The sequence below is a fragment of the Protopterus annectens genome, chromosome 3.part0, assembly GCF_019279795.1.
Source record: "Protopterus annectens isolate FY-2018-M chromosome 3.part0, PAN1.0, whole genome shotgun sequence".
Taxonomy (NCBI): Eukaryota; Metazoa; Chordata; order Ceratodontiformes; family Protopteridae; genus Protopterus; species Protopterus annectens.
In genome coordinates this window covers 1,361,209,417-1,361,281,505 of record NC_056731.1, presented here as the reverse complement: position 1 = coordinate 1,361,281,505, position 72,089 = coordinate 1,361,209,417, and positions in this window count along the sequence as shown.

Below are 72,089 nucleotides of genomic sequence, written 5' to 3'. Positions count from 1 at the left end.
ACTTGATTGAAAATGAAATTACTAGGACCACTTCACTGAAAGCTCACTTTGTTGAAAACTCACTTGACTGAAACTCATTTTGTTGAAAGTCATAAATGGCCTTTTACCCACTGCAGTGCGACCCTGGGGTTAGTATATAAAGTAAGGGGGAGTGTGGGGAGCACGGCCCCCCACATTGGGGGGTGTGGGGCGGAGCCACCCACTTATCTTGGTTATATATTCTTTTTTGGAAACAGTTATGTATTGCACTTGTAAGTATCCCTGTGTATAGTTTAAAATGTTTATAATATGTGGGGGGCTACGCCCCTACACTCCCAATGTGGGGGGCTGTGCCCCCCACACCTCCCTTACTTTATATTTTAACTCCAGGGTTGCACTACAGTGGGGAAAAGGACATTTATGACTTTCAATGAAATGAGTTTCAAAGAAATGAGTTTTCAGTGAAGTGAGCTTTCAGTGAAGTGGTCCTAGTAATTTTATTTTCAGTTAAGTGAGTTTTCAATCAACCGTAGTAGACCCATATGTATGTATATATATATATATATATATATATATATATATATATATATATATATATATATGTATATATATATATATATATATATGTATATGTATATACAGATATAGATCTATAGATATAAAAGAGAACACAACAAATACATATATGACTAAAGGCGCCGGTAATGGGGGTGAGAGGGACCAATCTAAGTACCTCTTGTAATTATTGATATCACCCCCTCCCCCACAGCCAAACAGATCTGCCTTGCAACACAACACCAACACTTGCAATTCCCATACCCAGGACCCTACACAACATAACCACAAGAAGTTAACAGTAATCCATCTCACCTGTATGATGTCAGGATGGTATCAATAACATATCATGCAGTACAGTCTGGCTACCATAGGGAATGTACAATGTGAAAGCAATAAACATTCCAATGATACACACACACACACACACACACACATATATGTATATATATATATATATATATATATATATATATATATATATATATATATATATATATATATATATACACACACATGTATATATATATATATATATATATATATATATATATATATATATATATATATATATATATATATATATATATATATATATATATATATATATATACATACACACACATATACATATATTACTACGTATAGATATATATAGGAAGATACATATTTAGGGGGTGCACAGCATATTGAACAGCCAGTATTCCTACAGTTGCCACCTTTTAAAATGGACAGTGTATTATTATCTCATACAGAAGACAATTATTGCATGAAACATATAACCACAGAGAGGTCAAAGGATATGACACCGCACACAGGTTTGCATACATAAGAAATGTTGATTTGTGTACTATTACAGTTGTATATGCCATGTCATATAGCTGTTAGGTGTTTGAAATACATACTAACAGAGTAATACAACTCTCAAGCAGATAATTTTATACAGTAATCCAAAAGCATAACATATGTTGCTGTCCAGGCCAAGGCCTTCAAGTAGTACAACAGTAAAGAAAGACTGAGCCAGAGGATAACAATCAATCAACAGTAAGTAATGCAGATGTAGTTCAGCAGCCTCCAATTATACTCTGTACTCAATCCCTAGGGGAAAAGAATGAAGTTGTCACAATGAGGATGTATCTGTTACATAATAATGCTTAATGTAAAACATCACTATCACACTGACAAGCAGAACAGCCTCTATGACAGTAAACACTAGGCCACCAATGTTCCCAAGGTAAAATGCATGAAAATTTACAGCCATATACCTTAAGGTGTCTTACTACTGATATCCCCCACATGTTGTAACAGCCTAGGTTATATATGATGCATACCCCTCCCCCATAGACTGACTTACAGGGGCATAGACCAGTGTTACATACAATGACCTCTGGACTGCACAAAGGCACACATGTTTTGTGCAGCTGTAGACCAATTGGAATAAATTCAGTGTTGTGCAGAGCTCAAGGTGGTCGTTTTTTACATCAGTTGGTGTGTTTTGTTGTTGTACTTTTTGTTCCAGCTGTAGCCCACATATATATGGACCCTACCCCATAATATGTGTGGGGACCACAACATCACTGGAATGATGGCAGGAATGGCAGCACAACATAATCACAGCCCACTACATAACAACCTCTTACTGCATGCCATATGGACAAAGCCTGGTGTATATAGGTGGGGGACAGAGGCCGAAACACAGGGCCATATTTGCAATATTGTTGTTATACACTGAGAAAGTTACTGGTGTTACAGGATTATTTGCAACATTCCATTAGTCAGGAATATGAAGTCAGAAATACAAATGGATGTAGCCATGTACTGATAGCACTCAACAGACAGAATACCAGTGATATATCTGAGATGAGTCCTGTGTGGTGGACAGACAAAACATAACAGGCATCCCTCAGGCCATCATGTGGATAGGCCCATAGTTGAGAGCTATGCAGATAGACTACATTCCATGCTAAACTAGTATGTACACATAAACCATGTAACACTAGTGGTATACAATGCATATAACAGCACTACTCAGACTGTCTGTAGGTCTGGAAACTTATACAAATATGTAGCTGGCCTGAATCTGCAATTCCCTTGTAAGAGGTATTGCTACCTGCTGTATGTAACACTGCTGGCCACACACAGGAAGGATGTCCTCCATACAGGAAAGGTAAAGGGACCACACTCACATGATGTAGGAATTTATAGTAGTGGGTTGCCATGACAGTGGTAATTGGAAGTACTACACAGCAGGCTGCATGCAGGTAGCAAGTGGTGGACACTGATTGGTTTAGAGGCCATCATCTGATCATGTGCATCACCTGCAAAATCCATGCTGCAATATATTCAAAGCAGCTCAATCCATTTAGTGGAGAGAGACTTAGAGAGAAAGAGAGAGAGAGAGAAACAACAAACAAACAAACACACAAACACACATCCATCCATCCACACAGCAAACTGTATCCAGAAGAGACAACATTCCCACAACAGGTATGTGAAGCATATACGCATGTAATTGAATGTAGTACTTGGTCCATAATAATGGGATAGATGATGTGGAATGATTTATATGTGCCATCAGGTGTTGTTGTAATGATGTCAAGCTGAACAACTGTTATGGACAACAGAGTCTGTCCCTGTGGGCAGTGGGCCATACCTGTCAACTGTGCAGATCAGCACTGACTGACAAGATGTAAGCCATCATAGTGTGTGTTGTGTACTGCAAGACATGTATATTAGTGTGGCCAATAGCTAATGGTGGAAGTAATGTCGTTATGATGGACATGTGAGTTTCAGAGCCCACCACTTGCAGGACAGTCATGTTAACATGTAATGCAGCATGCACAAATGCTATAGGTGTGTAATAGGCTTACCTGAAATCTGTCCCTATATATACTCCCCTAATGTTAGGCTGTGTCCAAATGTAGCACCTGTCTGTTTTGCAGCATGGCAGAACAGTGCAGCTGTGCAAGAAGGAGAGTTAGAGAGTGTGGACCTGATGTCTAAATGCATATATATATATATATATATATATATATATATATATATATATATATATATATATATATATATATATATATATATATATATATATATATATATATATATATATATATATATATATATATACATGTATGTCTACAGATATACAGACACCTATATATATATATATATATATATATATATATATATATATATATATATATATATATATATATATATATATATATATATATATATATATATATACCACACACACACACACACACACACACACACACACACACAACTCATAATACATATTTACAAATACACACACATATATATATATATATATATATATATATATATATATATATATATATATATATCTATATATCTACATATATACAAACACACACACATAAATGTATATAAATACATGTCCCCTACTGTTGAATGACAGTTCTGCATGATATGTGTGAAGGAACATCACACATATCAATAGACACACACACACACAAACACACACACACACACACACACACACACACACACACACACACACACATATATATATATATATATATATATATATATATATATATATATATATATATATATATATATATATATATATATATATATAGCAGTAAGTGATAGTGCAAAATGGATGGTTATGTCAGGTGTGAACCCCATGTTGGGAACACATTGCCCTTGTTTGTGAAGGTGGGATTGGTAATTTGGGGAAGGATAGTAGGTATATTTGTGGCGGTATGTTGGGTTGGAAGACAGAGAAGACAGCATATAGGGGTGGTATATGACACATGTGGTGGATAAACACCCTGGATGGGGAGTACTGTGTGCGATGTGGAAGCCTATGAGCCCCCATATGGAAACAATGGGACCAAGGTCCCCACTCATGGGCAGTCACAACATCAGCTTCACAGCCCTGAAGGTGCCTAGGGTGGGGGCTGAGCAGGAGTAGCATGCAGACCCTATGAGTGTGTACTGAGGGCCTCAAGGTGCTGTAGCACATCCCCCAGGTTTCTGTGGAGCTCCCTATGCACCAGACCCTGGGCCTGACTTTGGGTGACAGGATCCTGCCTGTGTGTGCTCCTGGGGGGTTAACACCATCCTCTGAGGTGATTCCACCTGAAGGTAGTGCAGGACCAGTAGATGATGAGGTCCCAGGGTGGGTGCCACATGTGATGTGGCCTGGTAACATGGCCAGATGAGGTGGAAGAGGTGCTTCTGCTGGCAACTATTCCCCAAACATGCTATTGTGTCACTGTTATAGAACATATGTGGGTAGTAATAGTCCACACATTCCCAGATTATGTCTAACAGCATGTATAGATACCGCCATTAACACAAAACAACAGATGTGCAGCAGTCACATAGCAAACAGAACACATGCATATATGGAACCATAGTGGCCCTTACAATGGCATGCAGGTGACATTGTCTGTAACAGGCCACCAATGATAGTGTCCCAACATGGAACATGACTACAAACACATAGCACAAATTGTTGTACAATACGGTATATGTCCCAACGGTAGGTCTTCTGTATACATACCCATTGAGTTGTGTGATCAGATTGTTGTTCCAGATATGGTGGGGGGGAGACAGAGATGTGTATTAACAACTATGATAACCTTGCAGTATGAGGTCCTTAGACCTGTTTCCCTCTTTATGTCATTCAGACAATATGTCGAGGGAATGCTTGCCAATGTACACAGAGGAGGAGAATGATGTCATCATCTCATACCTGGTGCAGCACTACAGGACCTTGTTTGGCCATACAGCCCATGATCTGCAGGAGCTGACTGCCCTGTCGACCGATCTTGTCCACAGGGTGAACGATGTTGGCCTGCATAACTGCAGTTATCACCAGGTCCAACATCAATGCACTGATCTACTCCGCCATGCCTGTTGATGTGCTGCTGTGGTCAGGGGGGACCAGCTTGAAACAGGGGGGGGGTCATGACATCCAGCCCCCTGACACATGTTGAGGAGCTCCTTGCCAGCCTCATGGCACCTGCCCGCCTGCAAACACAACACCTGACAGCATAGTGGAGGTGGGTGCTACCCACACAATGGCAGAGGAGCATGCAGGTAAGGCCACATGCACATCAGTAGACCACTGTTGTGTATCCATCCACATCTGTAGAGTTAGATCATGCATATGTGAGATGAAATATTTATAGTCTGTTTCTGCATTGTAGTAATAAACAGATGTGCATAATCTGTAGTATTGTGGGCTTGTACTGTTGATGGACTGTAATGCTGCACCCACCGTGTACCAATGTCACAAGTGTGTCTACTGACATAACATCTCTCACACAATTATGTAGGTCCTCTGGTATACCTCCAGGGCAGCAGCCTGTAGCTGTTGAGTATGGTGTTTGTTCAAGTTTGCCAAAACACCGGTCATGTTATGGCCATGGTATATTCCATGCACACATTTAACACACCTACCCATAATACATGGTGTACATGTTCACATATTGTTGCTGTTAACTGCACTGCATCACAGCGGTCACCATGATGGTGTATCTGAAGGGTATGTCAGACTCCTGAAATATAACTAACATCCTGTCATTTCAAAATATGTACTCAGAGATGAACATAAGGGTGGGACAAATGGACTACAGTAGAGACATGTCTGAAACATCACCCTTATGCAGTGCTACAACAGTGTATATACCACTATTACTATGACAACTGTTACAGATCTACACTATGGCATATCGCAATACTGCAGTCCACAACCCTTACAACATGCAATGTGGTCCTAACATGAGCAATGAATGTGTAATATGGAATCTTATATTAGGACAGCAAATATGGGGAATACATACCTTCACAAATACTGGAAGCATATGTGTGCATACTTTCCAGATAACATATAGTGGAAGCAGCTGTTGAGGTACTGACAGCATGCATTCTTCATGAGTATGGACCTTCCAGCAAGTACAGGTCCCCAATGTCACGCCAATAAATGGTCTGCTGTCCAAGACATTTGACCATCAAATGTGCCTACTTACCTGCAACAGAGGCAACCATGGCTTGCACACATCTTACATGCCATGGCATGGATCCCATACCCAACAGGTAGCACCCAGGAGTTGGACATGTAGCCATACCTCACCATTGCATATACCATGGCAAACAGTGCATACAGTCATGTATGTGGCAAGGATGTATGGGACAGGATTAAAGTAGAAAATAAACAAATGGCCATCCAAGACAGATGATGTCATATGTTGCAAACCTTGAATGAACATTGAACTTACAAAAGGAAACCATACATTTTCTTGATATCCACTTACATAAAGATCTAATTAATGGTAGGTTTAAAAGCACTATCTATAGGAAGCCAACATACTCTAACTCATTCCTCCATTTTTCTAGCTGCCACCCTTACCATCAAAAAAGAGCAGTGGTTAAGGGACAAATGGTTAGGGCAGCTAGAATGATTTCAGATGAGGCTGACTATTTGGAGGAATGTCATGCACTGGAGAATATGTTTCTCAATAGAGGGTATCCTAAGTCATTACTTTCTAACATCTCTGCAGAAGTAATAACTAAAAGACAAATAGGACATTTTAAACCCTTATTATCTAGTGGCAATTTATCAAATGAATTAATTTCTACAAATGACCAAGGAACTATTGCTAATACTAGAACAAAAAGTTTTACTACTGGCTTTTTATGTACATATAGTTTAGACCATTCTCTTATTAGGGAAGTCCTTCATAAAAACTGGGCCATAATTAAAGAAGATAGTACCCTATATAAACTGCTAGATGATCAACCAAAAATCACCTTCAGACGAGGGGCTAACCTAAAAGCATTATTGCACTTTCCTGCTAACCTTCCAGCCCAGAAGAACAAGGATATGATAAAATGTGGAACATGTCAACAATGTAGACATTTAAACACAGCATACCAGTTTAAAATTAGGGATAAATATTACAAGGTTCAGAGTAGATATACTTGTAATACTAAAGGAGTTGTCTACTCTGCTTGTTGCCAAGAATGTTCCGCTTTTTATATTGGAAAGACAGAAAGAAAGATAAAGCAACGTATTTATGAACATCAATATGCAATTAGCAGGAATGATATGACTAATGCATTAGCTAGGCATACACACGATTACCCGGACCATCAGTTTAAATTCACTATTCTTATACAAGTAGTACAGGACGAAAGAGGTGGCCCATGGCAGATCAAATTAGAAATGGAAGAGCTGTATTGGCAAATTAGGACTGCAGCATATGTATTCCCAGGCCTTAATGAATATATTTCAGTTAAATGTTTTCTCAAATTTCTAGCCTTGAAGAGGTAGTGATTGCATAGTTTATTGCATAGATTATTGTTTTTAACTGTGAAGTTTTAACAGCAATATATAAAATATTTAGGTATATTTTCCTGCTTTTTAGAATATTCTTTATTAATTTTTAGTTTTATAGTTGTGTACAATTTTTCTTAGTTGCATACAGTTTTATAACTTCCAGACAAGTCTGTATAAGTTTTGTATGTTTGGATTAGTACAATAGTCTGACGAAACTCTAATAATTATTTATCATAAGTGGTTTATCAGCCACTTTTAATGCAGTTTTCTCTTTTAATGGATGAATTACATGATTGCTTAAATTAATCAATTAAGATGATGTCTTACTATAAAAGTACGTGAAAGTTTATTAATTTAATTATCTGATAAAGGAGAAGCATTGCCTTTTCCGAAAGCGCTCATTAAATTTGGTTTCATTGCTTCAGTTTGTGTTCGCTATTTTTTGTTTTTTCTTTCTTTCTTTATATGTTGCAAACCAGTCATGCAGGCTGCCTAGTAACATGCCACAACACTGAGGGAGTTGTAGAAATGTCTAGCAGGTACTAGCTGTGCAGTACCCATGTCAGCATTTGCCTGGACTCTGCATAAGTGTGGCCCATGGGTTAGGGTAATCAGATAGGACAGTTGTACCACAGGAAACATCAGCCAGGCCTCTCTACAGGTAGCATATGCATAACAGAAAATGTTCCCAAAAGGCATATGTTGCAATGTGTACTGGTGTACTAAGACCACATTAGAAACCTACAGACAGTATCAATTAAGATATATGTGCTACACAACCAATACCTCACCCCACTTCAGGCCCACCATCCCGATCTGTACCTTGCCAGCGCCAGTGTCCACCTGTAAGTTTGCCACTCATTAGCTGGGACTAGGCTGTACACATAGTGTTCAGTGTTTGGGATAGTGCAAAATGACACAAATGTGTAGGCCATAGTTGTTAAGCATCTGCAAAAAGGTTGAGGGTGGGGAGGGCATGTCATCATGACACAACAGTGCACTGAAGCAGAGATCCAAAGGATGCAGGAACTGTGGCAGACATAACCCTGACTCCACAGCAATAGTAATGGCACTGTGTGACCTCCAAGGGATGTGCACAAGTTGACCTTGCAATCATGCAGAGTTGGGTGACATTTGTAGGACAGACTGAACAAATACTGGCAAATGCAGAAGGACCATGCTGTATACCCTTGCCAGGAATAGTGACTGCTGTAGTACACATAACAGTAGGTGCAACAAACCATCATGATATGGGCGTGCACACAAATGCACCCACAAAGTGTATGCATCTCAATCAACATCTGCACAACTAACACATTTGTTTGATACTGCATTTGATTGCACAGGTCATATATCACATATCAGGTTCATGTAATGTTAACATATGCAGTAATGTGGTCCCATGGCACATCAAGGAAGAGGGCGTCATATCAGTAAGGGTGTGTACACTCCCCATAGCCACAGTAATTGAAGGTTATCGGTGTACTTGTATCATATTGGCATACATGCATCACTGATGATGAGATCTGTAAATCAGACATCAGGCATTCACAAATTACATCTGTCCACATATCATCTCAGGTATGTGTTGGACAAACACATAGGGGATGTGAGCAGCAGAGCAAACATAACTGACACAATAATACACATTCAGCAATGGTGAGTACACCTGTGAGGTATGGTGCACATGATGCACAGTACATGCCAGGGTGCCGAACAGGTTCACAGCAATACTGTGTACATGGGTGCAGTGTGTTCCAGGGGAAGGGGAATCACCTACTAACACAGCCCATGCATCACAGAGATATATAATGTTGCTATCAGGGATTGACTATAGCCACACTGCATGCTGTTGAGTGCCATATGTCATCATATGGGTAATGGGAAGTCAGTGTGCAATATCTTTGTGCCATCTCACCTGTAAGTGTGTGTGTCTGTGTGTGGGTGTGGGGGGGTGAGGGGGTGGGGTGGTTATTTTGTCTGTAAGTGCAATCTGGTGGAGTGGAGGGGGGTTGATGTATGTAGGATGTTTGTGTATGTCTGTTTGTGTGTGTCCATGTATGCACATGTGTGAGTGTGGGGTTGTTCATACCTCTCAACTTCCCTTTGAAATTGTGCAGTACATGGACATGGACAGACACATGAGACACCAGGAATACTTTTCTGACATGTAATGTCAGGACAGCTGATAGTATAATAAGGTCTGTAGCATGGAACATGCATTGGGAGGGAAACTAGACACTAGGGATACTGTTATAATTGCAATCAGCAGAAAGGTGAAAGAATACCCACGTATGCAGTACTACATATGCATTGGGGAATTACTAGACAACACCAGAGAGTGTTTCCAAATATTACTGCAGTCCACATAAAAAGCTAATAAGCAGCAGATCTTGCATCTACTGAACAATAGTTACGTATGACACTCCAGTGCATGACATTATTGAGTGACTGTAGTAGCCCCTAACATATGGGGCCATGCTCAAGATGTCTGGACAAACCCAGAGTGAACACTGGATGACATCAGGAAGTCTTTGAAAAACTGACTCCAATCACGTCAAAGAGGTAATGGAGTAACAAGTCATGTTTTGTGATCACTTTTCTAGGCAGTTAGAGGAATGATACGTTAATGATTGGCATTATTGACTGTAATTATCCAAGACTGATGCAGGATGGGGAACTTAAGAGAATAAACTAGGGAAAGTCTGTAAACTCAGGCACAGGTAAGCATTATGGTGGAATGTCAGTGTGTGTGTGTGTGTGTGTGTGTGTGTGTGTGTGTGTGTTTGTGTGTGTGTGTATGTGTGTGTACTGTTAAGCAATGACGTACAGGTCTTAAAATGCGTTTCTTGTTTTCCCCTAACAGGTGGCGAGGTGGGTCAGGGTCCCTCCTGCAGGCAATCTGATGTTGGTATCCATACAGACACTGAAAATGATGATAGGTGTGTTGAGACACAGATGGGGTTGTCAGAGGCCGAAGCTGAGCCATCGTTTGACATCCCGCTGTTATCCACCCCATCCCCACACACAGTCACAATGCCTATACATACCCCATCCCCAGTGACCATAGCAGAGGGACAGTTGTCAGTTGGTGGCATGGAACAGGACATTGTGGTATCTATGGCATGTGTGTCTGAACACAGCAGCCATAGTCGGATGTCTGGTGGGGTACCACATAGGCAAATATACAGGGGTGCTTGTTGGAGGGTTACTGGTCATCATGCCCCTGGCAGAAATGCCACATCTGGTACCACCAGATGCATGTTTCAGGCTATCATGGAGGAGCAGGCATGTATGGAACTGTACACCAGACAGGCTCTGAGGCTGCAGAGGGCTACTCCGTGATCTTGCAGGTGCCCTCCGTTATTTTACAGAGGTCATGGATAGATGGTGGAGTGAGATGGTGGGACTCCTCAATCATAGATTGTCTGTGCTCGAGCATGTGTTGGGAGGGGTGCGATAGCCACGTGGACATAGGCCAGCAACACCAACAGCTGGAGGTCGATGTGGACGTGCAAGGACACCAAGCCGCTCCCATAGTGTCAGTACCAGCCACAGCACTGCAGGGGGGTGCTGTCCATACCACACCACAGCAGACCATGTGCACATGGCCCTGGTCAATCCCAGGAGGGACCTGGTTCCAGTGGACATATGTCATCAGCAGGGGAAAGTACCATATCGTGGCTTGTACCTGGATGTGCCTGTGGAACCCCTGGCAGGTGTCCATGGCCGGAGTTGGTGAACTGAACACCCTGCCAGGTATGGTCTGCAGCTGTCCAACAAACACCTGTATAGGGCAGCCACATGGCAGAACTGTGTGCATGCATACTCACACACAATACATACACAGCTAGGGCAACCCCATACCTACACACACCACATCACCATGGCCATATCAATAATTAAACCCCCTCACTTCCACACATGGTGTCAAACGTATGGCTCAGTCTAGGTCTCTGGCAAACCAACAACACACCCTGTGCATATGATGATACCTGTGCCACATCCTTGTCATCCATCACATCAATGCAGGGATAGGCTAATATGGTTCTGATGCACATGGTGACTGTAATACTATGGTGTACCAATGTACTGCTGTGTAACATGTTGTCAGTAGTAAAGTTTAATGCATACATGTCAGGAAGTGTAGCTGTCCAGCCATGATGCATTATAGCTGTTATTAACACTGAGTGATTGTGGTCTCTATAATGTACTCCGTTTGTGTTGTAGGTGTCCATGTGTCAGCAGGAGGATGGTCTGCTGTCATATCCTACAAGGGGTGTGACACTGTGGTGACACCTTGGCTGTGCCATATCTTGGGTACAGGTGAACACATATCACAGGTCTGTATAACACTTACTGCATGTGCCACATGGCTGATATGTCTGGGGGGGGTGTATACAAGTGAGTGCATGGTGACTGCTGTTAGCAGCCCTTCTACAGTGGACAATGGTAAGTGTACTGGGTGGTACACAACACCTGTTTGTGTATAACACACACAGAGGCTTTGGTGTTGATGCAATACACAGAGAATACTGTAAACATGGATGTATGCACCTGTGCAAGGAGCACATTGTAGCCTATGTAATGCCACCAAGCCAGAATAGGCACAACACCACACTGGGGAATAAGCAGTCCCCTAATTTAATGTCATTGATGATGGTACTGGCAGGGTATGTGTCCCCTTCTCCAATGTAGTACAATCCTCAGCTCGGTAAACATAGGTGTGCTGGTGTGGGTGGCACAGCCCTACCCTTTGGGGGGTGAGAGGTGCTGTAGAACTGCAGATAGTGTGATAGACAACTCCCTAACCTGTTAACATAAACTGTACAGTATTACGGCCAGCAAAGCGAGGGGATACACTCAACAGTAACTGCAATGATGGTGGCTGTGTCCACAAGAGCCACACCCAGGTATATATACCAACTCCAGTATTACTACACACCTATACAGTGAGGAAGAGGGCATTTACACATCTACCACTAATTGTGATGAAATATATGTCCACAGGATGATACCTGTCAAATGTTAGCATATGCCAGGCAGTTCTCGGGCAGATGACCTCCTGGGACATATATAGTCTACAAACAGAAGTATATTCCTTCACATACACACACACTCTTACCTGGCAACACTGGGACTAGACCCCATACCTAGGTATGTAGTGCTACTGATGTGTGTAGCTTTAATTGCGCACACCACATAGCTTTTAGGATGAGGTATGTTCCAGGTTACATGTTACATGAAGAACATCCCCAGGCCTGTAGAGTATGGTAATGGGGGATATACTGGTTGTTTATGGACAATACATAGTGTGACATACCGTCATATACACATTGGCAAACACATAACAGTCAGACACACATCTGAGAGACCTGGGCTTATCAGTGCTAACTACCTTGTCAGTGTGTCCATTGTGTTACAGATAAGTTGCACACAGCACATGCATAACTGGGCTGGATAGTGTTATCAGTTACCTGTATGGTTGATGGTGACAGTGGTCCACATACAGCGGAAAATGGGGCATGTACCGGGGGTACAGTGGTGTAAAGACAGTATAATCAGCACCTGCACCCCACAGTGGATATTGTATAAACTGAAACCCATGATAACACTCTGACATACCCACTATCACATATTGACCAGGGCTGCAATACAACCCCTCCTCCATCCCAAGAGTGCTACTACAAAGATATGCATCTAATGCACATGCCAAAGGCATAGTACAAAGATATGCATCTAATGCACATGCCAAAGGCATAGTAGGGTGATGCACTGTCATGCATCCCTAATACTGTGTGGCAATGTGCATTGTAATAGGAGAATGTGGCCTCAGAATGCTGTACCATACATAAATACACACATGCACACATACACACACTTGCCAGAATTCAGTGGGTATCCCATGGCTATCAACCCATTTGTAAAACAGTGTTGTGGTGGTACTGCAAGGCTGAGGTAGCCCTTAGGGAGAAGAGTGCAACAAGGTACATGTAATGTCTGGTACAGCAGCAGCCACATCTAACTATGGCAATGGGGGGTGCGGTGGGTATGAAGGGCCTCAGGGTATTCTCAACTACAGGTCTACAAACACACATACACTGATATTCTCGGTAATGCACACATGCACATTTGTCAGTACTGGAGTGCATCAGTGCAGGTGTTCATAGGTGTGTACCAGGCTATTGTCCATGGAGAGATAGGAAGTGTACGGGATGTGTTTTACAGTGGTATCATGCCACCTGCCATGTGCCAGCAGGCCATCTATCAACAGATACCACAAGGGTAATCCTCAGAGTGAGAGTGATATGCATCAGCCAATCATCTGGGTGCTTCTTGCAGAGGTCCAGTGAGGTGCTCCAGTTGACATGTATGCAACATGTATTACATAACATGGTCAGTGTCTGTCTTGGAGACCTGTACCCAAGCATTTTCTATTGACTGTGGTAGTGTAGTTGAGGCGTATGAGGCATGTGGTACATACATGGTGTGGATTCCTAGCTGTGGCATTCATAACACAGCTGGGCAGATATGTCAGTGTCAGTCAAGCATAGATTGCCTGTAAGTAGCCAAGATGGATACCTGACATCTGCACATATGTACAGAGGACAGACAGTAATCAGCTAGCCAACTAGCTATGCATTAAGATGAATATGTTGACCGATAGACATCTAACACCGATAGGTATGCCATTACTACACGATGGCAGCCCTCACTGACATGTGCTATACACACAGTAGTCTACAGTAATTTTCCACATGTCATATCATTATCCAATAGGAAATATTTAATGAGACACAGCTCACACACCAGGGACATGACAGTGAGGACTCAGAGTCCATATTTGCATGCAGGGGTGTTTGGTTCCAGTGCTACAATCTTCAATCTACTCTTACTTGGGAAAGCACTGTCAACAGTAGTAACGTAATGATACACTATGTGCCAGTGTGACTGCATATAACCTAGGATACTACCCATGTATGTAACACATGTATGTAACACATTCAAATGGAAAAGAGTGTTGTATAAACCATACATACTCAAGTGTCCCATACAGTAGACTCACACCCCTTGCTACTGTAATGACAACACATAGATGCATGTTATGTACATGGCATTAAATACACTTATTAAAGATGTCATTACCCTCCTATTTTATCTGACTAGAATGTGAACACTTGTTACCAGGGCTGAGCCATGCTTAGCAGGTTTTAGCATTGCTGCAATATAACTCCTAAGCACATTTGCATACTGGTAAGCGAAGCCTACATGGTGTAAGCGCCTGTACGTTTAACTGTATGCTAGCACCACTTAGCTTCATGCAAACCCACGCAAACCCACTTAAAGCTGCTCAAAACTGCCTTAACCACTCTGTATCCAAAAGCCCTTGTTCTGCCCAGCAACAAAACAAACAGCCCTTGCAGGTCTTAAACCCAGGATCCTGTACACTACAGTGACAACAGTTAATCATTAAACCATCACAGCTGTGAAGACAGTTGCTGTATTTCTAATATATCTGTCAGTACACATACTGAATTGTATTGAACTACTATGACTTCTACAATGGCATAGTACTTGTTAGTGATAATACTGTTGAATCACATATATTGTTATATCTAAATATACAAATATCAGATAAATACGGTGTGATACATGGGAAGGTATACACAACAGTAATGTTTACACATAACGATATGGATATATATATATATATATATATATATATATATATATATATATACATATGTAGATATATGTGTACATGTACATACAGAAATATATTCATATATATGCAGTTATATACATCCATATATTGCATTATATATATGGCTATATATAGATCTCTCTGTATATATATATATATATATATATATATATATATATATATGTGTGTGTTTATTGTGATTTAAAAGCTTGTTTTTTCACATATTGTACCTATTTGACTGCCTGCACTCTTAAAAGGTTGTTTTTTGTTTAAATAATTTGTTTAACTGTTGTAGGCTACACAGTAAAGTGTGATAGCCTTTTCTGATCGTTTGTAGTAATTTAAAGCTGTTTTAAGTGTATTTTTTACTGTTTTTGCCTTATCTTTTAAAAAAAATAAATAAATAATTCCTTGTTTCTCGCCTTTCTAAGCTAATATAGTCCAGCTTTCAGGCTAGTGCTGAATTCAGGGCTGTGATAGTTACTGAGTTGCCCATACCTTACTTGGATAGAAGGAAGTTTCCAATAGCAGGAAACCGATGAAGGCAGTCTCACAGTGTTGAAGGAACAATAAGTCTCAAAATGTCGCAAATAATCCTCTCGCAAGACTCTGCAGTCCGTAATAAAGAGAAATTTATTTTTTTACACAAAACACAGTACAAGTCGATTAAGCGCTTTCATTTCCTGACCGGAAACTTCATCAGAATGAATGTTGTTGCTACACAAGGGCTTTTATACATCTTCTTATTAGTTAATTCAATAATTGGTAATTTTAAAAAACAATTAGTAACAAATAGTGTTGCCTTAAAGTTCAAGGTTTAAAGTAGGTTACAAAAAAGTTAAAAGTTAAAAATGAGAGATAAAATGACACATAAATAAATAACACATAGGTACGCTTGTATACTGTTGTTGATGTATAGTATGTAACTTAACAATAAAAGTCACATTAGTTTGTAAAAAGGTACAAGCAATTTTTTCATGAAAAATATATACATATATTTATATTTGTATAGTTCATGAAAAGAATATTTATAAAAAATATGTATAAAAATATAAAAGTATATATATAAAAAATATATATATGTATATATCCATAAATTTAAAACTATGTGTTTCTTATATGTACATTGATTTGCGTGGTAAGGTTGAAAATACGTTAATTTGCATGGTAAAATTAAAATACTTAACAAAAGTTTCTCATGTGTAATCTCATATAAAAATCTCATATAAAATCTCATATATGAATTCATATAAACCCATGTAAAATTTCATAGTATATCTCATATGGAACATTTCATAAAACAGTGATAAATAAGAAATGTGTATTAGTGTGTAAATATAATTGAATAACTGAATTAAGATAAAATAAGGTAAAATTACTGAGTTAGTGAAATAAACTATTAGAAAAAAAGTATATAGTGTATACATAGTAATAGTATTGTATAATAAAGTTATTGTGGAAGTGTTTGTTTATACTTAGTATCTTGTTTTTAATTATTATTTATTTTATTTTATTTTTATTTTTTGTTTTTTGTTTTTACCCTGTTGGCCCTTAATTTAAGGGCTGGTAATAATGACACATGGTCATTCATCCCTGGGGGTGTGTTAGAATCCAAACAGAGTTGCCAGACCAATTCTCTATAATAAAGTAGTGTTTCCCAGTCTCCTCCTCTACTGTTCTTAGGTATCATTTCTAATATCCAAAACTTAAAATTAGCTCCCAAGCAAGTAAGTGTGTGTCTATATAGAGCATTTGTTTCCCTTTTTCTGTTTATATCGTACATATGCTCATATATTCTTTGTCTCAGATGTCTCTCTGTCTTACCTACATAGTATCCCCAACATGAGGTACAGTAGGCTAAATATACTACCCCACTAGTGTAACAAGTAAAGTAGTATTTACTTTTAAATGTCATAGGAATGGAAGGTAATGTTAGTTCCTCTGTATTTGTAATAAATATACATTGGGAGCATCTCCCACAATGAAAAATACCCTTTTTGCTTTTATCTTTGTCCTGTTCATTTGTTTCATACAAGTTTTTTAAGTTGGGACATCTCCTAAAACTGTAAGTAATCTGTCTGTTAAAAATTTCCAGTCTATTAGGCATAGTTTTAAAAATATCCCATGTCTTATTTATGAGTTTTCTTATTGAATATGTATTAACACTATAAGTCATGACAAAAAAAGGTGTGTTTTGATACGCTGTGGTGTTTGGGGTACTAGTCCCAATGGTAGCTGGAATATAATTTAGAGTTACTTACTATATTGGTCTCCGTATTTAACATATTAGTCTCCATATTTAACAAAGGTACATATTTTTTCCCCACTCCCTAATCACGTCTTCCTTTAAAGGAAGAATTATGGAATCTGGGTAGCCTCTTTCTAAAAATAGTTTGTGTACATAGTCCATTTCATTAATAAAGTCAAGATAGTTAGAGGTCATTCTAGCCACTCTAACCATTTGTCCTTTAATGATATTTTTCTTTTGTATTGGGGGATGACAACTGTTGTAGTGGAGATAGGAGTTGGAGAAGCACTTCTTTCTAAAAATCCTTGATGTATATCTGTTTCTAATATTATCTTTTGTTATAGTTACTTCTAAGAAATGTGCCTCTTCTATGCTATACTCATGTGTGAAACATAGAAATGAAGTTGAATTATTTAGGTATTCCATAATTTTCGGTATATCATCCTGTGTCCCTTTCCATATTATTAATATATCGTCCAGGAAACGGAAATATTGAACAATATTTTCCATAAAGGGTGAATTAAAAACAAAATGTTGTTCCCAGAAAAGCATAACTATGTTAGCAAATATGGGGGCACATGCTGCCCCCATTGCAACACCATCTAATTGGTGGAAAATATCTCCTTGAAAGTAAATAAAATTGTTTTTGAGAACTATTTCAATATTTTCCAGCACCAGTCTAAACTCATTTTTGTTAAGGAATTTAAATTCAATAAGCATAGCTTCAAACCATTCCAAGCCAATATCGTGTGGAATCACAGAAAATAAATCTTTAACATCAATAGTTAAAATGTATATTGAGCCTGGAATGGTATCTGGTTTATTTTACTAAGCAAATCCCATGAGTCAATTAAAATATGTGAGTGTAGCTTGTAAAAAGGTTTTAGTTTTGTGTCAACATAGATAGCTAAAGGTTGAGTTTTTGAACCTTCTGATGTTACTATAGGTCTAAGTGGTGGGTTTTCAACATTTTTATGCACCTTAGGTATACCAAACATAGTGGACAAAAAAGGTTTATCTACTTTAAAAAATCTGTATAATCCATCATCTATCAGTCCTTGTGCTAGATTGTCTTCTATTATTATAGAATTATTATATTGGTATACCTAAGGTGCATAAAAATGTTGAAAACCCACCACTTAGACCTATAGTAACATCAGAAGGTTCAAAAACATATTTTAAAAAGCTACTAGGGCAAAACTAAAAATGTATAATATGTGATAATGACATAAATTTGCTGTAAGAACTAAGATATTTAGCCAAATATAGACACATAAAAAATATATAGTAATATGTAAAAAATAAATAATTAATTGCATGCTGGTTAAAGACTAAAATCTGATCATAATAATACTGAATATATGACCAAAAAGAAAGTACATATTTTTATATATATAAAACTGTGTAAATGTTACTATGTTTCAAACTTAATCAACAAAAAGGTACAGTATCAAATTCGAAATCTTTTATGCAAAATTAATATGTTATCTATTTAAAGCTTTTAATTTTAACACGCTTTTAATAGACACAAATTCATTTAAACCAGGAAAAATGTATGCAGCCGTTTTGATTTGCCAATACAACTCATTTTGTTCTAATAAAAGTTGCCAAGGCCCCCCTCTCGGGTCTAAAAGTGTTTGGTGTACAACGAAAATAAAAACTCATGTGTTGGAAATTGTAAAATATGCCGAGCAAGAGCATTGCTAACATCACCTTTACTAACAGCATAACAATGCTCGTATATTCTTTGTTTTAGTTTTCACTCGATCTTACCTATATAAAGTGAGGGACAAACCTGACAGCAAGCTGCATATACTACAGCTTTGGACTCACAATTAAAGGAGCCATTTATTGTGTAGAGTTTGTTATTAATATTGATGTCAGTAGTCACTTGAATTTGTTTGCACTGTGTGCAATGCCCACATTTATGCATACCTTTATGTACCCACTTGTTCGTACCTAGATGCTCATTCTTATGCCTTTCCAACAGATTTTTAAGGTTAAAACCCCTTCTAAAAGTGAAGCGGGGTCTGATACCTAGCTTAGTACAAGTCGACGGTTCTTCCAAAATTAATGCCCAATTTTTTATAAAAATCTCTTTGACTCTTGCCGTGTCAGCTGAAAAAGTAGATAGGAAACTGAGATGTAATAACATGACACTGTCATCGTTTTTGTCATGCTGTCGTGTAATTAGATTAGTATTGGTAGTAATATAATCCTTATATGCTCTACTAGTTAAAATAGGTTTAAACCAACCTGTGGATCTCTTATCTTTAACTTCTGTAAGTGTTTCTAAAAATAATTTGATAGGATACCCCCTACTTGTGAACATATCTTAGTTCTTACAGTAAATTTATGTCATTATCACATATTATACATTTTCAGTTTTGCCCTAGTAGCTTTTTAAAATGTGATTTTTTAGTATAACATTTACATATGTTATACATATATATTTAATATTATTTATAAATTGAGTATTATGTACTTAACATTGTAACATTTTAGAGCAGGTTTCATACTGTTTAAATATTGTACTTTTATCTGGTTTTATTTTTATTGGTTGATTGAATGACTAATTGATAATTAACTACAAGCTATATAAGCATCAGTTTTATGTTGTTCTGGGTATGAAGAAGGTGGAATATTTTTACCACTGAAAGCGCTTACCATATTAAAGTTTTTAGTTGCTTTAGCATTACGTTATTCGTATTTGCTTATTTCAGCTTTCTCCTACCATTCAACTCATTTTTCGTTTGATGTGTGTGTGTTTATTCCTACAAACATGTAAGCCGATAGGGTACCATACACTGGAGCAGCATGCAACATCAGATTGAACAGGACCAAGAACAATGACATCTACCACAGTTTGTACACAGGTCAAGGTGCATATTCGCAATACACATACTGTCGACAATCACCATAAATACACAGACCTCACTACTGTACACACTAAGACAGAATGTGCAGGTTTTGTCCTCAAATATAACCCCTACTATACATAACATGTCTAGCAGTATGATATCTCACTGGCTTGTTATCAGGTAGGATGTCAATAAATAATGCTGTACTGAACATATGCACCTCTTACTGCATGACATATGTATAAAGGTTGACAAAGTTGTGGCTGGAGGCACAAACACAGACCCAATATTGACATGTTGCTGTGATAACCTCATACATTTACTGGTGTAACATGATTTGTTGTGACATGTCCTATGAGGGATATGAAGTCAGTAACTCTAATTGCTGTCACCATGTACTGACTGCAATACTCAGACTATGCCTCTGCAGTTCTAAAGATAAGTAATCTGTGAGTAACACAGCACATGTAAGACTCCAAACACTGGCCAGTCTGCAGATAGCCCTGCAGGTGGGAGTTTCCTCAACTACATAACACTGTCATGACAGGTATTAAATTATGTAGACCAGCCATATCCACACAAACCCTGTTAAACCAACATTACTTCAAATGCAGAAGAGCAAGACTCAAATTCTGTAGTCATGTCTGGAACATCCCCCTCCTGTTTGTTGGCCTGTCTCCACAGTGTATGTTGTTAGAGGTATATCCCACTACCATCTGTGATGCTGTTTGCCAAACACCAACATGAAGTCCTGCTCATAGTGACTGAAAAGGGTCAACACCCACATGATGTTCCTAGTTATCGGAGTGTGTTTCCATGCAATTGGATATGGGGATGTTACCACAGCTATTCCACATGCAATCAACTAGTGGGAGACTGCAATTTGTGCACAGGCCATCAGCTGATCATGAACATCACTTACAAGACACAAGCTGCTGCCTAAGCAAAGCAGGTGTACTTCTTCACATCCACCAGAGAGGGAGTGAGCGAGACAGACAGAGACAAAGTAAGACAGGGAGGGGTTAAGAGAGTAAAAGCTAAGCATGTTTGTGTCACACACTTACCAGTAAGGGGTTTCAAATCCCTGCCTGACTATGTATTGCTATTACATTTTTATGCAGTTATTGCATGCACCACAGAGCATACATGTTGGAGAATTGTCCAACGGTATATTTGATGGTGAGTGACATCAGCAACAGTGATAAAGGAGGGATAAGGTAGGTGTAGTACATGTGTCTGTCAGCAAGAACAGGTGTCAAAGATGACACAGCCACACCTTCTCAGGAGCTCACACACATTATCACAGTTTGGTGGGTCAGGATTAGAATTCCAGACTAACTAGTTTGCTACACTACAGTATTACGCAGGTATCACATGCACTACAGAAGTTATCAGGGTGATATATGGGCAAAGGGTATATCAATGTGTCTGACATCAGAAGGCATGCTTTAGTAGGGCAATGGGAGGTGTAGTGAGTGTGGATGCCATCCAAAATCATTGATTTCCACACACACACAGACACACGTTTAACAGTACTGACTTGCATTGGTGCATTGCTTCACAGGTGTGTAGTGGTTGACTGTGCCAGAAGGCTGTACAAGGCTAGGAAAATTGTACATCTTGGCATCAGGCAACATGACAATGGTCTGCAGTGTGGCTCAGAGGTGTAGTCTCTGGATTGGCCCACACAGGTGGGGAGTGTATTCACCGTCCACTCATCTGGGTTACTATTGTGGGTGGCCAGTGCTGTGCAATGCTTGCCATGTATGTGTTCTATATTCTGTAACATGGATGGTGTCTGGGATGTGCACACATCCCACATGCATGTTCTGTGACATGTGGAAGTGTTTCTGGGGTGTCTGAGGCATGTTGTGTGGACAGATCGTTATCATCTGATGTGCCATTCCTGACCTCATTTGGTGAGACCTGGCAATGGAAACCAGGTTGGCCCTGCATCTACATTGACAGCATGATACATGTCTTCACTGGTGTTAATGGTATCTGTCCATACAGGGCATGTATATAAGGCATGGTATTTCCTTTGTGGGTTACATTTGCTGAATCTACAGTTGTTGCAGGCTTCCATTGGGGAACATAGCAAAGGACCACTGTATGCAATGATTTGCCTATTGTAGGGATGGGACAGGGTGCCATGTCCTCTGTAGTCCACTGCAATCACACCATGGTTACTATCTGTGGGCAATATGCAGGGAACTACCTACATAGTGGCTGTTGCCTAGCCAAGTGTGTTTGTGCATGAGATATAGGTGGAGAGTGTTCTCTGGGTAATACAAGGGTTGCCTTTATTGTTCCCCAATCCATGATGTTACATGTAGAGGTATGGATTGTCTACACCAGCCTCTCTGCTGTTTGACATCTGTTGTCCTTGTAACGTGGACATTGTGACATATAATAGGCCCACCATATAAGAAATTTGCAAAACCCGCTTTCCAATGAGTCCTCACATGCACACACTCATAGCTACCTCCACATAGGATACTGATGACACACACACACACACACACACACACACACACACACACACACACACACACACACACACACACACACACACACAGAGTCTCACAGGTGCCATGTCTGGGATTAGAATTCCTCCTTAATAAGTACATCACTAAGCAGTTATAGCACATGCAACCGAGCTTACTGGGCTCTTCTTTCCCCAAAGGTGCATTTCAAGATGAATGACATAAGCAGGCTTGCCAAAGTAGGGCAATGGAAATTGTGGTGTCACATGTAGGGGTATGGATTGTCTACACCAGCCTCTCTGCTGTCTGACATCTGTTGTCCTTGTAAGGTGGACATTGTGACATATAATAGGCCCACCATATAAGAAATTTGCAAAACCTACTTCCCAATGAGTCCTCACACACATACTCACACTCACAGCTACCTTCACACAGGATACTGATGACAAACACACACACACACATACACACACACACACACACACACACACACACACACACACACACACACACACACACACACACACACACACACACACACACACACACACACACACACACACACACACACACACACACACACACGCACGCACACACACACACACACACACACACACACACACACACACACACACACACACACACACAGTCTCACAGTTACCATGTCTGGGATTAGAACTCCTCCCTAATAAGTACATCACTACACAGTTATAACACACGCCATGGAGCTTACTGGGCTCTTCTTTCCCCAAAGGTGTATTTCGAGGTGCATGACATAAGCAGGCTTGTCAAAGTAGGGCAATGGAAATTGTGGTGACTGTGAATGACCTGAAAAGCATTTATCTCTACACATACAAACAGTCGCACAGTTACCATGTTGGGGATTAGAACTCCTACCTAACTAGTACATCATACTGCAGCATTACACATTTATAGCACATGCCACAGAGCTTACTGGGCTACTTCTTCCCCAAAGGTCTATTTCAAAGTGAATGACATCAGCAGGCCTGCCGAAGTAGGACAATGGAAATTGTAGTGACTGTGAATGGGCTCAAAAGCATTGATCTACACACAGTCAAACAAACACACACACACAGAGTTTCATCGTTGCCATGACTAGGATTAGAACTCCTACCTAACTAGTACATCACCCTACAGCATTACGCAGTTACAGCACATGCCATGGAGCTTCCTGGGCTACTCCTTCTCCAAAGGTGTATTTCATAGTGAATGACATCAGCAGGCTTGCCAAAATAAGGCAATGGAAAGTGTAGTTCATAGATTCATAGGTTCATAAGTTGGTACTAGGCTATCGGCCCTAGGGCTTATACAAGCCTAGCCATGACAATTCCCTGGTTATTTCTTCCCACATTATTTACTTCCCTGGACCCCAGGAAATCATGTATATTTTTATGAATCTTTGGTAGCAAATATAAATATTGATGCCTGGGGTCGGGGACAGTAAGATGGTACAACGTAGACTGGGAAATAATCCCTTCATCCCTGGCTAACAAAAGATATTGGTCAATTTGTTGTTTAAATTTCGGGCATTGAACTTCAGCCCATGGCTCTGGAACCAAGCATCTGTTTCTGTAAGGCCCTTTTGTAGAATATTCACATCATTTGGGGATTCAATATTGGCTCCCAGTTTGCAGTCATCTGTGACCTTTGTTAGCCAGAGTCCCTTAGTGTTGGCCTGTACTTCAGAGCAGTAGATGCCAAACAAGTGCTCGTACAGTGCCTTAGTGTAGCATTCAGCAGTCAACCTTTCAGTAACCGTCTGCATGGGTGTCATGAAGTTTGCCATGTCTGACTTGTGTAACATGAAGTTGGCTTTGGAGACTTTTTTTACAGAGGTTCCCTTACTGGGGTTTGGTGGAGGGATGTGGATGCCAAGGGTGATTAGCTTATGGTCACACCTGACCACCAATAGGGTGACCATAAGTGTGGAGCATCGATTTTTCATGTTGGTAATGACCAGGTCTAGGATATTGGAGCCCCTGGTGGGACTATGGGTTAGTTGATCCAGGGCATTAGGAATTATGACTTCCAAGAACCACTGGGCACAGGTGTTGGTACACAAGTAGTTATCCCAGTTAATGGCAGGGAAGTTGAAATCACCAAGTATTAGGATGTTTGGTTGTATCTTAATATTTTCCAGTATATTTAGAAAGGTGTAGTGGGAATTTTGGGGCATGGTGGGGGATCTGTAGTAAGCTATACAATTTGGATTGCAGTCTTACCTAGTGTTAGTTGCACTGGGGGAATTTCAGATGCATTGTGTTGGGCAAGTAGCTTGGTGGTGTGAATATCCTTGGTGAAAATGGGCACTCCTCCACCTTTAGTGTTTCAGTCCTGGTTTGGTGGCTGACAGGTGTGGTAAGAGCTGTACCTGGTATTGCAGGGGTGCTCTCTGGAGCCTTGGATCAGGTCTCTGTTACTGCACAGATATCAATGTTCTCCATTTTTAGGAGTGCCTAGTGACTGTGAATGGCCACAAAAGCATTGATCCCCACACACACACACACACACACACACACACACACACACACACACACACACACACACACACACACACACACACAGTTTCACAGTTGCTATGTCTGGGATTAGAGCTCCTACCTAACTAGAACATCACACTACAAGCATTACACATTTGTAGCATGTGCCATGGAGCTTACTAGGCTACTCTGAATGGCCTAAAAAGCATTGATCCCTTCACAGACAAACAAACACACACACAGAGTTTCACAGTTGCCATGTCTGGGATTAGAACTCCTACCTAACTAGTACATCACAATACAGCAGTACACAGTTATAGCATGCACCACAGGTGTTACTGGGCTGTGCGTTCCCCAAAGGTGTATTTAAAAGTGAATGACATCAGCAGGCCTGCCAAAATAGGGCATTGGAAATTGTAGTGACTGTGAATGGCCTCAAAAGCATTGATCCCTATGCATACAAACACACACAACGTTTCACAGTTACCATGTCTGGGATTACAACTCCTACCTAACTAGTACAATACACTAGAGCATTACAGAATTACAGGATGCGCCATGGTGGTTACTGGGCTACTCCTTCCCCAAAAGTGTATTTCAAAGTGAATGACATCAGCAGGCTTGCCAAAGTAGGGCAATGGAGAGTGTAGTGACTGTGAATGGCCACAAAAGTATTGATCCCTACACACACACACACAACCAACCACACACATGAACAGACAGTTGCCATATCTGTGATTAGAACTCCTACCTAATACATCATACTATTGCATTACACAGTTATAACACACACCACAGACCGTCCTGGGCTACTCCTTCACCAAAGGTGTATTTCATGGTGAATTACATCAGCAGGCTTGCCAAAGTAGGGCAATGGAAAGTGTAGTTCATAGATTCATAGGTTCATAAGTTGGCACTAGGCTATCGGCCCTAGGGCTTATACAAGCCTAGCCATGACAATTCCCTGGTTATTTCTTCCCACATTATTTACTTCCCTGGACCCCAGGAAATCATGTATATTTTTATGAATCTTTGGTAGCAAATATAAATATTGATGCCTGGGGTCGGGGACAGTAAGATGGTACAACGTAGACTGGGAAATAATCCCTTCATCCCTGGCTAACAAAAGATATTGGTCAATTTGTTGTTTAAATTTGGGCATTGAACTTCAGCCCATGGCTCTGGAACCAAGCATCTGTTTCTGTAAGGCCCTTTTGTAGAATATTCACATCATTTGGGGATTCAATATTGGCTCCCAGTTTGCAGTCATCTGTGACCTTTGTTAGCCAGAGTCCCTTAGTGTTGGCCTGTACTTCAGAGCAGTAGATGCCAAACAAGTGCTCGTACAGTGCCTTAGTGTAGCATTCAGCAGTCAACCTTTCAGTAACTGCCTGCATGGGTGTCATGAAGTTTGCCATGTCTGACTTGTGTAACATGAAGTTGGCTTTGGAGACTTTTTTTACAGAGGTTCCCTTACTGGGGTTTGGTGGAGGGATGTGGATGCCAAGGGTGATTAGCTTATGGTCACACCTGACCACCAATAGGGTGACCATAAGTGTGGAGCATCGATTTTTCATGTTGGTAATGACCAGGTCTAGGATATTGGAGCCCCTGGTGGGACTATGGGTTAGTTGATCCAGGGCATTAGGAATTATGACTTCCAAGAACCACTGGGCACAGGTGTTGGTACACAAGTAGTTATCCCAGTTAATGGCAGGGAAGTTGAAATCACCAAGTATTAGGATGTTTGGTTGTATCTTAATATTTTCCAGTATATTTAGAAAGGTGTAGTGGGAATTTTGGGGCATGGTGGGGGATCTGTAGTAAGCTATACAATTTGGATTGCAGTCTTACCTAGTGTTAGTTGCACTGGGGGAATTTCAGATGCATTGTGTTGGGCAAGTAGCTTGGTGGTGTGAATATCCTTGGTGAAAATGGGCACTCCTCCACCTTTAGTGTTTCAGTCCTGGTTTGGTGGCTGACAGGTGTGGTAAGAGCTGTACCTGGTATTGCAGGGGTGCTCTCTGGAGCCTTGGATCAGGTCTCTGTTACTGCACAGATATCAATGTTCTCCATTTTTAGGAGTGCCTAGTGACTGTGAATGGCCACAAAAGCATTGATCCCCACACACGCACACACACACACACACACACACACACACACACACACACACACACACACACACACACACACACAGTTTCACAGTTGCTATGTCTGGGATTAGAGCTCCTACCTAACTAGAACATCACACTACAAGCATTACACATTTGTAGCATGTGCCATGGAGCTTACTAGGCTACTCTGAATGGCCTAAAAAGCATTGATCCCTTCACAGACAAACAAACACACACACAGAGTTTCACAGTTGCCATGTCTGGGATTAGAACTCCTACCTAACTAGTACATCACAATACAGCAGTACACAGTTATAGCATGCACCACAGGTGTTACTGGGCTGTGCGTTCCCCAAAGGTGTATTTAAAAGTGAATGACATCAGCAGGCCTGCCAAAATAGGGCATTGGAAATTGTAGTGACTGTGAATGGCCTCAAAAGCATTGATCCCTATGCATACAAACACACACAACGTTTCACAGTTACCATGTCTGGGATTACAACTCCTACCTAACTAGTACAATACACTAGAGCATTACAGAATTACAGGATGCGCCATGGTGGTTACTGGGCTACTCCTTCCCCAAAAGTGTATTTCAAAGTGAATGACATCAGCAGGCTTGCCAAAGTAGGGCAATGGAGAGTGTAGTGACTGTGAATGGCCACAAAAGTATTGATCCCTACACACACACACACAACCAACCACACACATGAACAGACAGTTGCCATATCTGTGATTAGAACTCCTACCTAATACATCATACTATTGCATTACACAGTTATAACACACACCACAGACCGTATATGGCTACGTCTTCACCAAAGGTGTATTTCATGGTGAATTACATCAGCAGGCTTGCCAAAGTAGGGCAATGGAGAGTTCAGTATGTGTGCATGGGCCATAAACCATTCATCTGGAAGCAGACACACAACATTCAGTCACACACAGGTTTAAATTTAACAAGAATGTGTATACAACTGCTAGATGAATAATGACTTGTACAATCTGTGACTGTCAGATATGTATAGTCCGCTGTTGTTGCCAGACTTGGGCATAATTTCTGTAAGTGTGGGAGCATGCCCAGTATGGCCTTTCATTATTTATTACTATGGTGACACCAGTATTTGTTACAGATTTCATACTGCCAATATAGGTGTCTACTATCTGTTGGTATCCCATTCAGCCACCCAATTATCTTGCATGCTCACATCCATACCATAGATACAAAAAACAAAACATACTACTCCATTCAGCAATTGATAGGGAGAGTGACTTACCTTGTGGCTGTGCCAGTATTGAGGATGGTGCTGGAGGGCTGATTATGTTGGATGCACATAGTACACTCCCTATACATGGTTAAGCACAGGTAGTGTCATGTTTGGCATCCCTTTTAATGTATGTGCGACTCAGAGATAGGTTTCATTCCCTGGGTCCCTACCATGTCAGTGTATGTGCTATGCATAGCCTCTTTGCCAAGGCCTGGGAATACTGGGCATGCCTCCTTCTGCCTACTGGGGCAGGATAAGGTTGTTCCTCCTCTGAGGCACTCTGTGACTGTGCAGGCCTTGGCAATGGTGGGGGGCTGTGTGGCACTGCCCCGTGCTGTTCCTACTGCAGCTGTTTCCACAGGATTATATTGTGTAGCATAGCACATACAATGACAATTTGGGTACATGTAGCTGGTGAGTACTGCAAGGCTCCACCGGATATGTCCAGACACCGGAACCATGACTTGAGCATCCCAAACACATACTCTGTTATGATTCTGATTTGTGCGTGTGCCTCATTATTGAGTTCTTGTTCAGGTGTGTGTATATTTTTGATGGGTGTCATCAGCCACGGCTTCAGTGTGTAACCAGCATCCTCTGCTAGGTGGCCATAAGGGATGTCCCCACTGGAAAATCTCTGGTACAGCTGTGTCATATGCCAGATGTGGGAGTCATGATAGCTTCCAGGGCTGTCAGCACACACATTCATAATAATGCCCTGGGTATCGCACATGACCTGGCAGTTAATGGAGGGGAAACCCTTGTGGTTTATGTAGACTCTACCCCACTCGTCGGGTGGTACTTTGATGTGTATGTGCGTGTGGTCTATAGCACCCACTACCTCAGGGTATTCTGCTATTTGGTGGAAGAGACACATATTGCTGGTCAATGCCTCACGCGTGTTGAGGAAATATATGTGCTCATTGGCATGTGCTGACATGGCATCCAGGAATTGGTGGAGTACCCTGGATGCTGATGCCTGTGAGATCACCATGATATCCCCAGCTAGCCTTTGGAAGGTACCTGTGGCTAGTATTCTTAGGCCTAAACATACCTTGGTATCCACTGGGATGGATTCCCCTCAGTTGGTTCTGTGTGTGAGGCATGGACGGCACAGCTCAACAATTTGCTGTAGGAGGTCTCTGTCCACCCTATAGTGCTCCACTATCTCCAGCTCATGTAGCCCCTGGTATGTTACCCTGGGTCTGTACACTTTTCTCCTTCTCCTCATTGTGGGTTGGTCATCAGCATTCTCATCCTCACCACCCTCAGCCTCTTCCACATGTTGATTTATGAGAGTGAATGCAGCCCCTATCATTTGTTGCTTTTGTTTGGTAAAATTTCCCCATTTGTGTACATCGGTGGTGTAGAGTTTGTGGGAAAAACCAGAGGGGAAAGGTGTTTGCATAGTTTATAGTAGTGTGCTGGGCTGGGCTGCTGCCTGTGTAATTGGCTGATTCTGATACATTTCACCTGCCAGCTATGCTAGTTCTCCTTGATTACCTTTCTACTGCTGTTTTCCCTTCCCATTGCCTTCCTGTTTAAGCCCCGAGACAAGCCGCACAAACCCAGTACTCAGATGTGCATGGAGCTGCTATTTCCTGGTTTACTTTTTTTTTTTTTTGTTTAAAACCCGGTGCATGGCACGCACACCCTTTTCGGCAATGTAAAGAGTGCTAGGCAGCTTCAGACACACACCCTTCTTTAGCTCTGCTAAGCTAAGGGCAAATCCAAGCCACAGGGCTCCACTAAGCTTACAGTATGCCTGACACACCCCTCTATGATGTCAGCTAGCTCTTAGGCTTGCACCATGGTCTTCCTGCACCTACATGGTTGAGTGCAGGCTAGCCATGAGGGGAAATCTGTGATTCAATATCATTCCCCTCATTTGCATAGGATTGCCTGCTAATGTCTAGTTACAAGTCCCACACTGAGCCTTCCCCCTTAGCAACCACTATTCACTGGCCTTGTTGTGTTCTGCCTGCCATTGACTATAATGGCAAAATTGTGATTTTGCAGAGAAAGCTTTTTTTTGGGCTTTTTCTTTTATTTTCCAGCCGATCCAGTTTGCACACCACTGTCCTATGCTTAAATGGCTGAAATCGGCCCCCAAAAATGTTTTTTTTTAATTTTTTGCAACTGTTTCCATGCCATTTTCCATACATATGGCCATTGGCATTCTTTACACATTATATACGCCCTTTATTTGGAGCTGTCATTGCTCCATTTTGTAGTTTGCAGAAATGTACTCAGTTACTAACCAAGTACATTTCTACAGGTTACACTAGTCCTGCATGGATGGCTGCCAGCTTCCCGGATTGCTAATTCAACTCATTTGTATGGTTTTCACCTGCAAATGGGGTAATTAGCATACAGAAGCTGTGTCCATGCAGGAATAGTGCAGGAGTACTCATGCACATCCCGGGAGCTTGTTCCTGGATCTCTCGGTGGCCATATTGCCTCTAGCAGCTCCTGCACTATTTCTGCATGCCGTGCAGAGCTTGCTGAATCCAGGGGTTGGTGTTAGCTCACTGCCAACTTGCACTAGAAATTCTAACAGAACTTTGTTTTTATTTATGAATTATGTGTTTCTTTTTTAGTGCAAAAAAAAAGAAAACTATTGAGTTTTATAAACAATAGTACTAGTTTTTTTAAGGTTCAAATACAATATTTCATTAGAAGTGGTTAACTACATAAACAGACATTAAATAGAAAGCATGTAATGACGTTGAAGCTAGAGGTTTTAGAAGGCACACTTTTACCACAAAGGACAATTTGTGAATTTAAGTGGCTCAATATCTGAAAATTACTTTTTTGAAAATAAAAAATCTGTTTTACCAGAGATATTTTCAGATATGTGTTATCCCAATAAGTTAGTGGAAGAAATTTCAGAAAATGTAACTATGATAGATAAACTGCATATTGGCCTATTTTATTGTCTGTATGTGGAACATAAGCCCATATGATAAAGGACAAAGAGTATCCCAGGGTGTATAGATTAACTTTTTCTGTAGAGACATATGAAATTAAAATGAATATTAATTTCAACTGGAAAAATATTTGGAAATGAAAACATTTTTGCAATCAGGTAAAGAGCCATTTTTTATTAACAGAGGGGACTGAAATCAATGTAAGTGCCATCCAATATTGTGGTTGTACATGCTAAAAATAGGTGATATTACTTACACCCACCCACACACACACACACACACACACACACACACACACACACACACACACACACACACACACACACGCACACACATGCACACACACACACACATGTCAGCATGTCTACACAAATACTGACATATCCCCTGAGAAATTAGGTCAGTCATAAGATGCACTAAATTTTCGGACATGGGCTGATATACTGCCACTGTGCCCAACATACCAAGTCTACAGCAAGATGTAAAAATAGACACACACACACACACACACACACACACACACACACACACACACACACACACACACACACATTTAGCTAAAGATAATTTGGAGAAATGCTAATTCATGTACTGCATGAATTTGGGGAGGTTACAGGAAACCAAACTTTCTGGGTAAAACACATTGAGACAGGGAGAGCATGCAGACTCCACTGTGAATAAGCCAAAGTCACAGACCCAACCTGACAAACAAGCATTGTGAGAGGGAAGCATTTTTCACTGCAACACAGTACCAGTGATCAGTTGTTTTCACGCACATCCTGCCCAGGCCATCAAAGTTAGCCATTTATTGTATACAATATTTGTGCTTGTCTGTAATGGAACTAATATAAATTATGTTTGATATGGCACCCTTAAATACAATGCAACTCCCATACAGCTGCTCCCCTACACATGCAAATACACATACACAAGCATATTGACTGTAATGGCCACAGTAATGTATTTCAGGTTTGCTTCACACACAAAGCATTCCAATTTACTTCACAAAAGTACAAATTAGCTCTCCAAAATGAAATTGACTGTTTAACCTGAGCAAACATCAAAACAGGCAGTTTCTTTTAAGTTTAGTTACCCACCCACCCAGTGGTATAGCCACTCTGCTGACTCTTCACACCTTAGATGTCTAGATGTAGTAAAAGTAATGGTCATAAAAATGTACTGCAGCTTTGATTCACACAAACAGTAATCACAGTAATGCTTTCCAACTTTCTTGACACAAATTACATTAGTCTTACACTAGTCCTGCAAATCCAAAATAATGAGCAAATGATAGCAGGTCAGTTATTTTCATCTACAGACAACTCCTGTAGCCAACAACTATAGTAACTTTGTTGCAGGTGGATATCTCAGATGTGCAATTGCAATACAATGCAAAGAAACTAAAATATGATTCATAAAAGTGCATGTTAACTCTGCTTAAAGTACCCATATCTAGTTGCTTTTTAAAAATGCCTCTTTCTCTACCACAATTTGCTGCCTCTACTGCTTTTTTTTTAAATGCAGCCATCATATCTACTTTATCAATTAAATTTCCAAGTTTTCTCCCCCCTTGCTAACATGTAAGGTAGGTACTGAATTAGGTAGATTAGTGGATGGGATAGACCAGAAAACCTGCAATATAAGTGGTCAGGTGTACAAAGTCTCCCTTGTAGATTGTCTTGAACAGGGGTACCATAAGGCATTTATTTATATTTTAAGTAAATAAACACTGTTGCCCTATTTCCATAATTAAAAATAAATACACAAAGGTTAGAAAATGCTTCTAGTCAATACAGTAGGTGTCTGCTTATTTCCTCTATGGATAGCCATGGTCAGTACATCAATCTTTGGCCAGAATGTGTGGGGGTGATAGGTTGTTCCTGAAGGCACATCCCATTTTGCTGCATTAATCCCCACATAGTGGCTAAATATACATATCATGCCCTCCCACGCCATAGTCTATTGCAATTTAAAATGGCGTTATTACAAAAATGTAAATATCTTACCTTTTATAAAATAATGGCATTGTATATTTAGCATGTATTGTTTTTTTCAATTTCCTTTCACAAATACACACTGATGAAGATGGTGAAACATTTGCAGTAGTTTAAGCAATAACCTCTCCTCTCTTACTCATTATTTTATAAAACTATTAAATTTAACTTATGGCAGGCCTTCTGTTTCTCCTTTCCATTTTTTCTACTCTTATACTCCTCAGCCAAATGCTTTCTGCCTACTTTATTCTACTCCTCCTTTTCTCTCTTCTCAGGCTCTATCATCTTGCATTCTGTTCTTTCCCTTATCTTTCCCACTCTACTTTGCCTCCTTTTTTCTAAATCAAAGTACTCTAACTGCTCTATGGCTAGACTCTTTTCTCCTCACCTATACTATACACAATCTATCGAGCTGTTATTCGAAAACACTTTTCTACGAATTACTGCTACTATCCTTCTTGTGCTCTGATGCTGCTATGCAGCTGTGTATGAATGTGGCTGATTTTTAAAACTGATCTACCACACATCTACTATGTATATATTACTTGTGATAACTTACCAATGCAATTGTAAATTTGTTGGATTATCTCCTGCTTTTGCTATTATTCAATAATAAGCTTACTCTGTATTATATTTTCCTACTATGGATATTTTTGTAACGTTTGTCTCTTTTGTTGTACTTGTCTTTTTCATATTAATGTATAGAACTTTTCTCTCCAGGTTACTAATGAAAAGGGGTTTGCTTTTGCTGAGCTAGTTGGACTATCCCATTAAACAAATGTAAATAAATAAATACATAAATAAATGCAATTTTTGTTACTGTGTTGCTGTTGCAAGTTGCATGACTAGCACTTTAATGAAATAGAGATGTGCAAATCATGAAAGGCACAAAAGACAGGCATGTCAAATATTTAAAATATGGTTTGTGTGCTTGTGCATGTGTGTGTGTGTGTGTGTGTGTGTGTGTGTGTGTGTGTGTGTGTGCTCATGCTTGCATGCATGTGATTGTGTATGTGCACATGTGAAGATGTGTAGGTGTTGTGTATGTGGCTGGACTTAATTTTATGTTATGCTTCACTTTTGTTTCTTCTCCTAGCAGATTTTAAGAATGGCACACACTTTTTTATTGATCAATGCTTCTGAGTACTACCAAACTAATTAATGGAATATAGCAGACTTAACCTCCAGATGAGACTGCAGTGCACTTGAGGCAGAAGTACAGTCTGTTTGTTGTTTAATATGCAATTGCCTAATGAACACATGGGTTTCTACTGTTTCTTCTTTTCATTTCTCGGTGCTTTCTTTCTTTACATATGCCTTTTGTATTATGTTTTCTTTATGCCTTCTGGTTTTCATATTTGCCCATTATTTATTTGCATATTTGGCTGTGTAACACAATTTGTTACAAGAACACAAGCTTTGCACAATGTCATTTTAGAGCTTTTGTTACCAGAACACAAGCTTTGCACAATGTCATTTTAGAGCTTTTAAACTTCTAGCCTAAATGTATCTGTGTTTGGTCAGGGCTGTTTACCTGATATGTTTTACATCATACCATCCTAGTTTGTGATTTGCATCATGATTAATATTATCTGCTGCAGTTAAAAATACTTAGAGAAGAGATGCATTTTTGTCTGTGAGTTTTACTGATGAGATTTTTTTAAGATCTTGTTTTAAGAGCTAACATAATTTAATGAGTTACTGCCAACGCATGTGAAGCTGATATCATTTCTTTGTTTCACATGTGAGGGTGACATTACTTTGGATTCATTAAAATGCTTTTGGATATACCGCACACTGCTGGACAGTTGGCTACAAGGGTCAAGTAATCTGTTAGTCCTTCTTGCAGATGGTACAACCAATTTCTGCCAAAATATTTTATTATCATTGCCAACATATGTTGACATTAATTATTACTGTAGTTCTTAATGAAAAACATAGAGAGGAAATGTGTTTTTTGATAGCTGCCCTTATATTAGAGATGGATTGCCAGCATAGTCAAGAGGCTTTAGTTGCTGGGACTGAAGGAGATTATCAGATAAGCAGAAACAATGCATTTATTTCATTTAGCCTCCACTTGCATAGTATGAACCCTAAGTAACTCATTTAACCAATTAATGATGTGTCCTCACAACTCCAGGGTCAAGAGTCCTGTCTTGACCTCTTGTTATTGTCATTGTGAAGTTTATATATTGTTCCACTGTCTGCATAGATTTTCAGAAAGTATTTCTAAAAATGTGTTGACTAACTGACCCCCCCCCCCCACTCATGGATATATTGTTTTGATCTTGTGGCCTGGGTTACAGCTGAAAACAGAAACAATGCTTTTAATCCATTAACAGATGAATAATTAGTGAGAAGTTGATGTCTATAACTTAATTATAGATCACAGTCCTATCTTTGATGCTGGACGATCAGAAGGCTGTGGGTTCTAGTCAGACATCAGGTTCTTAGATTCATTTTTCAGAACTGATATTGCAGTATACCTTAAAGGGTATGCTGCACTCCTGAGTATCATCCTCCATATAAAATGGCTAAACTGATGTCCCATTCACTTGACCTGGTGGTAGCTCAGGTAGATGCTAATGATTCTGCAGCACTTTATCAAATAATGAGTACGGGAATTTTTCCAGTGTACTTGGTAAATTTCTTCTAGTCAATATCAACACAGCATCAGTTGTCTCATGAAAATAGGCTATGACTAATGGGATTAACCTCATTAACAGAAAAGTGTAAAAGCAATAAAAAGAGAAAAAAACTGTAATACTACAATAGGAGTTCATTGTATGAGCAACTAATAAGCTTCATTTTGTAATTCTAGGTTTCATTCCCTTAGTGTCCATTTACAAACCACATGACAGTGAACAAATCACTTAACCCAACCGGCTGGTATTACCCTTGAAAACAGACACCTGTCCCTAATAGGCTCACACACCAAACAAAACATATTTTTCATGTTACATTTTCACACCTAGAAATAAGTGTCAGTTTCCAGAGAGCTTTATTTGGTTTATAAATTAATAATATGTGCTGCTGGTAAAATGTGTCATTAGTCTTCAGTATAACAAATAACTAACTAAATGAATGCTAATATCATCAGAATATATTATAGAATACATTGGTAACCTTATGAATATAGCCATGCAAAGTTCCTATCACAATGCTGGCTGTTTGATAGCCATGTGTAGTAGAAATCATGAATACACATTAAATGTGTAAAATACATCAGTGTGTGTGCGTGTGTGAGTGAGTGTTACTTATATGCTTGTGTGCTTGCTCAGAGAGTTGCCCTAGGCTAAATCTCCTGATGGGCGCTGGTGATTCAGCTGTCATTTTTGCCTGAGTGGACTCATGGTCATCATACTGATTGGGTATGGGATATTCTCACTGCATTGCTTTAAAAGGAAAAAGGTCACATTTATTCAAATGCACCAAGAACACATTTCAGGCAAATAAGGACAAACTTGTTAGTTCAATTTACATCTTTTGTGTCAGTTTCTTAACACTCCATGGAGCTGGAAAATTAAATGTCTTATGAGCACCTCTTCATTCTTTTATATTCTCCATACAACTCTCACAAAAAATAGAATTATTAGTGTGCCCAAATGTGTTTAAAAGCCATAGAAGAATTGTGAAATAATTGTTCAGCTGGCATTTTGCATTTCTAATCATAAACTCAACACGGCCATAGCATCTGCATTTTGCAGGATGTATTTCTGTACTCAGATTTCAGATAATATAAAGAATTCATTAAGCCATTGCATACTATGAATACAAATGTGGGCAAAAATGCAAGTAGTAAGTATATAAAAGGAATTAGTCCCACCTAGTTTGCTAATGGCCTGACTGGTGGCCTAAAGGAGAGCTTAGTAAAACTCATCTACATCTGCTTCTTCTCCTTGCACAAAGAAAAATGCTGGACAATTATTTCATGTTTTGTTAAAATGTGTTTGCTCTTTCCTAACACATTGTCTCACAGCCTGTTTTGTGAAGTCTGCACCTCCTAATTCTAAGCCTTACTCTCATCCAACTTCTTAAAGTAACCCCTTGTTTTAATTGTTGTAGTACAATTTTACTGTACTTATTTATTGATGTGCATTTTTTCTCACTTGCTTTTGGCTGTATCACAATCTACAAAGATGTGCACCAACCTCCAGATTTACTAATCTTCCGTGCAGGACTAGCTTATTCCTGCATGGAAGCGGCCGTTTAGGAGCAAGATGGCAGCACACCATGCATATTAATGAAGGTGCGCTGCCTGAACTCCTAATCTTACACGGAGTGTGTAAAAGTGCAGGGGGCATGTCTGAGAGCAGAGCTCCCACAATTTACATACCCCTGCAATGAAGAACAGCAGGAAGCCCTAAAAGAATGAGGGAGACCGCTCATAGGTGTCCGCATACCCCCAAGCAACATCCCCCCACGTATACAAGAGCAATAGTAAACACAAGCAATATAAAGATCCTTTTTTTTTTTTTATGAAACAGATTAAATTTAACCGTAGGTGCGCGGGTTTGTCCATTGCTTAGCTATGGGTAATGCAGCTTAAATGGCAGAAGAGGATAAAAAGGAAGATATATGCAAGTGAAGCAGTATAGCAGTAGTGTAGTGGGCAGAGCATTTGCCTTACTAGTAGTCATTCCTGGTTCGAGTCCCACTGCAGCATATTCCATTTTCCATGTCAAATCACATCATGACCAGTCATTTTAGTTGCATAACCTACTAAATAACATGTATTTGTGAACTGGAGTACTGCATTAAATGCAGATGTGAGGTGTCTGTGTCATAATGTTGCAAAGTCCATAGATAATCACATATTCCTCATACAGTATATGTACACAGGAATCAGGGATACAAATGGAAGGTAAAATGTGTAATGAATGATAACCCCATACAGCTTCCAAATCCCCCACCTTCCCAAGAACCATCACACATTACTGTCTAAATTAATGCAGTGGTAAGCTGGAGTAAGCACTAGTAAGCAAATGTAAGCACTATTAAACAGTAGTAAGTGGGAGTAAGCATATGTAAGCACTAGTAAGTGGGTTTAAGCCTGTTTGAGTGGGGGTAAGCAATGCACACACAGGTTAAGCAATATTGAAGCTAACTCTCTGTAAACATAATTAACAGGAGGTTATCAGTGCTTACACTTGTGCAAACTCACGCAAACCTGCTTACAACTGCTTAAAAGTGCCTTAATCACTCTGTATCCAATGGCCCTTGTTCTGCCCAGCAACAAAATAAACAGCCTTGAAGGTCTTGAATCTAGTATCAAGTATTGCACAGGCCAGCTTAGTTGATGTAAGCAATGTGTAGGCCATCTAACTCAATTTGCCCAGTGGTATACCCCTTATACCCCTTTAAACAATGCCAACCTTAGGTAAGCAGGTTTGCCCATAGCATAGCCTTTTCAAAACCTGCCAATCACAGCAAAGTGCGGGAATTTGGCCCTACTTAAACCCAACAGGTGGGAATACATCTCATACCTGGTTGTAGCTTCCCCTTGCAGGCACCATGGCAGAATGTGGAGAGGGAGTGCACTTTCAGGTGCAGTGTTGGGGCATCCAGGAGACCAGAGTCATGGAAGGACTCCTTGTCAAAGACCATGAGCAGAGACTGCTGCAGGGCCAGTACCAGGGTTCCCAACATAAGGTGGAAGCCTTGGACCATCTCGCCCTTGACCTCACCAGTGCCACTGGCATACCCTGAACTGGTGAGCAGGTCAGACATCACTATGCTGACCTGAAGTGGCGTAAGGGGGATCTCTTGGATCAGTGGATCCAAGAGGCTAGGACAGCAAGGGTTGTCCCAGCTGTGTGTAAGTACCACTCCACTACCTGTTTAATAATTGCCAGCTCATGTATATTATGGATAGGTATGGGTAAATATTCCTATTATGTCCTTCACAGTGGTAAGTGAGTGGGCCATGAACCAGGAGGCCCATGGATGTCGCCTGCAGAGGTTGCAATGCAAGGCAGGTTAGTAATACTCTTGCATGTACTGTCATAGGAAATAAATCTAAAAGCATTAGTGAGTTAATTGCCAGTATAAAACCTGTATTGTTTAAGGCGAGTACTGCATACACTGGAGAATATGGCAGGAAGAGTCTCATATAGTTTGTATGTAAATAAAAGCACAATAGCCTGACAATAAAGGTCTAACTGCTGGACTGCATGTGTATACTCTGGTATCATATGGTAATGTAGATTTGCAATCACTTAATAGTACTGTTGTATTAAGCACTGTTACTCACACTGTGCAACATAAATAGAATGTGTAGGAATGTCTATATATGACTGGTGTAATCCCCAGAGGTCATTTAGTACAACTGAGAGAGACATAGACAGAAAACAGTGAAAAGACAAACAACAAAAATCTGAATAGCACATGCAACTGAGACGTGAACTGTTGTATTTTTTAGCACACACAGCCATGGTTTGAATCCTGGGAGTGGTAGTAGTCTGCATACAGAATCATACCCCACAGCTGTACAGATATGTCCAGAATGTCCAGTAAATTGGCCCATATCTGCTGCCTGTCACTCTGTTCCCCTGGGAAATCAGTGGGATGATCCCAGACATATAGGCAGCAAACAAGAAATACAACTGATTTTCACACATCTACAAGAACAAACCTGTCACTCTAGCAACCCCCCAAACTGTTATGAGAGTAATAAGCCAAGTATATCCTATCTACATCCCCATGTTGTCAAGCAGTGACCAGAGTGTGAACAGTAACAGAATGAGATGTATGTGCATAATACTAATGTGAAATCTGGAACTTTGTGTGGCATCATTCAGGTAGTGCTAACAAACATTGCTCCCACAGGTACATCAGATACGAACACTGTACTGAGAAATAAAAGCTTGAAACCCTGTACTGGTACTGTTTACTCTGGTATTGTATGGAATTGTGAGTGTTGCAGTTGCTCTGAATAATAAGGTATCACTGATCACTGTCACCCTCACTGTGCTACATAATATAACTCTGTAGGAAATCCTGTATAAGAGTGTTGTAAGTCACTAAAGGTTGAAGAGGGCAATAGTCTACACATGTCCTAGTTCACCTGCATGTGGTCAAGACATGGCCAGAGTCTGTGCAGAAAGAGATGGACAGGTATGTGCATAACATCAACCTGGAATCTGGGAGTATGTGTAGAAACAGTTAGTGTTAGCAAATAATTCCTCCACAGGTATACCAGGTAAGAGGTTTATACTGCAGGTAAAACCAGTTCATGTATAAAGATATCAACAGCCATGTCACTGTCCAAACTAAGGCAATAGGGTAGTGTAGTAATACCTGTAAGGTACAGATAACAGCACTAACTAGGAAAGTAATGCAAACTAAAGGAATATATTAGTTGTTAATTAACATCCCCCCCCACCACCATATCTCCGACAATACACTAAATACCCACCTCAACTGATACGTGATAATTCCACTGTTATGTTGGGACACATGTCCTACTGGTTGATAATTATTTAAAGCCATTTATATGCATGTGCTATGTTGAAATACTCCAACATTGGTGGCATGGTGCAATCAATATACCTACATGCTGTTGTTATTACCACTGTGGTCCCGTATATGCATGTGCCCCATTTTCTATGCAGCTGTTCTGTATCTGGTGTCTGGGTTAATGGGAATATCTATGTAAGCTATTATACCTAACCCTGGAATGTGTTGACTATTAGTAACCCACATATGCTGATACACCATAAACACCATAGCACGTATGGGAATGCGGGTCCCAACGAACTCACCTGTCCCACCTCAGCTGGCTGTGGCACCGGGCACCAGCACATCTGGGGCCCAACCTGGGACCTCCTTGTCCATTGGTCCTGCACCACCTTTGTGTAGAACCACCTCAGGGGATGGGGCTCGCCCCCCCTGGGAGCAGGCATGGACAGGAAGCTGTCAACCATCGCCAGGTCTGGGTCATGGTGCATAGAGAGCTCAAGCAGCAGTTTGGAGATCTTCTACACTAGCTCGAGGGCTGCGTGTCACGACTAGAGGGTTGGTCTGGCTCTCCAACTCAGCCCCCAGTACAACTACTTTCGGGGCTGTGAAGGTGCAGTGGTGACTGCCCATGAATGGGGATCTCAGTCCCACTGTTTCCACTAGGGGGGATCATGGGCCTCTGATTTCCCAACACCCCTCCCCATCAAGGTGTTTACCCCCACATGTGTCTTATATGGCCCCTGTATGCATCTTGTTTGTCTCGTCTATTAACCTACCAAACATACCACCCCAAATATACCTACTATCCCTCCCCAACATCCCAATCTCACCTGAAAAAAAGGGCCATCGGTTCCCAAAAAAAAAAAAAAATCTCGCTCATACATAGCTGTCCATTTCACACACGTATCCACTGGATACATGTAATCTGGTCTAATTTGCATCACAACATATTATTGTTGTCCTAACCCCTCTCTCAGTGGTTTGAATGACCAAATCTACCTACAAAGTCAGTGTACATGCACAGCTGTTGCTGTAGAAGAAATGGGCAGCTAAGGACCCTCCCTATACCCTCCTGCACATCCCTAGCTATTTTCTCCACTGCCTTTCCCTCTTTGTGCCCCTTTTAACCACTTTCCTATCAACCTTTTTTTCTTTTCTTTTAAAGAAATTAATGTGGGGGTAAGTGCGAGTAAGCACTTTTAAGCAGCAGTAAGCGGGTATAAACTTGTTTGTGCAGGGGTAAGCAATGCCTACACAGGTTAAGCAACTGAGAAGCTAAATCAGTATAAGAAACTGTAACCGGAAGTTAGCAGTGCTTACCTCCACGCAAACCCACACAACCCAGCTTACAACTACTTAAAAGTGCTTTAATCACTCTGTATCCATCGGCCCTTGTTCTGCTCAGCAACAAAATAATAAGCCTTTGCAATGCTCAATCCCAGGACCCTGCACACCATAGCCAAAGTGATTTACCACTAAGCCATGTCAGATATACATAACCCTGATGTTTTCACAAACATATTATCCAGCCCAGTCATTCAACAGTACAGGAAATGTATCTACATGTAGATGTATGTGTGTGTGCATATATATTAATACCTAAATAGATATAACATATCTATATACGTAGATATATATATATATATATATATATATATATATATATATATGTGTGTGTAAAAACATATATGCATACATATGCATACATCTATCTATCTATCTATATATATATATATATATATATATATATATATATATATATATGTCTACATCTATATGTGTACATATATATCTATATATCTATATATAATATATATATATATATATATATATATATATATATATATACAGCAATATTCTATATATATATATATATATATATATATATATATATATATATATAGGTATATAGAGACATACATCTGTAGATAAAATTGGGAACATAACAAAAACATATATGTCCACATGCAACGTTATTGGGGTTGAGGGGGCCCAAACAACATACGTCTAGTACGTATAGATATCCCCCCCACAGCCAAACATGTCTGCCCTGCAATACAATACCAACTGTTGCAGATCCCATAACCAAGACCTGATACAACATGGGCACAAGAGGTTAACAGTACTCTATCCCACCTATATGATGTCAAGCTGGTATCAGTCACATATCATGCTGTGCAGTCTGGCTACCATAGGGAATGTACAATGTGGAAGCAATCAGCATTCCTAGGATACATATACACACAAACACATATATGCAGATACATATATGTATGTATGTATATATATATATATATATATATATATATATATATGTGTGTGTGTGTGTAACTACACACACACACACACACACACACAGATATGTATAGGAAGATATATATGCAGAAGGTACACACAATCCAGAACAGCCACTATGCCTACAGTTGCCACCTTACCGAATGGACACTGTATGAGCCACCCATACAAATGACAATTGTTGCCTGCAACATATATCCACAAAGAGGTCAAAGGATATAACACCACACACAGGTTTGCATGCATGGGAAAACTTTATTTGTGTACTATTACAGTTGTATATACATGTTATATAGCTGTTTAGACACTGACATACATATAAATAGAGTAATGCAACTGTGAAACAGTTATATTAATAGAGTAGTCTGCAAAGGTTTACATGTGTTGCTGTCCAAGCCAAGGCCTTAGACTGGGCCACAGGATACCAATCAATCAACAGTAAGTAAGGCAGATGTATAGGCCAGCAGCCTCTATCTACACTCTGTACACAATCCCTAGGGGGTAAAGACCTCAGCTGACATAATGGGATGTAACTATTGCATAACAAAGCATAACTGACACCATCACAATCACAGTGACAAACAGAACAGTCTGTATGGCAGGAGGCAGGAGGCCTGCATTTACTCAAGGTGAATTGTATGGTAATATACATCCAGATACCTTAAGGCAGCTTACCCCTGATACTCCCACATGTTGTAACAGCCTAGGTTAGTTATGGTGCACCCCCCAGACTCAATAATACAGGTCCGTATACCACTGTTACATACACTTGCCTCTGGAGTGCATAAGGGCACACATGTATTGTTTAGGTGAAGCCCACACATATATCGACCCAACCCCCAGTATGTGTGGGGGACACAATAGCAGTGTACTAATGGCAGGAATGGCAGCATGACATACTCACAGCTCACTACATAACAACCCCTGACAGCATGTCATATGTACAAAGCTTTGTATGTAGGTGGAGGACAGAGGCTGGAACACAGACCCATATGTGTAAAACTGTTGTCATACACTAAGGAAGTCACTTGTGTTACAGGATAGTCTGCAACATAACCTTAGTCAGGAATATGAAGTTAGAAACAGAAATGGATGTTGTCATGTACTGATAGCACTCAACACACACACTGCCAGTGATATATCTGACACAAGACCTGTGTGGTGGATACACAAAACATCATAGGCACACCTCTGGCCATCAAGTGGATAGGCCCACAGTTGATAGCTATGCAGACAGACTGCATTCCAGGTTAAACTAGTATGAACACACAAACTCTGTAACACCGGTGCTATACAATGCATACAACAGCAGTACCCACACTCTGTCTGTAGTTCTGGAACCTCCTACAAATATGTAGCTGGCCTGAGTGTGCAGGTTCTACAGTAAGAGGTATTACTACCTGCTGTCTGTAACACTGCTACCCACACACAGGAAGGATGTCCATCATACAGGAAAGGTAAAGGGACCACACCCACATGATGTAGGGATTTATAGTAGTTAGTTGTCATGACAGTGATAATTGGAAGTACTACACAACATGCTGCATGCAGGTAGCAAATGGAGGACACTGACTGGTGCAGATGCCATGACCTGATCATGTGCATCACCTCAAATTCCATGCTGCAATCTATGCAAAGCAGCTCATTCCATTTATTGGAGAGAGACTGAAAGTGAGAGAGAGAGAGAGAGAGAGAGAGAGAGAGAGAGAGAGAGAGAGAAATAGAGTGTTTATGTGTGTGTAAGGCACAGAAACAAAAAAACAAAAAAACAAAAACAAGCAAACCATCCAGAAGAGATTGCATTCCCAGAACAGGTATGTAAAGTACACACACACACACACAAATATATATATATATATATATATATATATATATATATATAATTGACAGTAGTAATTGGTGCATAATAATTGGATAGATGATGTGGAATGATTTATATGTGCCTTCAGGTGTTGTTGTAATGATGTTCAGCTGAACAACTGCTAAGGACAATAGAATCCGTCCCAGTGGGTAGTGGGCCATAACCCTCAACCATGCAGAGCAGCACTGACTGATAAGATGTAAGCCATCATAGTGTGTGTTGTGTAATGGGAGGAATGTATATTATGTGGCTAATAGCTGGTGGTGGAAGTAATGCCATAATGATGGACATGTGGGTTCCACAGCCCACCTCTTGCAGGATACTCAGGTTAACCAATATTGTAGCATGCAGGAATGCCATAAGTATCTAATAGGATTACCTGCAATCTGGCCCTACATATACCCCCCCTAATGTCAGGCTGTGTCCATATGTGGCACCTGTCTGTGTTGTAGCAAGGCAGAACAGTGCAGCTGTCAGGAAGGTGTTGTGAGATTGTGGACCTCATGTCTGAATGTACCCCATATATAGGTATGCATATGTGTACATATATATATATATATATATATATATATATATATATATATATATATATATATATATATATATATATATATATATATATATATATATATATATATATATATATATATGTAATATATATGTAATATATATATATATATATATATATATATATATATATATATATTTGCATGTCCACAAATATACAGATAACCATGTGTAGACATATATATGAGCACATATATACATCATATATATCTACACATATATAGATATATACCTATATGCACATGTCTACATATATACAAATACACAAACAACATATATGTATGTAAATACATTTCCCCTATATTACTACCACAGTGCTGCATGCTATGTGTGAGGAAACAGCACACATAGCAATGCACACAGATATCTACAGCTGGCAGTGTGTGCAACATGGACGGGTATGTCACATGTGAACCCCTTGTTGGGACCACATTGCCCTTGTCTGTGAAGTATGGAATGGGAATATGGGGAAGCATGGCAGGTATAGTTGTGGAGGTGGTCAGGGTTGGTAGATACAGAGGACTGTCTACAGGGGTGGTATTTGACACGTGGTGGTTAAACACCCTGGATGGTGTGTGTGGTCTGTTATGTGGATGCCCCATGGGCCCCAGTATGGACACAATGGGAACAAGCCTCCCACCATTGCTACTCACAACAGCAGTCCACGTCCTGAAGGTGCTTGGCCTGGAGGTTGAGCAGGAGGAGCATGTGGGCCCTGTGAATATGTACTGGGTGCCTCAAGGTGATGTAACACATCCCACATGTGTCTGTATAGCCCATTATGGAACAGACCCTGGACCTGACCTCAGGGGACAGGAACATTTCGGTGTGTGCCCCCGTGACCCTGGGGGGGACAACAACCCCTGAGTTGGTTCCAGCTGACAGTATTGCTGGACCAGTACATGAGGAGGCCCCAGGGTTGGTCACACATGTGATGTGGCCTGGTAACATGGGCAGATGAGTTTGGAGAGGTGGTTCTGCTGGCCAATAGTACATATACATGCTATTGTGTTACTGTTATAGAACATATGTCAGTAGTAATAGTCTACACAATCCCAGAACATGTCCAACAGCATGCTTAGATAACCCCAATCACACAGAATGTCAGATGTGCAGCAAACACATAGCAAGTATATCACAGGCATATATGGAATCATTGTGGCCCTGACAATGGCATGCAGGTAATAGTCTGTAACAGGCCAGCAATGATAGTGTCCACACAGGGAACATGGCTACAAACACATTGCACAACGAGTGGTACAGTATAATATCTGCCCCACTAGTAGGTATGCTGTAGCCATACTTATTGAATTGTGTGTACAGTTTGTTGTCACTGGTATGGTGGAGGGTGAAAGTGATGTGTATTAAGAACTGTGGTAACCTTGCTGCATGACTTGCTCACACCTGTATCCATCTTTATGTCTTTCAGGCACGATGTTCCATGGAAGGCTGCCAGTGCACACAGCAGCTGAAAATGAAATTCTGTTGAATTACCTCATACAGCACTATGCAGTCTTGTTTGGCCGGGCTGTCCATGTTCAGCAAGAGTGGACTGCCCTGTGGAATAACCAAGTCCACAGGGTCAATGATGTCGGACTGCACAACCGTAGTTATGAGCAGGTCCAGCATCATTGTTTTGACCTGCTTCGCAATGCCCATTGGTGTGCTGCTGCAGTCTGGGGGATCACCTCGCCACAGGGGGAGGCCATGCCATCCATCCCCCCTTACAGATGTGGAGGAGCTCCTAGCCAGCCTTGTGGCACCTGCCCATCTGCACAGCCACCAACCACCGGACACCTTTGTGGAGCATGCAGGTAAGGCCACAGGGCACATCAGTAAACCACTGTTGTGTATACATCTGCATTGGTACAGGTAGAGCATGCATATCTGACATGTCATATATATATTTTTGTTGCTGCATTGTAGTGATAAACAGATGTGCATATGTGGTAGTATTGTGGACATGTACTATTGAAGCATTGTAATGCTGCACCCACCCTGCAGCAATGTCACAGGTGTGGCCACTGACTTTGCATCTCTCACCCTCTATGTAGGTCAATCCAGGATACCACCAAGGCAGCAGTCTGTAGCTGTGTGGTTTATGTAGATGCTTGCCAATACACCAGGCATGTAATGGCAATGGTATATTCCATGCACACATCTAACACACCTACCCAGAATGCATGCTGTACATGTGCAAGTATTGTTTCTGTTAAATGCATGGCATCACAGGGGTGACCATGATGGGGTATAGGAAGGGTATGTCAGACACCTGCATGATAACTAACATGCTGTCATTGTGGAATGTGTCCAAAGGGAGTAACATGATGGTGGGAGACATGACCTACATCAGGGGCATGTTTGGAACAACACCCATATACAGAGCAACACCAGTGTATATACCTGTAGGACAATGGCAACAGCTGCAGAGTTACACTATGGCATAAGGCATTACTGTTCCCCATATTATCAGCAGAGACTAGGCTATAACATGTGGCGTTCAGTGTATGGGACACTGCAAAGTGACACACATAGGTTCATAGGTTCATAGGTTCATACTAGGCTATCTGCCCTAGGGCATTTATAAGCCTAGCCAGAATGTGTTTGGCTTTCGCCACCCATTTTAAATTTATTTTGCTATGCCCTTTTTCGAGGTTAGTATACTATGCCTCTATCTAACAGTGATACAGAAGTGATACCCGGGGTAAACCTACAATCTCCCATCCACTCATCAAGATTCCTCTTGAAGAGAGTCAATGAGGGACTCTGCCTAACCTGGACTGGGATTTTATTCCAGAGTGAAGGGAGCCTCTGGGTTATGAATCTGTCCCTCCAGCATGTCCTATTTATTTCAGTGCTGAGGTTCAAGTCTCTCGAGCGCGTAGCTGGATGGGATTTGGATTTTCTGAGGTGCAGCATGTCCATTAATTCCGGGTTGGACATGGCTTTATACGTCAGGCACAGATCTCCTCTGAACAGGCGGTATGCCACTGAGTAGAGCTGGAGTTTCTTTAACTGGGCAGCATATGGCATCTGTTTGAGCCCTTTGATCCTCTTGGTGAGGTACTTTTGGGGTCTTTCCAGTTACTGCAGGTGTCTGGTAAGGTACATCCCAAGGGCATTGTACTCAATTATGGGCCAGATGAGGGATGAGTAAAGAGGCACGATGACCTCCCCTGATCTAGATGTGAATCTCTTCATGATTAGGTGGGCTATATAAAATGTTTTTCTAACCACTTTGGCCACGTGGTTGTCAAATGAGATTGCTATCAACTTGGGTCCCCAGGTCCCTAATTACTTCTTCTGTACTTAATGGATTTCCACCTATGTGGTAATTTGTGGGCACTTTGTTTTTGCCAAAGGGGATGACTATACACTTTTTGGCATTTAGCTTGAGGCCATGGCTCTGGCACCAGTTGTCTGTTTCTATGAGGCCCTTTTGGAGGATGCTTGTGTCGGCTGGAGAGTCGATTATGACACCCAGTTTGCAGTCATCTGCGAACTTGGTCAGCCACAGTCCTTCCGTGTTGGCCTGTACCTCCGAGAAATATATACCGAACAAGAGAGGTCATGTGTAGGCCTTACTTGTCATGCATCTACAAAAAGGCTGAAGGAGGTGGGGGGTGTCAGAATGATACACCAGTGCACTGCAACAGGGATCTTAAGGATGCTAAGAATGCCTGTATCTGTACATAGTCAGGTTCAGGAACTGTGGCAGATGTAACCCTATCCCACAGCAATAGTGACAACAGTGTGTGAACACCAAGGGATGTGCACATGAGTAGACCTTGCAATCATGCAGATTAGGGGGACATGTGTAGGGCAGACTGAACATACACTGGCAAATGCAGATGTCCCATGCTAGTATACCCCTGCTAGGAGTAGTGACTGCTGTAGTACACATAACAAGAGGTGCAAAAAACCATCATGATAAGGGTGTGCACACATATGCCACATGGAGTGTATGCATTGCAGTCAGCATCCGCACACCTAACACATTCCATAGACACTGCATGTGAAAGTACAGGACATATGTCACATATTGGGCTCGTGTACTGTTAAGATATGCAGTTATGTGGTCCCATGGCAGATCAAGGATGGGTGCATCATATCAATAAGGGTGTGTACACCCCACATAGCCATGGTATGCTCTGATGGTTGTCAGTGTAAGAGTATTGGAATGGTCATACATAGTCCGCTGATGTTGAGAGCTGTAAATCAGACATCAGGCATTCAAAAATGACATCTGTCCACATATCATCTCAGGTATGTGTTGTTGAAAAACATAGGGGATGTGAGCATTAAAGCTGACATAACTAATGCAGTAGTACACATTCAGCAATAGGTTGTACACCTGTGAGCTGTGGTGCACAGCACATGGCAGGGTGCAGAACAGGTGCACAACAATACTGTGTACATGGATGCAGTGGTATCCAGGGGAAGGGGCATCACCTGGTGACACAGCACATGCATCACACACATTTATATTGTTGCTAGCATGGATTGACTATAGCTGCACTGCATGCTGTTGTGTACCATATGTTATGCATGTTGACAGATGGGTAATAGGAGGACTGTGTGTACTATCATTGTGCAACCTCATCTGTATGTGTGTGTGTGTCCTGGTGGGTAGTTAGTTTGTCTGTAAGGTCACTCTGGTAAAGTAGAGGGAGGTTGATGCATGTAGTATGCGTGTGTGCATGTGTGTGTGTTTTTGTGGGTGGCCATGTATGCACATGTGTGATTGTGGGGTGTTCATACAGCAGTACCTCCCTTTGGGATCATGCAGTACATGGACATGGACTGCCACATCACACACCAGGAATACTTTTCATGTATGTAATCGCAGGACAGCTAATAGTATAATAAGGTCTGTAGCATGGCACAGGCATTGAGAGGGAAGGTAGACACCAGGTATACCCTTAATATCGCATTCAGCAGAGAGATGACCTACAACCCATGTATGCAGCACTACAGATGCATTGGGAAGTACTAGTCAATACCATGGAGTGTATCTATATATTACAGTTGTCATGATAGGCTGATTGAGCAGCATATCTGGCATGTACTGAGCAATACATACACATGACACATCAGTGCATGATATTATGGAGTGAACTTAGTAGCCCACACATATAGGGGCCATGCTCATGATGTCCGAATATACACAGGATGAACACTGAATGACAGCAGTGAGGACATCTAAATCCACTACACACAGGTCAGGCAGGTAATGTAGTAAAAGGTCTTGTGGTGTGACCGCTTGTGTAGGCATTTAGAGGACTGATATGTTAATGCGTGGTATCAATGTGTGTATGTTAACAAGTGTGATGCAGGATGGGGTACTACATGGACATATACATGGGACTGTCTATAAAGCCATGGACAGGTAGGTATTACAGAAGTGTGTGTATGTGTGTGTGTGTGTGTGTGTGTGTGTGTGTGTGTGTGTGTGTGTGTGTGTGTGTATGTGTGTATACTGTTAGCCAATGCTGTACAGGTTTTAAAATGTGTTTATTGTTTTCCCCCACAGGTGGTGAGGTGGGTCAGGGTCCCTCCTGCATGCAATCTGATGTTGGTGTCCATACAGACACCGAAGATGATGATAGTACTGTTGAGGCACAGGTGGGGTTGTCAAAGGCCGACACTGCGCCAACATTTAACATCCCCCTTTTAGCCACCCAAACCCCGCATACAGTTTCAGTGCCTATACATACCCCACCACCAGTGGCCATAGAGGAGGGACAGCTGGCACTTGGTGGCAGTGCACAGGAAAGTGTGGTAACCATGCCTACTGTGTCTGGTCACAGCAGGCATAGCAGGATGTCTGGCAGGGCACCACATAGGCGGATGTCCCAGGTTGCTCATGGTAGGGCCGCTGGACATCATGCTCCTGACAGAGGCGACATAGCTGGTACCAGCAGATGCATGTTTTTGGCTGTCATGCCGGTGCAGGCACTTATGGAATGTTACACCAGACAGGGCCTAAGGCTGCAGAGAGCTGCTCTTGCATCTGTAACTGACATCCATGAACTGTCTGGTGCCATCTGTGCTCAAACCGAGCTCATGGATAGATGGCATGGTGAGATGGTGGCCCTCATCGGCTGTGGAGTGTCCATGCTTCAATGTGTGGTGGGGATGTGGTGATGGCTGTGTGGATGTGGGCCAGCAACACTAACAGCTGCCAGTCAAGATGGATGTGCCATGACACCAATGGGCTCCTGTAGTGGCAGTACCAGCCCCGGCAGTGCGGGGGGTGCTGTCCACACCACAACAGGCCACCTGCATGTGCACCTGGCCAGTTCCAGAAGGGACCTGGTACCAGCAGACATTTACCATCAGCAGGTGAGAGTACTACATCGAGGCCTGTACCTGTACATGCTCATGGAACCCCTGGCAGGCACAGTCCATGTGTCCATGGCTGGAGGTAGTGAAATGCACACCCTGCCAGGTATGGTCTGCAGCTGTCCATAAACACCTGTGTAGGGCAGCCACATGGCAGAACTGTGTGAATGCATACCCACACATTATACAAACACACCTAGGGCAACCCCATTCCTACACACACCACAGAATCATGCCCAGCTCAATGCAGTACACCCCTCACTCACACACATGGTGTCAAGTGTGTGGCCCACCCTCGGCCTCTGACAAACCAACATCACACCCTGTGCATATGATGATACCTGTCCCACATCCCTGTCATCCATACCATCAATGCAGGGGCAGGCTAATATGGTTCTGATGCACAAGGTGACTGTACTGCAGTGTACCACAGTACTACAGTTAACATGTTGTAAGGAGTAAAGTGTAATGCATATATATGGCAGGTAGTGTAGCTGTCCAGCGATGATGCATTATAGCTGTTAGTAACACTGGTTGGTTGTGGTCCCTATAATGTTATCCATTTGTGTTGTAGGTGCACATGTGTCAGCACAAGGATGCCCTGTGCATATGATGATACCTGTGCCACATCCCTGTCATCCATACCATCAATGCAGGGACAGGCTAATATGGTTCTGATGCACACGGTGACTGTACTACAGTGTACCATGATACTGTAGTGTAACATGTTGTAAGGAGTAAAGTGTAATGCATATATGGCAGGTAGTGTAGCTATCCAGCAATGATGCATTATAGCTGTTAGTACTACACATTGGTTGTGGTCCCTATAATGTTATCCATTTGTGTTGTAGGTGTACATGTGTCAGCACAAGGATGGTCTGCAGTCATATTCCACAATGATGTATGTCACTTTGGTGACACCATGGATGTGACATATCTGGGGTACAGTTGAACACATGTCACAGGTTACTGAAATGGTTATTGCGTGTGCCACATGGACAGGTGACCCACTGAGGTGTGTATACCCTGCAACCTGATGTACACCCATCCACATACATGCACACTGTTACTTGGCAAAACTGGGACTAGACACCTACCTAGGTATGTAGTGATACTGAAGTGTGTGGTTGACATTGCACACACCACACAGCATTTAGGGTGACGTGTGTCCCAGGTTACATGTTACATGCAGAACATCCCTAGACACATACAGTATGCTAATGGAGGATGTAATGGGGTGTATATGGACAAAACGTAGTGTGACATAACTTCATATGCACATTAACAGACACATAACAGGCAGACACACATCTGAGATACCTGGGCCTATTGCTGCTAACTAACTTGACCATGTGTTGAATGTGTTACAGGTAGGCTGCACACAGCACATGCATAACTAGCCTGGATTGTGGTATCAGTTACCTGTATGGTTGATGGTGGCAGTGGTAACCATAACATGGTACATGGGACATATACTGAGTGTACCTTGGTATAATGACAGTGTACACAGCACCCACATCCCCCAGTGGGTACTGTACTCCCTGAAACCCATGACGACACTCTGCCATATCCACTATTACACATTGGCTGTGACTGCAATACAACCCATAGTATACTCCAACAGTGGTACTACAGGGATATGCATGTAATGCACATGCCACATGCGTAGTAGGGTGTTGCATTGTCCTGCTTCACCTATGAGCAGCAACAACACTATCTGTACTACTGTGTGGCAATGGGTATTGTAATAGGAATATGTGGCCTCAGAATGCTGTACCCTACATATATACGGACATGCACAACTACACACACATGCCAGAACACAATGGGTATCCCATGCCTATCAACCCATTTGTAAAACACTGTAGTGCGGGTATTGCAAGGCTCATGTAGCCGGTATGGGGAGGAGCTTAACAGGGTGCATAACATACAGCAGCAGCCATGCCTGACTGTGGCAATGGGTGTTGCATTGGTTGTGAAGGCCCTCATGGAATTCCCAAGTACAGATGTGCTAAGACACAGACACTGCTGTACTCAGTCATGCACACCTACATGTGTCAGTACTGGAGTGCATCTATGCAAGTGGTCATAGCTGTGTGCCTAGCTATTGTCCAAGGAGAGAAGGGTTGTGTAGGAGTTGTGTGTATAGTAGTATCCTGCCACCTGCCATGTGGCAGCAGGCAAGTCATTGACAGACACTACTGTGGTGACCCTCAGGGTGAAAGTGACATGCATTAGCCATTCCGCCAGGTACCTCCTGCACATGGCCACTGAGGTGATCAAGTTGACATGCATGCAACATGCATTACAACACATGTTTAGTGTCTGTGATGGAGACCTGTACCCAAGCATGTTCAGTTGACTGTGGTAATGTAGTGGAGGTGCCCGTGGCATGTGGTGCGTACAGGGTATCTGCAATATGTGATGGTTCTTACACAGCTGGGCAGACATGTCAGTGTCAATCAAGCTTAGGATGCCTGTACATATCCCAGCGGGAAACCTGCCATCTGCACATCTGTACAGGGACTGACAGTCATCCGCTTGGCAAGTAGCTATGCCGTAAGATGAATGTGTTGACAGATAGAAGTTTGACAACAGTATGTATGCCATAACTACATGTCAGAAGCCCTTGCTATCATGTGCTATACAGACGGTGGTCTACAGTTACATTCCAAATGTCGGATCATTACCCAGTAGGGGTTATATACTGTGACACAGCTCACACACTGGGGATATAACAGGGAGGCCACAGAGATCAGCTATGCCTGCAGGTGTGCCTGTTGTCAGTACTACATTTAGCACTCTACTCTTGCATGGGTAGGCACTGTCAACAGTAGTACCGCCATCATACACTACATGCTAGTGTGACAGCACGTACCCTGGGCTACTACCCCTGTATGTAACAAAGTCACACTGGCAACAGTGTTGTAGAGGCCTCATATACATCTGTGTCCCAGACATGACACTCACACCCCTTGCTACTGTAATGACAGCACATAGGCGTTTTATTGTACATGGCATTTCATACTCTTATTTCAGATGTCATTACCCTGCTATGTTATCAGAATGGGTGGTGTTATCTGGTTACCAGGGCTAAGCCATGCTTAGCAAGTATCAACATTGCTTCATTATAACAGCTAAGCTGATTTGTGCACTGGTAAGCAAAGCCTACACTGTGTAAGCACCCGTGCGTTTACCCGTAGCTTAGCACCGCTTAGCTTCGAGCAAACCCGTGTAAACGCACTTAAAAGTGCTCAAAACTGCCTTAACCACTCTATCTGACAGCCCTGTTCTGCCCAGCAACAAAATGAACAGCCCTTGAATCAAGGTCCCTGTACACTAAAGTCACAACACTTAACCACTACGCCATGACCACTGTGAAGACAGTTGTTGTTTTTCTAATATATCTGTCAATACACATATTGTTTAGTATTGAACAATTGCCTTTACTACCACAATTGTGTAGTACTTGTTATTAATATAACTGTTACATCACATATGTTGTTCCAACATAATGTACACATAGCAGACACATATGGTGAGATACATCTGGGAGAGTATACACAACCGTGAGGTTTACACATGACAGGGATATGGATATATATATATATATATATATATATATATATATATATATATATATATATATATATATATATAAAATAGGTATATATATGTCTACATGAACATTCACATATATATTCATGCATATGTCTGTATACACATCTGTATAGTGCAACATATATATGGCCATGTGTAGATCTCTTCGTATGTACATATATGTGTATATATCTATCTACACACACACACACACACACACACACACACACACACACACATATATATATATAGATAGATATATGTATATATAGCTATATATGTATGTACATCCTATGTGTACAGATATGCCTATTTATGTAGATATATATGTAGATATCTATAACTATATGTGCATACGTATCGAGTCTGATATACCTATTACTGTCATAGGTTCATTGATTATTACTAGACTAACTACCCTCGTGGGTCATTGTAAGCCTAGCCAACTACCCCATGTGAGAATCAAACCCTGCACCTTGTGTTTGCTATATGTGGATATCCATAAATATATGTGCATATGTATCTCTATCTGTATATGTGCAGACATATATTGCTGTGTATATGTATATATCTGAGTGTTTATATGTATATATGTACATATACATATCCATATATGTCGATATGTATATGTGTATATATCTATATAGATATGTGGATAATTATATATACATATATGTCCACCATATGTCCTGAATATGGAGTGGAGCCCTACCTCAGCCCCAATAGTCCCAACCTCTTAGTGCAAGGGGATGTCAGGTATGTAGTGCAGGTATATATGTAGACTGTTGCTACTGTGATACTGGTTGTCTTCACAGACATGTTGTGTGTGGGAGGTCACATCTGCTTTTAAGATGTGCACCATTGGCTACTGACAGAAATCTTAAGGGCATCATAGTACAGTACCTCTGCTAGCACAGTAATGATCCTGTGGACTACAGCAGAGATATGGCCAATAAATGTGGACAGTCTGACACACTCTGGTCAGTCCAGAGGTATACACAGAAGCCTTTAGTGCAAGACATGCGGACCAAGCCTGACAATGTGGATGTTAACAGCCATGTAGATGGGAATAACATGTAAATACTGTTATACAGTTGCCCCCATAGGTTATGCATTTACACACCTCTGGCTGTCCTGACACATAATAACCACTGGTACAGAGATGCCATGGCCACATACTACCCATTAGTTAGTGACATACATCTGTACAGCATCCCACTGCTTTGACATACATGACTGTTATGGTGGCCTGGCAGCAGTACATCTGACAAGTATCTGGACATAACATCACACTGGGTAAGTACACTAAACTGCTAGGCATGTAACAAAGCACTGTGCAGGCTACAGGCAGACTGCCACCACACTGACCTACATTTCTTATGGGGGAATACACATGTACCTGCATATATAGCAAGCTCTACAGGCATGTGACAGCACAGAGTAACAGACACCTGTGTGAGAATGCATAACCACAATGAATGTGAACACAGCCACAGCCACATATGGTAAGCTAGCTTAATATTACAGTATATAGACTATCTGATCAACACCATCCTCATATGTGCCACTCACTCACTAACCCTAAATATACTGGGCCACTACAGAGTGTGGTCTGATGCATGTCTGTGGTATGGGATATGTGTGTGTTTGGCCCTACAGACGTATAAGCCAACAGGGTAACATACAGTGGAGCAGCATATAACATCAGATAGAACAGGACCAAGAACAATGACATCTACCACAATCACCATAAGTACACAGACCTCAGTACTGTACACCCAACCACAGTATGCCCAGGATATATCCTCAAAGAGAATCCCTACTATACATAACATGTGTCGCAGCCTGATATCCCCCCGGCTTGCTATCAGATATGATGTCAATAAAGTAGGGTGTACAGGACATATGCACCTCTTACTGCATGACATATGTACACAGGTTGACAGAGTTGTGGCTGGAGGCACAAACACAGGGCCAGTATAGACATGTTTCTATGATAACCTCATACATTTACTGTTGTAATAGGGTTTGTTGCGACATCTGTCCTATGAGGGATATGAGGACAGTAACTCTCATATCTGTCACCATGAACTGTCTGCAATCTTCACACTATGCTTCTGCAGTTCACAGATAGGTGCTCTGTGGGTAACACAAGAAACAAAAGGCACCCCACACTGCCCAGTCTGCAGATGACCCTACAGATGGGGGTTTCCTCAGAAACATAGCACTGTCATGACAGGTATTAAAACATGTAGAACAGCCATATCCACACACACCCTGTTAAACCAACATTACTCCAAATGCAGAATAGCAACACTTACATTCTGTAGTCATGTCAGGCACATTCCCCCACCTGTGTGTTGGCCTGTTTCCATGGTGTATGTTGTTAGAGGTAAATCCCCAATCCATCTGTGATGCTGTTTGCCACACAACAGATCTAGGTCCTGCTCACAGTGAATGAAAAGGCCCAGCACCAACATGATATTCCTAGATAATGGAGTGTGTTTCCATGCAATTGGCTATGGGAATATTACCACAGCTGTTCCACATGTAATCAGCTAGAGGAGGGCTGCAATTCATACAGAGGCCATCAGCTGATCATGAGCATCACTTACAAAATACATGCTGCTGCCTAAGCAAAGCAGGTGTAAGTCTCCACATCCACCAGAGAGTGAGTGAGAGAGGCAGACAGAGGCAGAGATAAGTCAGGGAGTGGTGGGAGAGTAAAACTTAAGCATGTTTTTGTAACACACCTACCAGTACAGGGTATCAAACCCCTGACTATGTATTGCTATCACATGTCTATGCAGTTATTGGATGCGCCATATAGGTTAAATGTGGAGAAGCTCTTCAAACATATATGTGATGGTGAGTGACATCTGCAACAGTGATATGGTAGCTATATGGTAGGTATAGTACACATGCCTGTCCACATGAACAGGTGTCAGAGTCAACACAGCCACACTCTCTCAGGGACCCACACACATTGACACACTTGGTAAGGTCAGGAATAAAACTCCTCACTAGTTAGTTTGCCACAATAAAGTACTGTGCAGGTATCACATGCACCACAGGGGTTATCCAGAGGTTATATGGGCAAAGGGTATGTTGAGGTGTCTGACATCAGACAGCATGCTTCAGTATGACAATGGTGGTTGTAGTGAGTGTGAATGTGGTCATAAACATCATACACCACACACACACACACACACACACACACACACACACACACACACACACACACACACACACACACACACTGTGCCAGTACTGACATGCATGAGTGCATTGCTTCACAGGTGTGTAGTGGTTGACTGTGCCAGATGGCTATACAAGGCTAGGTGATGGGTATACCTTGGCATCAAGCCACATGAAAATGGTCTGCAATGTGGCTCCGGGGTGTAGTGTCTGGATTGGCCCACACAGTGGGTATTGTATTCACCATCCAGTTACCTGGGTAACTATTGTGTGTGGCCATTTCTGTGTATTGCTTGCCATGTATGTGTTCTTTAGTCCATGACATGGATTGTGTCTGGGATGTGCACACATCCCACATGCATGTACAGTGACATGTGGAACTGTACCTTGGGTGTATAGCCCATGTTGTATACACAGGTTATCATCAGATATGCCAGCCCTGGCCTCATGTGGTGGGAACTGGTAATGGACAGCAGGTTGACCCTGCACCTACATTGATAGCATGATACAGGTAATCCTTGCTGTCAGTGGCATCTGTCCATACAGGGCATGTGTTTAAGGCATGGTATGTCCTTTGTGGGTCACTTTGATGGCACCACAGGTGTTGCAGGTGTCCAGTGGGGAACATAGTGAAGGTGCACTGTCTGCATGTACATGCCTACTGAACTGATGGACAGGGTGCCATGCCCTCTGTAGTCCACTGCAATCACACCATGGTTACTATCTGTGGGCAATATGCAGGGTACTACCAACATAGCGTTTGTTGCCTAGGCAAGTGTGTTTGTGTATGAGACATGGGTTGAGAGTGTTCTCTGGGTAATACAAGGGTTGCTAAATTTGTTCACCAAGCCTTGATGTCACATATAGGAGTATAGATTGGCACCCCAGCCTCTTGACTATTTCACATATGTTATCCCTGTAAGGTGGACATTGTGACATATACTAGGGCCACCATATAAGAAATGTGCAAAACCCACTCCACAGTGAGTCTATTTGTTACACACTCACAGCCACCTCCACACAGGATATGAATGACAAACACATAGACAGACACACAAACACACACACCTGCCATGTCTGGGATTAGAACTCCGAACTAACTAGTTTATTACACTGCAGCACTACATGGTTATAGGATGCACCATGGAGATTACTGGAGTACTCTTTCCCCAAAGGTGTATTTCACAGTGAATGACATTAACAGGCTTGCCAATGTAAGGCATTTGAATTGTGGTGAGTGTGACTAGCCTAAAAAGCATTGCTCCCTACACAGACATAGAAACACACACACAAAGATCCACACTTTCCATGTGTGGGAATAGAACCCTTACCAGAGTACTATATCACACTATAGCATTAAGCTATTATAGGACATACCACAAAGATTACTGGGCTGCACCTTTCCCAAAGGTGTATTTCACAGTGAATGACATCAGCAGCCTTGCCAAAGTACGGCATTTGATCTGTAGTGAGTGTGACTAGCCTAAAAAGCATTGCTCCCTACACACATAGAAACACACACACAAACATCCACACTTTCCATGTATGGGACTAGAACCCCTACTAGAGTACTATATCACACTGCAGCATTACGCTTTTATAGGATGCACCATGGAGATTACTGGGCTACACCTTTCCCAAAGTTGTATACATCAGCAGCCTTGCCAAAGTAGGGCATTTGATGGTACAGTGGTGCAGTGGTAGAGTTGTCGCCTCAAATCAAGAGGTTCTCTGGTTTGATTCTCGGCTGGGGTGCCATCTGTGTGGAGTCTGCATGTCCTCTCTGCATTCATGTGGGCTTCCTCCGGGTGCTCTGGCTTCCTCCCACATTACAAAGACATGTGTCTGGAGCATTTCTCCCTGGGCCTCCGCTGAAAATTGGCTTTGTTCCAAGTTGGACTTTTCCTGGTTACCAAATGTTACATAAATAAAATAAAAAAAATCTGTAGTGAGTGTGACTAGCCTAAAAAGCATTGCTCCCTACACAGACATAGAAACACACATACAAACATTAACACTTGCCATGTGTGGAAATAGAACCCCTACCAGAGTACTATATCACACTACAGCATTACACTATTATAGGATGCACCACAGAGATTACTGGGCTACACCTTTCCCAAAGGTGTATTTCACAGTGAATGACATCAGTGGGCATTTGAATTGTAGTGATTGTGACTAGACTAAAAAGCATTACTCCCTACACAGAGAGAGACACACCCAGTGGCCATTTCTGGGATTAGAACTCCTACCTAACTAGTTTATCACACTACAGCCTTATGCAGTTATAGGACATGCCATGGACATTACTAGGCTGCACATTTCCAAAGGTGTATTTCACAGTGAATGACATCAATAGTCTTGTCAAAGTAGGACATCTGAATTGTAGTGAGTGTGACTAGCCTAAAAAGCATTGCTCCCTACACACACAGAGACACACACACAAACAAATGCCATGTCTGGGATTAGAACTCCAACCTAACTAGTTTATCATACTACAGCATTATGCAACTATAGGACACACCACGGACATTACTGGACTACACAGTTCAAAAAGGTGTACGTCACAGTTAATGACATCAACAGCCTTGCAAAAGTAGAGCATTTGAATTGTAGTGAGTGTGAGTAGCCTAAAAAGCATTGCTACCTACCCAGACAGAAACACACACACACACACACACACACACACACACACACACACACACACACACACACACACACACACACAGTTGCCACATCTGGGATTAGAACTCCTACCTAGCTAGTTTATCACACTACAGCAGTACACAATTATAGGACATGCCATGGTGATTACTGGGTTACACCTTTCCCAAAGGTGTATTTCACAGTGAATGACATCAGCAGTCTTGCCAAAGTAGGGCATTTAAACTGTAATGAGTGTGAGTAGCCTAAAAAAACATTGCTCCCTACACAGACACACACACACACAAACACGCAGTCACCATGTTTTGGATTAGAACTCCTGTCAAACTAGTTTATCATACTATAGCAGAACACAGTTATAGGTCATGCCACAGTGATTACTGGGTTGCACTTTTCTCAAAGGTGTATTTCACAGTGAATGACATCAGAAGCCTTGCCAAAGTAGGGCATTTGAATTGTAGTGAGCATGACTAGCCTAAAAAGCATTGCTCCCTACGCACACCCACACACACACACACACACACACACACACACACACACACACACACACACACACACACACACACACACACAGTTGCCATGTCTGGGATTAGAACTCCTACCTAACTAGTTTATAACACTACAGCATTATGCAGTTTTAGGATGTGCCACAGAGATTATTGGGCTACTCCATTCCCAAAGGTATATTTCAGAGTGGATGACATCAGCAGGCTTGCCATAGTAGGGCAATGGTGAGGGTACTGTGTGTGCATGGGCCATAGCCCATTCATCTAGAGGTTGACACACCACATGCAGGCACATGCAGGGTTATATTCTGCAGGTACGTGTATACAGCTGCTAGATGAAGACTGCCTTGTACAGTCATGCTGCACAGCTAGCACTTGCACCACATAGTCTGTAATGCTGACGGATACCAGTGGCTAATTTCTACAGTGAGTGACATTTACACATCCTGTGGTTGTAGCTATTTGGCTGTGTGCTGGGTGGGACAGGCTTATGACAGATGGTTCTTTGTCACAGTCACTCTCTTCCACACATCTATGTATGCATACTTTTGGCTTATTATAGTGTGTTGTCCTTGGATATATGTCTGTATTCCTATCCAGTGTGTGTGTGTGTGCAAAGCATGACTGGTGCATACTGAGGAGTGTATGCACTAACATCTGCAACTGTCAGATATGTATGGTCCACTGTTATTTGCAGACAAGGGCTGCATTTAAGTGTGTGAGCATGCCCAGTATGATCTTTCAGTATATTGTTGTCTGACATTGCCTTCATTTCTCTAAGTGTGTGAGCATGCCCAGTATGCCCTTCTGTATTGAATGTGTGGATCCATTCCAGGTTGTTTGTACTCCAGTGCAGACCTTTGTGTTGTACACCTACAGGTAGCAAACTGTTTCTGCAGGGTATCCGTTGATCATTTGGCAATATGGGGACAAACTGTGCAAGGGATAGTGTGTACTGTAGGTGATTGTGTCTGTGCTGCTTCTGCTACATGGTACTGGTGTTAGCAGAGATATTCAGACATGTGTACTGTTATACACTGTGATGTTTTATGTCCTCAAGTACTGTCAGGTGGACATTCTTGCTCACAGCGATGTCCTGGGGAACAAAGGTGAATGCAGCTGTGTCCGGTATTGTGGGCAGATACCTACATATTCATGGTAAGTTATGCCATTCTGGAGGTGGAGCCACATACACTTGTTGCTGGGTCGTGTATCCGGTACAGCACCTTGGTACAGTGCTGACAGAGGATCCCATACTTGTACATCAATTGACATGACAGTACGGCCTTATCTTGCTGTGGCAATACCTCACAGCTGTACAGATTCACACAGGTTATCCAGAGGCAGGGGCCATGAGTCAGGACATTACCCCTATTAAGGTGTACAGGCAGGTTTGTAGCCACCCATTTATGTGTTTGCAGCCAGGGATAGTGTGTGCACACAGCTGTGTGCCGGACGTTGCACATTCCATGTTACCCATGCTCCTACCCCCCCTCTATTATTCTATCCTCTTCCATACATTATGCACACATTCTCTGTTACTTTCCCTAAGGTTATCACCTCATCACAGCTGTGTTTTGGTGATGGTCCACAGTTCATGCAGTGGGAAATGGTGGACATGTTACTGTATTTTGTCCACATGGGCTTGCATATGGCTTATGTGGAGTGTGTTATGTTGTTATTTGGGTGTCCATGACTTAACATGCATTGGCAGTACGTGTGAGACACAAGCCTTTGGTAGAGGCCTGTAAGCCATTTGGTGGTGATGCGGTTCAGCTGTGGCAGGCTGTTGCATTCTGTCAGTCTTACAGTCCCAGACCGCCATACAGTATATTCCCCTGGGGTGACAGGGTAGGTGTGCTAGGTGGTTATGCCAATACTTTCTATCAGTATTTATTAGGTGGTGCAGATGCTGGCAGGGTGCTACCTACAGCTAGGGGCACACCTGCATGGGACACCTGTGCTGCATGCTGAATTCTTTTGCTATTGCCATATACAGGTGGGGGTCATATTGTACCCATTCCCAACAGCAGGGATACGACCAGAGAGGTACCTGTGGATGGTGTTTGTGTGAGCTGGGTGCATGTGTGCTATGGACATTATTTTCATCTGATGCACACATATGCATGGGGCATTCCAGTTATGCTGGCATTTGCTGGTACAACAGCTGTTTCTCAATATATCAGTCCTACCACCTTTGTGATCTGGAAGTGTTCGGGCAGATGCCACTGGGATACCCTACTACAGGCCCAGATAATGTGATGCATACCTGTATGTAAAATTCCAAGGCTGTGTCCATTTCACAGTTACACGTTATATACTGTATGTCTGGGGTACTTTCCCCTTTGTACTGCTTGTGCATCTAGCCCAACAGCCATGCCATGTCAATCTTTCAGATGGTGACACATATTACCACCATACATTTACAATGGCTTACTGCTAGCATGTGTCATACTGGTGGGAATTGTCTTTGGCACTACAGTTGTGCGAACTTAGCCCTGTCATCAGCAGTACTGGGCAATGGCCACCAGGTCATACCTCAACATGCATGCATACTACCACTCTCACACAATATGAAACACACACCAACCTAACAAAGACATACCTGCATATTGTACAAATGCTACAATCTATCCTGCTACCTTGGCCACCTCTGGGCATCTGTGCTCCACTGGTATTATACCTACACATACATGTTACTACATTTCTACATAGGATTTGGGGGGGGCACACCTGACTGTTACGACGTGTGTACATCGGATTGGTAGGGGGCACACCACACCATTATTACATTTCTAAATAGGATGGGGGGCACACCTAACTGTTTTTACATTTCTACACAGGATTGGGGGAGGGGGCCACACCTGACTGTTACTACATTTCTACACAGGATTGGGGGAGGGGGCACACCTGACTGTTTCTACATTTCTACACAAAATTGGGGGGGCACACCTGACTGTTAACTACATTTCTATGCTGGAATGGGGGAGGGAGCACACCTGACTGTTTCTACATTTCCACATAGGATTGGGGGGCACACCTGACTGTTAATACATGTCTACATAGGATTGGGGGGCACATCTGACTGTTTCTACATATCTACACAGGATTGGGGGGAACACCTGACTGTTACTACATTTCTACATAGGATGTGGGGGCACACCTGACTCTTTCTACATTTGTGCACAGGATTGGGGGGCACACCAGACTGTTTCTACATTTTACATTGGATTGGGGGGGGTCACACCTGACATTTGTACATATTTGCTATGACTGTACTGGTATGTGAGGTACTCCATTTCATTCTGTATTCTAACCTATCATGCTGACTAGAGGCATATCAATGTACTACAGGTCTTAGGTTTGATTGAACTACATGTTAGTTTCTGACTTCCTACCCTTCAGAACTAACAGCCCACTGCCTGACCTGATGTAGTCTGTCTGTGTAGGCCTGGGGGGGGGGGTTACCCATAGCCATCATTCAGAGGCCTTAGCACAGCCTTTGTTTGTGTTTGCCTACATGTGTCCTGCTGGCTGAGACTGTTGTTGGGTATGTGAACCTCCCTGACTGGCATGTGTGAGCCATATGGACATACATGTGGCCCAGCACATTTTCTGCAGTGGGTTTTGTCGCCGTTTGCAGTACTGGCTACTATGGTGACACCGGTATTTGTTACAGATCTCATGGTGCCACTGTAGGTGTATGCTGGCATACCATTCAGCCATCCAATTCCCTTGCATGCTCACATCCGTACCATAGATACAAGTAACAACATATTCTACTCCAATCGGCAGTTGGTAAGGAGAGAGACTTACCTTGTGGGTGTACCAGTTTTGAGGATGGTGCTGGGGCTGCCTTTGTTGGATGCACATAGTACACTCCCTATACATGGCTGAGCAGAGGTAGTGTCATGTTTGGCATCCATTATACTGTATGTGTGAGTCAGAGAGAGGTGTCATTCCCTGCGTCCCTACTGTGTCAGTGTATGTGCTATGCATTGCCTCTTTGCCAAGGCCAGGGCATACTGGGCACACCTCCATCTGCTTACTGGGGCAGGCTCAGGTTGTTTCTCCTCTGAGTCACTCTGTGCCTGTGCAGGCCTTGGTATTGGTGGGGGGGCTGTGTGGCCCTGCCCCGTGCTGTTCCTGCTGCAGCTGTTTCCACAGGATTATATTGTGTAGCATGGCAGATACGATAACAATTTGGGTACATATAGCTGGTGAGTACTGCAAGGCTCCACCAGATGTGTCCAGGCACTGGAACCGTGACTTGAGCATCACAAACATATGCTCTATTATGATTCTGGTCTGTGTGTGTGCCTCATTATGGAGTTCCTGTTCGCGTGTCTGTGCATTTCTGATGGGTGTCATCAGCCATGGCTCCAGTGTGTAACCAGCATCCCCCACTAGGTGACCATAAGGGATGTCCCCATTGGCAAATCTCTGGTACAACTTCATCAGACGCCAGATGTGGGAATCGTAATAGTTTCCAGGGCAGCCAGCACGCACATTCATTATAATGCCCTGGACATCACACACGACCTGGCAGTTGGAGGGGAAGCCCTTGCAGTTGATGTAGACCCTACTTTGCTCACTGGGTGATGCTTTGATGCATATGTGCATGCAGTCTATAGTACCCACCACCTCATGGCATTCTGCTATTTGGTAGACGAGATGCATATTGGTCGCCAACACCTCACGGGTGTTGAGGAAATATACGTGCTCACTGGCATGTGCTGACATGGCATCCAGGAACTGGTGGAATACCCTGGATGCTGATGCCTGTGAGATTCCCATGATATCCCCAGTTGGGCTTTGGGAGGTACCTGGGGCTAGTATTCCTAGGCCTACACATACCTTGGTATCTACTGGGATGGGTTCCCCTCTGTTAGATCTGCATGTCAGGCATGGCCTGCACAGCTCAACAATTTGCTGTAGGAGGTCCCTGTCCACCCTATAGTGCTCCACTATCTCCAGCTCATTTAGCCCCTGGTAGGTTACCCTGGGTCTGTACACCCTTTTCTGTCTCCTCACTGTGGGTTGGTTGACAGCATTCTCATTCTCACCACCCTCAGCCTCTTCCACATTTTGATGTCTGATAGCTGCTGCAGCCCCTATCATTTTGTTGTTTTCGTTTGTTAAAAGTTACATGCTTGTATACACTGGTGGTGTAGAGTATGTGAGAAAACAAGAGGGAAAGGTGTTTGCATAGTTTATTGTAGTGTTCTGGGCTGGTCTGCTGCCTGTGTAATTGGCTGATTCTGATACATTTCTCCTGCCAGCAATTCCAGTTCTCCCTGATTACCTTCCTCATGCTGTGTTCCCTTCCCATTGCCTTCCTGTTTAAGCCCGGGGGTGCGCCGCGTAAACACAGTGCTCAAATATATTTCCTGCTTTATTTTTTTTTCCTTTAAAACCTGGTGCGTGGCGTGCACACCCGCTTAGGCAATGTAAAGATTGCTAGGTAGCCTCAGACACACACCCTTGCTTAGCTCTGCTAAGCTAAAGGCAAACCCACACCACAGGGCTCCAATCCGCTTACAGTATGCCTGACACACACCCCTATGATGTCAGCTAACTCCTAGGTTTGCATCAAGCTATTCCTGCTCTTACACTTGTGGGTGCTGCCTAGCATGCAGGGGAAATCTGGGATTCAGTATCATTCCTCTCATTTGCATAGGATTACCTGCTGATGCATAGTTACATGTCCCACACTGAGCCTCCCCCCTTAGCAACCACTATTCAAAGGCCATGTTGTCTTTTGCCTGCCATTGAGTATAATGGCAGAATAGTGATTTTGGTTAGAATGCTTATTTTAGGTTTTTTTCTTATTTTCCTCCCGATCCTGTTTGTGCACCGCTGCCCTACGCTTAAACAGCTGAGATTGGCTAAAAAAAATAAAATAAAAGTTGATTTTTTATTTTTGCAACTGTTTTCCATGCCAATTGCCTTATATTTGGCCATTGGCATGCTTTCTACTTAATATCCACCCTTTATTTGAAGCTGTCATGGCTCCATTTTGTAGTTTGCAGAAATGTTCTCTGTTACTGGCGGAGTACATTTCTGCAGATTACACTAGTCATGCAGTGCTAGTTTCCAGCTTCCTGGATCGCAAATTCACTGCATTTGCATGGATTTCTCCTGCAAATGGGGTAATTTGCATACAGGGGCTGAGTCCGTGCAGGACTAGTGCAGGAGCACTCGTGTACATCCCTACAGCTTATTCCTAGATCGCAAGGCAGACATATTGCCTGCTGGAGCTCCTGCACTAGTCCTGCACACTGTGCAGGGCTTGCTGAATCTGGGGGCATATGTTTACATCTGGTGACATGTCATTTTTTTCTTAAAATAAAGTAAAATAAATGCAACCAAAGTAAAAAGCTGATGTAAAAAGCAAAATTGTCTGCAATATTTTTCATCTTGTTGGAAATCTTTGATATGACAGCTGCACTTTATGTCCTTATGACAATACTTTCATTCACATAGAAAAAATGGGGTAAGAAGAGGGGAAACACAGAATTCCTTGACTATTACATCTTCAAAGCAATGTGTTACAGAAAAGTCTAACAAAAATTATTGATGTCATAAAAAGAGGCTATTTATTAAAAATGGATGAAATATCCAAGTTCAACATAACTGGAATATTATAGTGTATTACCAACTGTGTTTTCATCTGAGATACAGTGGGATGCATGAGTCTTATTGTGTTTCAGATTTAGCTTGATAACACTTACAGGATTTTTCTTTATTACCTTAGCCATTGAATTTAAAAATTATTATAATGTTTCAGGGAAGAATGCATAACAGTATATTATGTTCTCTCTCTCTCTCTCTCTCTATATATATATATATATATATATATATGTTTGCTCTATTTGGTAGCTAGGTGAGTGGTTTGCTCTTTAGACTCTTTTCAGCCATGACTCAGGCGCAATGTCAGTAGTGTACAAAGCAAGTAGCACAACAAGATATAGACAATAGTGGCAACATACAATGTAACAGCACGACATATGAAAATCAGTTATTGTAAAACATATATGTCTAATTATTTTATATACTATAGACAGCTATGTTAGCTTTGTAAACACCTGAATAATTACGTAATATTTGCTTGAGAAAGTAAGCATGCAATGTAAATACTTGAAATAAGGATAAATGTAATTATTTTTTTTAATTGCATTCCACGAGGCATATGCATAAGGCTCTAAACTTTCTTTATAGACATCTTGATGTGGTCACTGAACCTTTTTTTCTTTTTCATCTTAGTACTACCTAGCAGTTCTTCATGTGTGGCCTTTAAAGATGCACAGACCATTTCAGGATGGGCCTCATTAATAGTCACAATAATATTAGTATTATTACTTTTATTGTTGCTTTCCTCTTTCTGCTGCTGATCACCATTTTTAGCCATATATTCATTCTGATAACATTTTATACTGCTTGTTCACTGATGATTTCAATAAATTACTAGGAATATTTTACAGGCTTCTTTCTAGATTAAAGGCTTTCAATTTCTAAGTCTCGTGTTGAAATATGGCTCCTGTACTTTTTCTCTATTGTATTTTACCATTGATTTGAGAAAGTTCTCCTACTGTTACAACCTGAATTGTGGGAGAAAATAAATAAATGAATAAATAAAAATAATAAATAAATAAGTATAATGAATAAATAAATAAATAATGAAAACATTAAAAGGGCTGTTAATATAACATAACATACCCTGCCATCCCTAGATTAATGTTCCTTGTTATACAGACTATAATAACAGACAACAGGTAAGCATTCAGTCCCCTACTCATTAGGGCGCTACTTACCTATAAGAATGCAATAAACTACCAAAGGTCTACTAACAAGTGAGCTGCTGTCATGAAGTCTAACTGTGGTTTGCCTCTGAGAGAGGGAGACTGCAGAGACAATGTGAGAGGTTAGCAGAGTCTTGAATGACTTAGTCCCTGAAGAAAGAACACTGCAGACTTCCTAACCCTAAGTTCCAAGTGAGATCTGCCTTGTACAAGAGAGGCTAACTGACACAAGAAAAGGAAGACTTCACAAGGTGAAGCCTACCTCTGCTCTTCATGTAAGAGACAATTATTTTGTCTGCTGGTCCCAGTGTCAGATGTACCCTGGATTGCTTCTGGGAGATTTGAGTCCTGACTGTCAGATTTCTCTGTGACTGTAACTCCTAAGGATATGTAATTAATGCCTGCCTTTATTCAAGTTAGTCAGAGCCATATATCTGAGAGGTACTAATTTCATGTCGTTAATAGATCATTGTAGAAGAGTACATCACAAGTAACTCGCCGTTTCACTAATTACTTGCCATCTGAAACTATTTAATGTTGCTGTATTTGTTTGATGACTACTATTGCTTAATGGGGTTATAAACATTTATTTTACCTTTGATAGACGTTTGGTGTGACACATACCCAGCATTCAACAACACTACTGATTCATGCATTGATGGATATAAACTAAATGCATTGTATTGCACTAGTTTTTGTGTGTTTATCTAAATTATCAAACTATCTTCTATTTTTGTTAATAGACAGGCATCTCAGATAAGCTCTTCTAAAAACAGCTGCACACCTTACACAACAGATTGCTACCTATAACCATTCAGTTCCCATACCATATAGAAAGACCTGTTTTTTTTTTTCCTTGGCTTATTTGTAATCAGACTGAAAGAATGCAGGCACCTTGCAAGCTCTACTTTACTGACTTTCTTTAATGATGGCTTTCTTGTACATTGTTGAAAAATTCCCTTTCTTGTCAAAGCTACATTACTTTTTTTTTAATGACCTTATATGAGAGATGTATATCAAATACATCAATATACTTGTAGCAAATTTGTCATCACTGTAAGCTACCTCCTCACCTTAGATTTTTTACTGATGTGGTCAGATATTACTCACCAAAATCTCTAAGTGAGCTAGAGTACAACCTTAAACACCTTGCCATTAACTATATCCTCAGACATAAAGATATATTTGATACTTAAGTGAGTATTGATTGTGCCCAAAATAAGTCACTTGATTTGAAACTTTTAAGGTTAACACAGGAACCTGTTTCAACTGATGATGCCACCGTCAATTATAACTTGACAATCTAGTGCACAGACACTCCCTGGATTCTACAAGCCTTGCACGGTGTGCAGGATTAGTGCAGGAGCTCAAGCAGGCAATATGTCTGCCATGCGATCCAGGAATAACCTGTAGGAGCGTGCACAAGCACTCCTGCACTTGTCCTGCATGGACTCAGCCCCTCTATGCAAATTACCCCATTTGCAGGAGAAATCCATGCAAATGAGGTGAATTTGTGATCCGGGAAGCTGGAAACTGGCCATGAAGGACTAGTGTAATCTGCAGAAATGTACTCCACCAGTAGCAGAGTACATTTCTGCAAATTCCAAACCGGGGCCATGACAGGTCCAAATAAAGGGTGGATATCATTTAGAAAGCATGTCAATGGCCTAGTAAAAGCCATTGGCATGGAAAACAGTTGCAAAAAAAAAAAAATCAACTTTTTTTTTTAGCCGATCTTGGCTGTTTAAGCTTAGGACAGTGGTGCGCAAATGGGATCTGGGGGAAAATAAGAAAATAAACCTAAAATAAG